General features: G+C 37.2%; 2 protein-coding genes across 3 annotated transcripts in view; both read right to left on the bottom strand.

Annotated features, from left to right (window-relative positions):
- Positions 1-13,723: 13,723 nt before the first annotated feature.
- sec11a (SEC11 homolog A, signal peptidase complex subunit) lies at positions 13,724-47,830 on the bottom strand. The gene is made up of 6 exons (XM_039773408.1): positions 47,631-47,830; positions 20,518-20,627; positions 19,990-20,139; positions 16,412-16,531; positions 14,763-14,820; positions 13,724-14,101 (listed from the first exon to the last, which is right to left on the bottom strand). The coding sequence occupies exons 1-6, from the start codon at positions 47,679-47,681 to the stop codon at positions 14,051-14,053; spliced, it is 540 nt and encodes a 179-aa protein (XP_039629342.1). The 5' UTR covers positions 47,682-47,830; the 3' UTR covers positions 13,724-14,050.
- A 21,454-nt stretch (positions 47,831-69,284) lies between these two features.
- znf592 (zinc finger protein 592) overlaps positions 69,285-72,089 on the bottom strand; it is a 98,725-nt gene continuing 95,920 nt past the window's right edge. For both annotated transcript variants that reach the window (XM_039773406.1, XM_039773407.1), the window contains one exon: positions 69,285-70,815. In XM_039773406.1, coding sequence (XP_039629340.1) covers positions 70,390-70,815 — 426 coding nt within the window. In that variant the 3' untranslated portion in view covers positions 69,285-70,389. The remainder of the gene's footprint in view (positions 70,816-72,089) is intronic.

Raw genomic sequence — 72,089 nt, 5'->3', positions numbered from 1 at the left:
TCCAATCACCTGAATATGCGAGGGTGTTCCCTGTAGGTGGCATGCTGTGGCCTTACTAGACCCTTGTGGGAAGTGAGTGAGAGATGTGGGTGAAGGGTGGTTCCAGTTAAAGAAGTTAGACCAGAAGAAGATGATGGGGAAGAATAAAGAGAAAGGTAAGTTGAAAGTGAGAGTGGAGACACTGAATGTTGGAAGAATGGCTGGGAATGGAAGAGAGTTAGCAGACATGGAAAGGAGGAAGGTGGGAGTGTTGTATGCGTGCAGGAAAGCAGATGGAAGGGAAATTAGACACGAGAATTGGGAGGAGGCTATAAGCTGTTGTACAGTGGAGCAACTGAGCAAGAGAGAAATGGTGTAGGGATAGTATGACAGTATTCAATGAACTTCAGGATAGTCTTGTTAGTGTGAATAGGAGGAGTGATAGGGTGATGAATATCAAGCTGGGTGAGGGTGGGACCATAAGAAGCTGGGCCTTGGCATAACTGGTTAACAACATTTGTGTATCTGCTCTTCAAGTGGGTTGTGAGGATGAGGAGAAGGAGGCTCTCTGGGCACAAATGGGTGAAGTGCATAAGGCAGCACGAGAGAGAGAAAGGTGATTGTTAGTGGTGAACTAAACGGGACATAGGAAAGAGTAAAGCAATAATAGAGAGAGTACATGGAGGATGGGTGGTAGGAGAGAGAAATGAGGAAGGGGAGAGGATAGGCGATTTTGCTAAGGCATTTGATTAGGTAATACTTAACCCAAAAGTATTAGTTTAAACATTTTTAACACATATTTCGAGAAGTAACATCATCTTGTTACTTACAATGATGGAAGAAGAGAAAGCCAAACCTGCTTCCTAATGTCTCAACATCTTTTTATAAAGGAATCAAAAATTGCAAGGTCATACATAGAGTACGTGTTGACAGCACAGCATGAAGTAGCGGTGATAGACTAGGAGATCAGAGTGAGCAAGACAATAAAAGATCAAGTGGTGGAGATTAAAAGAGAATGGGCATAAGGCCAGGTTTAGGGAGAAAGTTTTAGAATGAAATACAGTCATTTCAGAGTGTGAAGGATAGGCGGGAGAAGAAAAAGAAAGTTTTATAGAGTGTGCAGGTGTTGGATAAGACCACAGGAAGAAAACAACCGTGGGACACAAAGAAGTGGCGGTGTGATGGTGCAGGTGAGCTCCATGCTCCCTCTTGCATGTTGGGAGCATCTTAAGCTCGACACCATCAATAGTCATGACCTGGATGAGCTGAGCAAATAAGGACAAACACACTACGCAAGGGGGTGGTGAAACAGTGCTCAAGTGCTCCAAAATTTGTCAATAAATAAAATAATCCTATAAAAACAGGTGAGATGTGGTGGTTAAAATAAGATATGTAAATAAATAATCCATAAAAACAGGGTTAAAACAAGTGGCAGGAAGCTGTCTTTAAAAGCCATGAGCCCAGCTGCGGTCCTTAAAAAGAGACATCTCCTTGACAAAGTCCAACACTGGCTGTTTCAGTCTAACCTGCAGACCAGCCCGTATTCAGTGCTGCTCCTAGGCTCGGGCCCCTTATAGCCCTCTCTGTCTCCAGGCAGGGCACCCAATCAAGCCTCCGACTCCCACTGCCAGGGTTGCGTCCTTGTGGTCCATGGCACCACCTGCAGAATGCTTCTCTCAGCCTCTCACTACCCTGCAGCCACACTGCCTCTTTCCAGCAAGCTGCTACGCTTCAGCCACTCCAGCTCCCAGATCACTCAGCTAGAGTGGCCATCAGAACCTGAGCGCCGTCCACATGCTCCAAGGGACTTCCTCCTGGGTATCTACCTTCTCTGCTTTTCATCCATTCATTTGCACCTTATTTCTCCCTCACACCTGCCTTTTCTCTCTCTTACTCCATCTTTAGCCTCCAGCCTTCTTCCTTTTGATTCCCCCTTTTCCATTCTTTTTCTTACCTTCTCATTCTGGACCATTCTGATAAGGCTCAGTGGGCACAATGGCTCAATAACTCACTGAATGAAGCCAATTAAGAACGATTGCATCCTCACATGCAGGTGCGTCTTGCCACTACTACTCATCGGAGACTGGCATGGCCAAACTGATTATTTATTAAAAACTGGCCAAACATTCAGAGCTGCAGACCTGCTATTTCATACTCCTCCCCATTTAAGCCACCAGTTGCACAGGAAGGCTCCATGTCTCTACTATACTAGTGTAACTGGGGGCCCAGGTCCATGGCTTGGCCCTGACACTGCACTAAAAACAATAAAAGCACTAAAACAACCCACACTAAAACAAACCCAAGCCCCTTGTTAAAACAAGACATTAAAAGATTAAGAACTTTAAAAATGGTCCTTAAAACAATCAATAAATAATCAGTCCATTAAAAAGCTCAGTTCTTTAAAATGTCTTCCTCCGGCTTGCGTCCATGGCTTCTTTAAAAAGTCTGGCACCTAAACCACTTGCTGTTCTGTCTTCTTCAGTCCCCATCGCCAGCTCATCCCACCACTGCAACCATTTGTGATGATGCAGGTTCGTGTGCTGCTCCATTCTCCACCTTCCAGAGTTCCTGTGTTGGCCTGTATTTATGCAGCTTCGTTGGTGCAGCATCTCAATCACATACCACAGGAAGCCGATGAAGCAATTGAGAACGATCGCACCCTCACATGCAGGTGTGTCTCGCTCCAACTACCTCATCAACTCCTCATGGTTACGTAAGTGCGCCCACAGAGACTGACACAGCCAAATGGATTATTTATTAAAAACTCGCCACCCATTCATGCATGTGTATCTTGCTCTTATTACTCCATCAACTCCCTGCAGTTGCATGAGCCCGCACCCATGGAGAATGAGATGGCCAGTTAAATATTTACTTATTAAAATGGCCAGTTTTTCTGAGTCGCAGACCTGCTACGTGAGGTGCAGGCTGTGAACAAAGGCTACGAAAGAGGCAAAGACAACATGGGAACAATCAGTGTAAGAGAAAGACAGAGAAATGTATAGGCAGACAAACAAGGAGGAAAAAAGACAAAGGCACAGACTTTGAAAGAAGGTATAAGGAAATGAAGACACAAAAGGGAGAGAGAACGATTTTTAGAATAACAAAGTCTAATAACAAGGCAAAGAATGACTTTAATCAGAGAAAACTGATGAATAAATAGCAAGTTTACGGTCTTACATAAACATGATATGATCAAGAATAGATGGAAGGTGTACTTTGAAAATCTGTTGAATGAAAGAATCCAAGGCTATTAATTGGTGGTGGAGCCTCAAATGAAGGGTTACTACCAAAGGAGGTAAGAAGTAAAAGAAGCATAGAAGAGAATGAAGAATGGAAAAGCAAAAGGACCATATGAAATACCAGTGTAATTATAGATGAATTTCCAGGAAGAGGGAGCAGATACAGTATCTTGTGGGATCTAAGCAGGAGAAAATACCTGAGGAGTGGAGGAACAGTGTGATTGTACCCATTTACAAGGACAACTATAAAGGGATAGAGCTGATGTCACACAATATGAAAATTTGGGAAGGGGGTATAGCGAGATGACTCAGGCAAGAGACAACCACAATAGGGGAGGAGTAATTTGACTCTATTCCAGGCAAAGGAGCAACAGATGCAGTTCTTGTATTGAGACAGCTCATAGAGAAGCACCAAGAAAAACAAAAAGACTTGCATATGGGGTTAATTGATTTGGAGATGGGTTATGATAGAATGTCATGTCAACAGCTCTGGATGTGCATGAAAGATAAAGGGGCACCAGAGAAGTACAGTATGTGAGGATTGTCAAGGGTATGTATGAGGGAGTGAAGAACCGGGTTAAAAGCAGTGTTGGGGTAACAGACAAGATCCAGGTTAGAACAGATCTGCACAGGGATCTTCTTTAAATCCTTACCATTTTGATCTGGTTAGGGATGTGTTGACTTGGGGGTTAAAAGACGAATCCCACTGAAAATATAAATAGGAAGAAGACAATATCTGAGGTTTAACTATGGTCAGGATTAAGAAGTTAGCCTGCACAGAAAGATACTGAAAAAGTGGATACATTTAAATACCTAGGATGAGTGGTAGCCCAAAATGGAGAACAGATTGGAGAGATAACAGGCAGAGTTAAGTGTGGATGGAACAACTGGAGGAAGGTATCAGGAGTATTGTGAGATTGAAGAAACAAAGTTAGAGTTAAAGGTAAGGCTTTTAAAACCATTAGTAAGACAAGCTATGATATATTAAGCTGAGACATGGGCATTAAAGGGAGCACAGGAGAAGAAGATGAATGTGGCAGAAACAAGAATGTTGAGATGAATGTGTGGAGTTATGAAGAATGAAAGAGTAAGAAATGAGACAATCAGAAGTACAACAACAGTAGGAGATATTCATATACCGTATATACTCGTGGATAAGTTCTAACGTGGATAAGTCAGGACTTGATTTTACTGTTTAATTTCTGGTATTTTATAATGTCGGTCGTATAAGTCGAATACGGAAAACTCATGCTATTGGTCCATACACCTTTATCGTAAGAGCTTCCCTTATCTACGATAGTGCGTTTGATCAGAAGAAAATATGAAGCTAGGTTTAAATTAAACATCATTGAAGTAGCAAAAGAAATTGGTGGCTGTGATGCTGCAACAAAATTCGATGCGTCTGAGAAACTGATGCGAGATTGGACGAGGCAAGAAGATTTAAAAAAAAAAAATGTAAGTGTCACATTTTTGAACAAGCGTACAAGTCGGGGTCTGATTTTATGACTGATTTTTCGGGTTTCAAGACCCGACTTATACGTAAGTATATACGGTATGTGGAAGATGACCAGGGACCTTGCCCTGCAATATTTCCCCTGGGCGCAAGGACCATGAATACAGAGCTGGGAAGCTCAACCCTGTAGGGGCCTATGGCCAACCCCAGGGGCGCCTGAATGGTTCCTGAGCCCTGGAGGACAGCACTTCTGCCACACCAGGAAATGCTGCTGCTCCAGGAACTGTGTACGCCCAGAGTGCTTCCGGGTGCAAGGGCAGCACTTCCGCCACACCAGGAAGTGCTGCCGGAAGACCATCTCAGAGCACCTGGAGCACATCGGGGGTGTTATAAAAGTAGCCGCCTCACTCTATTCAAAGAGCCGGAGTCGGGCGGAGGAGGAAGACGGAGCTTGCGAGAGAGGATGGGTGGCAGCCGAAGAGAGGAAAAGGACTGAGTAGTCGTGTGTGAGTTGGTGGAACCAGTGTGTACACTTTGTCAATAAACACGTGTGTTGTGGACATTTGGTGTCATGTTTGTCTGTGGTTGGGCTATCTGTTACAGGTATTGATATTTTAAGAGAATTAAGTTGGTTAAGCAATATAAGATTGCCAACAGTCCTTAGAAAGTGGCACCATCAGCTGTTAAACACGAATATATGAGCATTTGATGATAGTATGGACCTTTGTGGCTTTTGTATTCATACAAAAATATTTATATAAAGTGTGACATTAGAAAGTAGCTTTGCTTAAAGTAATAGTAATATTAATAATAGTAATAATGTGCAAAACTAAAGAGCCATATTTACTTTCAAATTAGCAAGTTAATCTATCTTCTTACAGCTGCTTTAACTGCATCCAGAGCTAAGGAAAATACTCCATGACCTTGTGTGACTGTTTCTCTGTGAAAAGTTAGTATCATACAGGATGATGGCTATGATCTTTATACAACTAAAAAACAATATCTTCATAATAATTAAGTGACTTGAAACAGTCATTTATTGTGAATTGGAACTTATTTCAGTAGTATTGGGCACAAGGCCTGAATTAGCTCTGGGTGCAACATCAGTTCATCATATGGTATGATAACACATGCATACTAGAATAATATAGGCTTTTCTATTAAAATTGCATATTTGGACATGGAAGGAAAACAAGAGTACCTAGAAACAAAAAGCACACCACCACACAGAAAGTGCATGCGGACAATGGGTAGTCCATGATTTGAATCAACTCTTTTGGAGCTGTGAGGCAGTAGCATTAACCACTGCACCACTCTGTCAGCCTGTCAAATAATGTTCTTTTTATTTTAAAATTGTAATGTCTTCTGACACCAACCTTTTTTCCTAGTGTTCTAAACAGGGAAAGAAATATGGTAGTAAAGAAAATATATACAGCTTGCATGATTAAATTCTGGCTTACGTTTCCAAACAAGAACAACCAAAAGAAGGCCACAGCAGCAAATTTCAAATGTAGAATAAGCACAGTAGGAAACAGATAATATGGAAGAAGGCTGCTTCTTTGTCTACAAACAGGTTTTTAATTCAACAGGGAAACATATTTGAGATATTATTTTAATCATTAGTAAGTCATTTGATCCCAAAATGAACCAAGCCAATTAGAATATCCTTTAGATAACTTTCTTTATACTGTTCACAAACAAGCAAGTAACACATCTCAATGTATCCTCTTTAACAGATGGATTCATTCCCATCAACATTAGTCACATACTCACCTCAGCCAACATGGTCAACCATGGAGTGATGAACTAAATAAATAAGCAAATACATATAAAAAGAAAACACACGTTAAAGACAAATATCAAGAGCACCTTCCGATGCCAATTAATGCAAGCAAATATTTTAAATGCACCATTAATCTCTGGATTGTGGTTTAGCCAGAGTCATTGCCCCGTCTTAAGTTAACCTTTGGTGTATTTAATATTACCACATTTCATTATTTCCAATTTTTGGTTTTCTTCTATGTAAAAATATGTTTTGTTTGATTCTGCTTTAATTATGTAATATATATAAATATCGTTTCATTTCTGTTGTGTGATGCTCTATCCAGATCTTTGTACTTTGTGGGTGGTGCCAAAGAGGCTGGGCCACCTTATCATTACCACACATGAGACTCCCTTCTGGCTTTTTAAACCAGAGAAGAAGAGAGCTCAGGAGTGGTGCATTGAGATCTTGTGGAGTCACTGTATCATTTTTCTTGCTTAATTTACTGGTTTTGATCTTCCTTTTGTTCTGTTTTTTTACTATGGTACAGACTCTATTTTATGCCAATCTGAATAATCATTATAATGCTAACACCTGTAACCTTCATTCAAATGACATATACAGTAATCCCTCGCTATATCGCGCTTCGACTTGCGCGGCTTCACTCCATCACGGATTTTAAATGTAAGCATATCAAAATATATATCATGGATTTTTCGCTGGTTCGCGGATTTCTGCGGACAATGGGTCTTTTAATTTATGGTACATGCTTCCTCAGTTTGTTTGCCCAGTGGATTTCATACAAGGGACACTATTGGCAGATGGCTTAGAAGCTACCCAATCAGAGCATGTATTACTTATTAACTAAAACTCCTCAATGATATAAGATATGCTTCCCGCGCGGTGCTTGATTGTTTGCTTTTCTCTGTCTCTCTCACTCTCTCTGACATTCTCTGCGCCTGACGGAGGGGGTGTGAGCAGTGGGGCTGTTTGCACAGAGGCTGTTTGCCTAGTGGATACGGACACTCCTCTAAAAAATGCAGATTTATCGCAGTGCTTCGGCATACTTAAAAGCCTAAAAGCACGTATTGATTTTTTGATTGTTTGCTTTTCTGTCACGCGCGCTCTCTCTCTCTCTGACATTCTCTGCTCCTGACACGCATTCCTTTGAAGAGAAGATATGTTTGCATTCTTTTAATTGTGAGAAAGAACTGTCATCTCTGTCTTGTCATGGAGCACAGTTTAAACTTTTGACTAAAGGGTGTTATTTCATGTCTAGAGGGCTCTAATAATGTTAACAGTGTGGGAGAGTTTATAAGGGCTTAAAATATATAAAAATAACCATACAAACATATGGTTTCTACTTCGCGGATTTTCATCTATCGCGGGGGGTTCAGGAACGCAACTCCCACGATCGAGGAGGGATTACTGTATTCAAAAACAGATATATGGCCACTGTAGCAGAAAAAGACTAAAATATACCCTAATGAATTTTATTATTTCTGTGTGAATTAATGAATGTTCCAAGTGTATCTTTCCTGTGAAACCAAAGATATTCTGTACTCATCATGCCCTGAAAACATAACCAAGGGAAATATAAGCTAAAAAAAATTATTTTTAATTGTAATTAAGATTTTATAAGTAAGTAGTAAGTAAGACCTTTAGCATGTTAACTATTTCAGAACCCTTAAACATTATTAAAAAGATATGTATGACATTAGGCTATACCATTTTTCTCTGTGCTGATTGGTTCAAATTCAAATATTTTAAAAGATATGTAAATTAATTTATTGCATTTTAGATCCTTAATCTGTCATTTTAGGCATTTTGTTACAGTGAACTGGTAGGGTACCAAGTCATTTCTTTTAAACTTGTCATAAATAAGCCCACCTTCATTTTTAAAGGCAATTCACATTATGTATAGAGTACAATATGTACTAAAATGCTTAAGTGCTCAACTACAATGACAGTGCTATTAAGATGAAAATGACAACAATAATAATACACACCTTTATAAGTATTAAAACTCATTAATAGAATTGTAAATATGTGCTAAATAATAAATAACTAAATAAATAGTTTAATACCTTAAATAACAATGTATGAGAGTTAACAACAGAATATCATGTAGGTAATTGTAAACACTTTCTGTTTTCAACATGCATATGGACTGTGGTAAAAAGCTCCTCCTCAGTCTCCCTTAACCGGACATTAGACAGTGGTACCGTTTACCTGATCACAGTAAACAAACAACGCCGTTGGGATGCCTGGTATCAGTAGTTGCTTTCCCATCGCAGCAACTCTGTTTTCAGGAAACATTGAGTTCTTGTATGATGTAGGCCCTGGGCCACTGTTGAGGGCTGTGCTCCCACTGCACAACAGGTAACCTTTACGCAAAATATGTGATGTACAAAAGAAGAGCAATGCAATGAGAATTGTGGTATGGTCAGGAGTTCACGGGAGACCTCACCCCTTATTACTTGAAAGCGATTGTGACTTCATGGAGGAGATTATTGTTTTGACGGCTATAAAGATAGATATGGTATTAAGTGTGGCACGATTAGAAGTTTATAACAGGACCCCTTCCACCGCTCATGACCGGGCAAGATTATTTTTTTGATGCAGTGCATTGCGCACACAAGAGAGGTGGCCATGAAGACTGATGCAGTGCAAAGTGTGGCACGATTGGAGGTTCACGGGAGACACATTACTGCTTTAAAATGATAGCAACTTCATGGGGGAAAAAAATTGCTTTTGTATGGTGCATGGCATGGCGTACATGGGGTCATGTGGCATTAAGTGTGTATAGGAATTGATCCCTCACACCCCCTTCCTCCCCAATTGCTTCAAAATGATTGCAATTTCATCAAGGATATTATTGCTTCAATGTGTTACACTTGTCTTTAAAAAGAGTATAGCAGTGATATGGTATCCAGGGGCCTCATGTATAAACGGTGCGTATGCACAGAAATGTTGTGTAAGAACTTTTCCACGTTCAAATCACGATGTATAAAACTTATACTTGGCGTAAAGCCATGCACTTTTCCATGGTACCTCATACCTTGTCGTACACAAGTTCTCCGCTCGGTTTTGCAGACTGGCGGCACCCAGCATCAAAGCAGTGCTACTGTTCCTGTTTGGTTACTCCTTATTTTCCTGGCGTGGCTTTATAAATACACTGAAACTAACCGCATATTGTTTTTTAGTGTAATGCATTCGTTTGTAATTAACTTGTAACAATATAATGGTCCAGGAAATAGCCATAGAATTCCAAATACCATAACTGCTTTAGCGTTGTTACTCTCACTGCACCTTCTTCTTTTTCTTCTTTCAGCTGCTCCCTTTAAGGGTTGCCACAGCGGATCATCTTTTTCCATATTACTCTCACTGCACCACTCGGAGTATTTATATCACTGTATCTGAGTGTGAATCACAGCAGCAGCTGATCAGAAAGAGAATTATTGGTATACAGCATCAAGCACACACTGCCTCAGCCACGGCAAAACATTTCAAAGCCTTTCCTGTACGGACCTCGAGGTTCAAAAACAGTTTCATCCCAAGAACTATAAACGCACTCAATCAATTGCTCCTTGTAGAACTATTTGTACTTATAAGTACTTATAAGTACAATCACCCCACTGTAAACTTGCACTACAGTTATAATATTACACAACCTGAGCCACTTTATAAAGCGCGTATTTACATATGATGACAAAATCATTTTTAAGATGAAATGCAGCAAAATATGTTTATTATATTATACAAGTAAAACTTTAACTTCATTCAAATAATCTATATTCTTCACTGGGACTGGCGTGAAGGATAGAATAATTAAACATGTACTACGAAGATATTTCAATGTTCCTTAAATGTTTTGAAGAATCGGCGCTCTAAGCTTACAGATGGCTTAACATCTATTACAGAGCTGATTGTGTGGCGATCGGTTACTTGGAGAAAAAAAAGCAAGGACTGCAGGGGCGGCCATGCCAATATATACTGAATATGAAACAGAAAGAGAAAATAACGACACAGCTAAAAATGCGGAGGCAAATTTCGACAAAAGTTAAACGCTTGCGTCATGAGCACGAAGCGGCTATGCAGTGTCCGCAACGGATGTGACCATCCATCGTGCATAAGATACCATATTGACATTGGCGGGTGAAGGAGCTACCAATTCTTTCTCTGCCCAGGGCCGCTACAAGCTTAGAACCCCCCACAAGTACTGCTGCAATAATTTCATCGAAGGTCGCACACAATCACTGCGCCGTGAAACCCATGTTTAATAACGTGCTTTAACTCCTATCATCATGAAAACGATATCACGTATACATTTCAGTATTTTAGTTATTCAGAGAGCTGTAATATCATGGATGTAATGGATTCTGTGTCCAGTTGGAGGAAGAGAGCCGGTTTAAGAAGCAAGTAGTGATTCACACGCACAGAGCACATAGAAGATCAAATACAAAACAAAGCATTTAACGTGCTACTTTAATTACGATGTGATTTGAGAAACTGGTTAATTAAACGATATTAAGATGACGTTTACGATGCTCTACTTTAATGACAAAATAAACTACATGATTAAACTGGAAATTTTGAGATTGAAGTTGACATTTCGTGCTTTTTTCCCCACTGCGTGCCTTGTTTTTCTCTGTATGACAATCGGACGGTGGGGCTACGACTCGTCTTTTCACAGCGACCGATATCTGAGCTTTCAAGTTTCTCCAACATGCTATGTCACTCGATCAACTTCCTTTTGTTGATTATACCACGGTTTAATTAAACAAACAGTATGTTTTTCCTTTGCCTCCACTTGGTATTCGCTGAAATTCTTATATTTTCCCCCGTGCTTTTCCCATTGTCTTTTCACAGAAGGCTGAGCTTAAGGGCGATTTATATTGATTTCCATATTCAAAGAGGCGTAATTCTGGAAGGAGTTGGGGCGGGACATAAGGCACATGCACAAGTGTTACTTTTCACGCTGACGGAGATTTATGTAGCGGAAAAACGTGGAAGTTGGAGTATGCACAGATTCCTGCATCTGGATTTTTCTGTGCGTAAGCACATTTCGGCTTTAGTGCTTACGCCATGTTATAGTGTGAATTCTATGCACGCCGTTATACATGAGGCCCCTGCTCCCCTTCCCCACTGGTAGAACATATTTTGGAGACTAGCTTTGTTGAAACCACCAGCCACATTAAGGGTAGCATCCAGGTTATTGTCATACAGTTCCATCTGGGCAATGTCAGTATCCGCCTGTGGTCGAATATACACAGCCATAACAATAACTGAAATAAACTGCCAGGGAAAATAAAATGGTCTACATTTAATCATCAGAAATTTCAGATTTGGCAAGCAGTAGCTTGATAAAATACAATCCTGCTGTCATACTAGTTGTTTTTAACCATGAGATATACACCTCCACCTCTTGAGTTATTGGACTCCTCTGTTCTGTTCATACGGTAAACAGAGAGATTTGTCAAGTCAAATTGCATGACCCAGAACAGACGGCGAGACAAAAGATGATGCAGTCTCTAATATTTCACTGGAACTTTATCCTTAATCTGATGTCATCCAGCTTGTTGTCCAGTGATTGGACATTGACTTTTAAGACACTGGGCAGTGGTGGGCAGTGTGTTCAATCCCTCAGCTTGTTGTAAACTTCGGCTAATTTTCCTCTGTGTTTTCTGGTGTGTCTGCTGTTGATGCCGTGTTTTCAGAGGACCTCACTCGGCCAAGCTGAGTCAGTGAATATGGAGTCACTTATGTTAATTGAGTGTCCGGTTATCATAACTTATGATACCCAAAGTAGGGGATATTTAAAAAAGTTAATAAAATAGCACTTAATCCAAAGTAACTGGAAGAACAGCAACTGTACTCAGCAGCGCTGTGTTGGATGAATTCAAGACAAGGCTCAAGACATTTCTTCCTTTACTGAATATTTTCCCTTGACACCACATTTGCATCGGCAGTTAGAATCTTCATAAAATAGAAAAAAAAAACAAACTGCTGAACATATGAAGTGTTAAAATCCAAGTTTCAAAACAAAGATTGTATTCAAGGAGGGACGAGGTGGCTATAAATTGTCTAGAGCAGAATGGCCACACCCTGTATAGACAAGGATAGATGGAATTGTTCTGAATTCTGATACACTTTTGTTAACCGAAATTGAAATCATTTAATACTCACTAATCATAGCGTTACAGAGTGGTGAAGTGTCACATGTTGATTAGCACATTTAAGTAAACATTTAATTCTGCTCTACACATCACAATACTGACCCTATAAACCTACATATATGCAAGATCAAAAGTGGCAAGACCACCCATTATTTTATAAAATATATTAATTTTTATACCATGCTTCAATCATTAGCATAATTTGAAATTAACAGGTAATATAATCTGATTTATAAATTAAATAAAATAAAAAAAAACTATGACATTAATAAAGAAATAAGATCCAACCCTGTTTATTTTTAAGTATAACAGTTATCTGTAGTTGTCATCATAATTGCATTAACCAAAACACTGTAACACTCTCTAAACCTATTATGTGAATGAGTTAGGTCGTACTCTCTAATGAACCTTTCTGTAAATTTTGCGTATTACTGCCTGTGGCCTATAATGCTTGATTCAACTTACGTAACAAAATTACCACTGCAAAACGGCACAATATTTTGTCCACAGTGTTGCACTGGTGCCCTCCATTTTAATGACATTACTGACATGCACTTTTTGTTAATGTCATATTGTGTTACAAAATGATTCAACCGGATCATCATGTCCAAATCTACTTGTTGCAAACTGGATTAACTGCCATGCTGTCATACAAATTTTACTACAGCATTGTACACCTTTATCATTTTTTTTAAACAATATCATATTCTTTACAAAATATATAACTACTATATATCTAACTGTATTTTTACAGTTACATTACAGGCTGCTTAGCCGACTTGTTCTGGTCTATGAAGTGAGTCAGAAGCAGGAACTAAACTCAAACTTTTGAATTAAAGTTCTACGACTATCATATGTGATCTTAGAAATTCACTGATCACTATAATGACTGTGAAAATCAGCTAAAAAAGACAGAAATTTTGCAGTGGATAACTTTGTTCATTTCACCTACAGTCTAGAAAAATAAAATGGAACAGATGTGTTCCACATTCTGTAATTAAAAGATGATAGAAAATGAATATTGACTTAAATGTTTATGACGAGCAAAAAACACTATAAATGCAAAAAAAAAAAAATAAAAAAAAAAAAATAAACCAAGACAGTACACAAATGAAGAACAACAAAGTTTTATAAAGCGGTATTTGGTTGATAAATTTACCATTAATTCAGACATTTGTCAAGGGCAATAAATACTTTTAAGAGACAACAGCTTTAGGCCAAAAAAAGAAAAACATTTTTTCCCCTATTTTGCCATAAGGGTAATTGCCCAAGCGCCCACCCTCTGGGTTTAAAATTTTCCCAAAGACAACTTATTAAAAAAATATATTTTAACATTCTCCTCTCAAGAAACATTTTCAACCAATTGGTACATTATACATATTTTTTCTTAAAATGACGGAGAATTGTTTTCTTGTAGAACGTCCATTTTTCATGATCCTTACTCCCGATGGACTAAAACAAATAGGCCCAACAGAAATAAAACTGCATACTGCAAAAAGAAAAAAAAAAAAGGTGAAAATTAATAATAAGATTATAAAACATATAGACATATAACATAAGAAAAATAAACTAGAGGAGACCATTTAGTCCATCAAACTTGTTTAGCCAATATCTAAGATGTCTTGACACCTTACCCAGATACTTCTTAAAGTTGTTAGGCTTAGGGTAGGGGATAGAATCTATGAGTAGCTGTACGCTGGTACACTAATCCAGGTATTTTATTTAAAATTATATTGCTCTTAACCCAATTATATGAGATTCCTAAACATTTAACAATTATAACTTTTCGTTAAGACCATTAGGATATACTATTCCCAGGTCATTAAGCCACTCTTTTCTTAGCCTATATGTTTTGTTCCAATATCTTTGCTGTTCTATGCCAAAAAATACAGACGAGTGTCTACTTTTGCAAAATGTTTATATAATTCAGTTCCCTTAGTTTGATTTGCCATCAGTCGAAGGTGTTGAACACCTCTAGCTTTAATAGAGTTTTTAGTCTTGCCTATGTATATCCTTTTACATGTCCTGCACTGTACTCCATAGATACGATTAGTTGAATTCAACCAAATGACTTGGAAGTTTGCTCCAGATTCCTGCAACTATAAGATGTATTTGAAAATGTATTCAAAAACATATACAAAATGTCATACCTTAAACTTGGGATAATCATTCATTAGAATGGTGACGATGCCAATGTATGGAACAAACCTGAAAAATACAAAAAAAATACAATGAATGATCATTGAATGTTACCAAAATTAAAGCTGTATTACATTAAATGTGTTTTCTAGTTTTATACTACAACTTAATGATCTAGCACAAGAGTACTCAAACTCAAAGTGGCTACAGGCATTTGTACCAAACAGTTATGACTCTCTCAAAAAATCTGGTATTTTCCAATGTATACCCTTATTGGGTCAATCCAGAAATTCTTTTTTGGGTTTTATTTGTTTTTGTATGGCAACAAGTTTACCTGCTATTCCTTTGATCTAAAATGTACCTAACCGCTTTGGTTACTTTAGTGTTTACCTGGTAATGATCACACATGTGAAACTGACACCTGAGGCCAATTCATAACACGTGGCTGCTTTTCAAGTGATTTTCAGTTGTAGATTTCATTTATATAATCTCAGTGAGTTGTGTAAAGGTGCAGTGCACTCTGGTGACTGCCATGTTTGTACTGTGACATACCCAGTGACTCAGTCTAACTTGTCTGTGACTTATCCAGACAAAATTGAATGGGATTGATTTTGTATTCAGATAGTGTGTTGGAGCTGACAACCACTGAGCACTCACCAGGAAGTACAGTGCATAAAATGTAGATATGAGGAATAAGGAACGCAGGTGTTTTTGGACCTCGCAAACAAAAGAATGTCATCTGACTGATGTTGCATGAACTTGTCATACTTGTATAGCCCTTGCATTGGAACCAGCTTCTTCAGGCAGCATGTTATTAGCTGTCAGAATAAGGGGCGAGTTCACAATATTCTTGACATATGAAACAGTGCTGGTCATTGCGCAATTATCTATTTGGTATACCATGTCATCCCTGGTCGTGTAATGTCATGCTCAGGCAACTAGATCAGTAAACATCCCCTTCTGACTAGAAGTTGTGTAATTTGATATTCCCTTTAACTAGCTGCTCTAAAATTCTGCTCTGTTAAGCATCGTAATTTAGCTGGTTACTGAATCCAACTTCAAATAACTTGTTCTATATCATGTCAAATGCGCTAAGTTAAACTTAAGATATATTGACTGGGAAAAGATATTACATTAAGCTGAATTTACAGTCATATTACGAAAAACCATTCCAGTACTGTACTGCTTTTGTGACATAGAACATGCCTTGCTAAAAAACCCTTTGGCTACGTTTCTGGCAAGTAGGGATGCACTTGATTGAACAATATTTAGATACCATATGCCATTTATACATACAGTAGCTGTTCTTATATCAAAGGATTCAGTCTGGGTCACAAAATTAAACTCCACGGCACTGAATACTATCACTATCCTGTAATATTGATATGCAGCAAAATGGATCCAAGGATGTCTGACATTTTGTAACATAAGTATGAATCAGCAGGAGGATGTAGTCTGTTTAACAGTCCTTGAGACTACCATGTAGAGAGAATGAAAACTCATTTACACAAACAGCAAAATAAAGCAATGCTGCTTACCCAAATAATCCTATGACTAACATTAAGATAGATAAAAAAACGACAATTACTATAATTAAGACCAAACTTTTACAAATATACTTGAACTTACTGTCAAGCGTGATACAGAACAACTAACTTACCCTCTTGCTCGTCCCACAACATCCTTTTTCTCCAGCCAGTGCTGGCCTTGCTTGTACAGGCCTCTATCATCCACTGCATTATTGTCACCTTTGGTCAAGAATTTAATGTCTCCATTTTCTCTAAAAATAGCAAGAAACAATACATAAATGTAACAAACTAATTCTTAAGCAAGTAAAGTTTCTAAGCAAGCTTCTATAGGGTCTACACAGAAATACTGTTACAGAATAAATATAGTTCTGTGAAGGAAAACATGCACTTGACTTATATAAATAAATATTGTTGTTGTTGTGTATCAATGTCTACAAATTTAAAAGGTCAGTTTAAATAACATAGTTAAATCAATGAACTATTACATTTCATCACCAGTATCATTGTGGTTTAGCTTAATGCCATTATTATTATTATTATTTATTCTGGAATCTGACTTTCTTTTTCTTTTATACAGGATTTGCACATTTCAAATTTCAGGATTTTCTATGACTTTTCTAGTAGTGACCAGCACAATAATTCAGGACTACTTTACACTCAGATTTAAAAAACCCACAGTAAAAAATTACATAAACCTAAAAAGAACACGTAAGAACTCAAACAAGTGGCCTATTATAAAATTGCTGACCGCTTACTAAAACTGGCATCGAAGCTCACGCTATTCACCCAGAGTAATAGTATAGTTAGACACTATTTAAGCAATTCTATAGAGGGCCGTTACATTTTTAGTACAAATATAAATATAGTTTTCTTGGACAACAAATCTGCCATTATATGTGGTGTGCACAGAGCCAGCTCAGGTTAATATTTTGGAGTGTGCAAACAAAAGATACAAAGTATTCCTGGGGAAAAAAAAAAAAAAAAGTTTTATTTCATTGCTGTTTCCGAAAGCAACACTTTACCAACTAGAGATCTCACTAGCACCATTGTCAGCTAACCCAGTGGCACTTGAACAACTCGCAGTTGTGGTGGTCAGATGTGATAATAGCCCCACGAAAGGTCAAAAAAATTCTTAACAAAATTACTGACTTCCCTGCTCTTCCTCGGTTTATAATGTTTACTTCCTTTTATATGGATTTTCTAAGCTGACTCATCTCAAAGTCGAACTTCTTCAAACAGTAATGGTACCTAAACATATGCTTATTTAATTTGTCTTGCTAAAGGCAATATTGTTCAACCATCTCAAATTAAACACACTTTTCTGGCATTTTGATTGTGGGATACATACCATTGACATTTCTAATATGCACTGTGTAATTTACCAGGCTAAATATTTACTGCTTTTTACTAACTCACCACACTAATAATTTTATGTGCAGGTTAATGGCTACTACATATCTATACCAGTTTGCCCACATGCACAATGAACACAATGCAACATGATAATAATGAGTAAGGTCATTAAAAGGTGCAATTAATGTGTTTTGATAGATAGATAGATAGATAGATAGATAGAGAGATAGAGAGATAGAGAGATACTTTATTAATCCCAAGGGGAAATTCACATAATCCAGCAGCAGTATACTGATACAAAGAAACAATATTAAATTAAATAGTAATAAAAATGAAAAAAATTTAAATAAAATTAATGTTCGCATTTACTCCCCCGGGTGGAATTGAAGAGTCGCATAGTGTGGGGGAGGAACGATCTCCTCAGTCTGTCAGTGGAGCAGGACAGTGATGGCAGTCTGTCACTGAAGCTACTCCTCTGCCTGGAGATGACACTGTTAAGTGGATGCAGTGGATTATTCATGATTGACAGGAGTTTGCTTAGTGCCCGTCACTCTGCCACAGATGTTAAACTGTCCAACTTTAATCCTACAATGGAGCCTGCCTTCTTAACAAGTTTGTCCAGGCGTGAGGCGTCTTTCATCTTTATGCTGCCACCCCAGCACACCACCGCGTAGAAGAGGGCACTCGCCACAACCGTCTGGTAGAACATCTGCAGCATCTTACTGCAGATGTTGAAGGATGCCAACCTTCTCAGAAAGTATAGTCTGCTTTGACCTTTCTTACATAGAGCATCAGTATTGGCAGTCCAGTCCAATTTGTCATCCAGCTGCACTCCCAGATATTTAAAGGTCTGCACCCTCTGCACACAGTCGCCTCTGATGATCACAGGGTCCATGAGGGGCCTAGGCCTCCTAAAATCCACCACCAGCTCCTTGGTCTTGCTGGTGTTAAGGTGTAAGTGGTTTGAGTTTGTTGGCAAATTATCAGATGATTAACCTCATGATATGTGGACATTGGGATTCACTTTAATATTTTGTATGATTTAACTATCTTTTACATTTTTTATAATTTGTTTCATGGCTTTCAAGGTTTCCAGATACGAACTGTGTTAGAACATGTTTACATTATATTGCACATATGATAGAGTAGTTAACCTTTTGTTCTGTAGCTCAAAAAGGCTGGTTTCAAATCCCCACCTAGTCCTTTTTCAATATGGAATAGCAAACCGTTTTGCACATTCTTCACTTGTCTGGATGGCTCTTTTGCTTATGTTAGGTTCAATGGTGACAGTATTAGTAAGGAAAAAAAACATCCATGAGCAGACACTGGCACAACATCCTAGGCGGTTCTCTGCTTCATCTATTGCAACCATAGAACTGGATTAAGTAGGTTAAATCTATGTACAGTATATAAAATCCATTACCATAAGAAAATTAACGTAGTAGTACTGGAGATGGAAAATTATAACACTAAAATGTTCTCTGTTAAGTATTGTGCACACAGTCATCGTGCTGGAATCCTGTTCTAGGTAGGCTTTACACAACTTGAGGATGAATTGAAGCAATACCACAAAAGGAATTATGGTTATGTGATCCAAGGTCAAATGCCTCATAATATTAACTAAATTGGTCTGACAAGGCCAGTCAAAAAACTGTGAATTTATTAGTAGCTGTGCAGCATTTCAGGAGGTGATAACAGAATTCACACAGTTGAGATTACAAAAACAGTTTATAATATACTTAACAGGATAGGTGAGAAGGGCATGTAAACATGACAAAAGCATGCTCTGCGTCTAGTTACCCTCAGAAAGTTTTAATCTGGTTCAAAATACTTTGTACGTATTACAACCACAAAATCTACATATTTGCACGCAAACCATGCAATGCACCGTTGCAATATATAAAGGAATCTTAGCTATTTAACTTGGAGACTATTATACATGGTTTGCAAGTCTGCAGCGTTATCATCTGTCACATCACATCTTCTGACTTTTTTCTATTCACATACATTTTGATCTAGAGCTTTGGAAGAACCAACTGATTGAAAATGTATATATGTGCCTCTCTGTGGTGCTGGAAGCTTAGAAGGATTTTAGACCATGATCAAGTCCTTCTTTGACCTTGCCTTACTGCAGAAATTTGCACATTATAAAACCTGTCATTCCATTAGCTATTCTCTACATTTTATTTGAGATCATCAATTTGCAGACTTGTTCTCAATCAAACACATTTTTGCAGTGTGGCAGAGGCATAGTTAAGACCATATCAAGCTTATTAACCACAAGTACATTGTTAATTTTGTTAAAAAATATAATGTTGAAAAAAATTTAAACTACAGTAATATATGTTTAACTTACTTTTCATGAATTTTTAAAACTCTGTGTACAATTGGAATCTCCCTTCCTTCTATCCGGAAGACAACAATTTCGCCAACTCTAATTGGATCTTCTACTCGGTTAGTAAGGAACAAAAGATCTCCTCTGTGAAATGCGGGCTCCATACTTCCACTGAAACATTTATTATTATTATCATCATCATTATTAATAAAAATTATATATATCTTTAAATAGTTATCAAGCAAACATTTTTTCAAAATTGTACGAAAACAAAAATGCATATTACAGAATTCTTTTAAAAACTGGCAGTCCTAAAAATCTCTCTCACAAGCTTGTGAACATAAAGAAAGCATACTTATTAAAAATTGTTATAAACATTTTTGTTATTTTTAACATATTTAGTAATAAACTAACATATAAACAGCCAAAAGTATTAAACAAATAAGAACATTTTGCAGGTTTCCTTGACTAACTTATAGTTCCTAGCAAAATTTAAATATCCAAAATAAATGTTCAAATTAAGAAAGCTTGTCCATGCATGCAACTTACCTAAGCACCACTACAATTGGACTTTCACTGCCTGTAATAACCATTAAGCCCTTCCAAATCATAAGTGCTGATGAAACGATCATCCCAAAATTCAGCACCTGGTAGTAGAGCTACAGAAGGAAGATAAAAAAAAATTAAACGCATACTGTACATTTATGAATCATTTCATATGATTACTTTATTAGCTATAGCTTCCTTTCAATCTTAACTAAACAATCACGGACAAAATCATATGTCCAGAAATTGCAATTTAAGGCAGGTGGACAAAGCTAATAATTTATGCATTTTTGCATATTAAAAGGACAAATTTGAAAAACTAAAAATAATTATTTTATTTCTTTTATTTGAGAAAAAAAAACAACATTCCATACAATCATGTCAAACTTAACAAATCAGAATTCAATCCCAACCCAAAAAGAAAGAGGAGAGCTGACAGCATGAGCTAATCATCAAAAACAACAAAGAAAGGAAAATGTCATTTTCCCCTGAAATAAATGCTTATTCTAAGATTTGATTAATTAGACCTGTCCTTATTTTTGAAATGTTTTGAACAGATTGTCTATGTAAGAATTTAATTTTTTAAAATTTTAATAAATGGTATAGAACGTCAGTCACCTACTGACATATAAGATGTGGGCGGAGATTCTTCCATTCGAGCAAGGTAAGCCTACATGCTAGTACTGTGGTATAGGCATTTACAATCAATTAGTCCTTCTCCACTTTAAGCCCATCCGAGAGTATATCAAACACAGCTGTTAACGGGTTAGGAGTAACTGTGACACCAGGGCTGTCTGATAAGCGTTCAAAGATTTTTGAACAGAATGATGTTAATTTGGTGCATGCTCAAAACATGTGGCCCAGTGAGGCTGGACATAGACTGAAAAGTCACAGGTTGAATCTTGCCTTGGATACATTTTGGACAATTGTAAGCAAGATAAATGTGCTTGATAAAAGATTTTAAGTTAAGCGATTGAATGCATTGTGCATCAGTATTGCCTTTGGAATGGAAAGGGTTGGGAGGTAAGGAAAAATAGGCAGGTTCCTTTTAGCCAAGTCTCTGATTTGACAGTAGTAAAAAAAATTGGGTTGAGGGGAAGTTAAATTTGAAGTATAGTCTATACTAATAAAAGGTAAAGCCCTCACTGACTGACTGACTGACTGACTGACTCACTCACTCATCACTAATTCTCCAACTTCCCGTGAAGGTAGAAGGCTGAAATTTTGTAAGTAACCTGTAAGGAATGAGCCTGCCAAAGTTAAGAAGCAGGTTTCATTTCAAAATTCTATTAACGGTCATAACGCTTGACAATGTCCACCATGTTAAACTTTCTTATTTATTGCCCAATCTTCATGAAATTTGGTAGGCGGCTTCCCTGCGCTAACGGAAACCGATGTACGTACTTATTTCGGTGGTATGACACCACTGTTGGCCGCCATATTGAAGTTTCCAACATTCTTTGTTACCTATGGGCCCATCTTCAAGGAATTTGGTACGAGGGTTCCCAACGCTAACTGAATCCTACTTGCGTACATATATACGTCCATAGCCTGCAGCCTGGTCGCTGTGTGAAGCGGCATTGGGTTCCCCATCCCCGTGCCTCCCACGTTGTTGGCTGCCTGCCTATATAAGGCCGTCTGTCGCTCTGGTCTCTTCATTCCCTTCCTTGCTTCGCCACGGTATTCACGTCTCCCTGCTGATAACTGCAGCCTTTTTATTTAATCCACAGCTTCTCCACTATTTTATGGTTCGTTTATTACAATTATAGTTATTGTATAGGTATTTTAGACTTAGTTTACATTGTTCAGGTATCCATTTCCTTCATCGTTCCAACCATAGCCCCATTAACATGTCTATCAAGGTAATAATAATTATACTACACAGGAACACTATAAGAGTGAAATGCTTAAGCCCTTCACCTATTGTTCTGCATGTAAGTCGATGGCTGCCGCTGAATTGTTCGGTTGTCGCTTTCAAGTGTACCGAATGGCCAAATATTTTACACCTTTGGACAACCGCCAATGCCTCTTAAACATCTTAGATTCACAGGTGACGATTTGAGTAGTGGACACTTTGATATTTATGAATGTTTCAACTCTCAAAAGCTGGATGCAAAGTTATTGAAGCCGGCTGTATGCTTACAACGCTTAACAGATGCCGAATGTCACTTCAACACAACAAGTCCTGCAAATACTAACGTAATTGAAACAAACCATGAAACTCAAACCGATTATGAAAAGCAGCAATCCAAGCTGTGAGATTTAGGACAAGATTACTTTTTACATGGCCAACTGTACGTTGCATGCTCAAGAGTAAGTTAGGCGCACAGCTTGGTTATAATACAACCGGAGGGCCGAACAGACAACGTGGTATACAAAGAGATCCTTAACAAATAATTATTGGTATATTTTCCCTCAGTTTAAAAAGGTTTACTTTTCTTCCTAATAAAAATTTTAAGGTAGTACTTCACTGCTGCAAAGCGTGGGTATTTTGCTAGTTGTTCATAAGATGCAAAGACATTATATATACAGCATATAGTTCTCTAAGTGTTGATTCCTGGACATTTTCCAAATATTAAAAATAATTAAAAACATCAAATATTAAATACTATGTAGGTTTGAGAGGGTAGATGACTATCATACAGTAGTGCAAAAGATAAAAGCTTCTCTGTCTTAAAGTGCCTTCCTGATTTGTTTCTATATTCTGAGTGACTGATGGCCAATTAGATTATTAGTATATTGCTGATAATTTGTATTTACTAGGGCACAAAGCAGGGCACATAAAGAAGTGCAGGAAGATTTTATTTCAATTATAGACCAAGCTTGTGTATATTCCTCAATATGTATCAATGTCCACCTTGTATATTTTCCATCCAGTAATAAAATTGAAAGTTATAGTGCCATGATGTTAAATAGTACCCTGAGGGGGAAAAATGCCTAAAAACACTGTGAATTACTAGTTACTTATTATTATTATTATTAGTGGTTACCAAAATATACATATACTGTAATTAATAGAAGAAATTTCAATATAGTAATTGGAAAGAAAAAGAAAACAAAAAAAGATGTCAAAAAAGGAAATATAATATATAGTTACAGCAAATATTAATTTAAAAATAGCAGAATCTTCACTGCATTACCTGTACACGATATGACTCATGTTCATGTTTTAAATGATGTCGGGATCAGTCTTTTTAGTTCTTTTTCTGCTTCTTTAGAATTAAAGATGCAGAATTGGTCATTAAAAATCACTTTCACTTGTTTCATCAGGAAACAAGAGGCTGTATTTAATTTCATCTTTGCATAAGCGCTGTTTAATACTGTAGAACGCAGCTCATTTGGCAGCTGTTGAAGGACAGAAATCTGGGAAAATATCAAAGCAGTTTTCAAATACAATCTCCTCTTTCTGTCTGAGAATCAACATTAACTTTTCTTTAACCTGTAGTTTGTCGAAACCTACAATCAGCCTTCTTGGCTTTGAGGCATTAGATCCATGTATGCGGTAAGCTGCTGAGATCTCTGTGTCCGATTTTAAGTCCTCCAATTATTTTAGAGAATAGTTCAGCTATGAGTTTCACTGGTTTGGACTTTCAAGGTTTTCAAGAAGACTTTCGATTCTGATGTTGCTGCTTGTATATTTATCTTCCAGCACAGCAAGTTTATCACTGAGTACTTTGCTTTCAGAAGCTACAGCAGTTGCTTTTTTGTCAATGGCGGAAGTCAATTGTTCAACTTCAATACAAGTCAAACGTCTGCTTAACTTCTTCAAGATGAGCACCAAGTACTCTAATTTTAGTCTTAATTTTACTCATTTTCCTGTATTTTCGTCATCAATTCTTGTTAGAATAGTTTTAAAGCTTACAGCAAAGTTGTTGCTTAAACGTACCTCATGGTCTTTTACATCCTGAAGCAGCTTGTCATTTCTTCTGTGTAAATCCTTCTTTATATCCTTTATATCTTTTTTAAAACCACTCTTTATATCATTTATACCCTCATCCCCCAACCATAAATGCAGTAATCATTACCTTCAGCAAAGACAGTTCATTTAAATCCTCTCTACTCTTCAAAGGTGGAGTTGTGAGTCAATTTGAAGTTGATCCTGTTGACTCACTGGGGTTATTGGTAGTAGTTGGCAGCGGTTGAGACTGAATTCTCATTGCCTGCATCACCCGCAGTTTGGCTTCCACATTTGCTCTCGGCTGCAGCTGATGCTGCAGCGTTAAGATCCCGGCTGATCCATTCCTTCTCCTGTCTCTTCAAAGTCAATCTTTGGCAGCCGTAGACTGATTTAGACTTTGTTGAAGTTTTAGCTACCAATATCCTTCTGTTTCTGAACCCTTGGTCTCCTGCTCATGCTTTAAATATACTTGTTAATTAAATCCTCTCGGGTTGACTAAATACAGGCTACTTCGGAATGATAGTAAAAAAGCAAAATAACACTGCTGCCAGAAAAGAAAGCCTCACCCTAAATGTCAATTTATTATAATGAATGACATATTTAAGCTTTTTGAATGTAGAAAACAACTGTGTGCAAGATACTTGGTGGGGTTTTCACAAATTACAATGTCAAAAGTGTATTAAGAATGGGACCCTCTCTTTTTGCTTTCAGCAAAGCAACACATACTTTCACAGCCAAAGCACTTGGTACCCTCACTGGAGCTTTATAGCACTTTTGCTAACCATTGAGCTTCGTAAGCCATTCATAACACACTGTACATGCCAGACATGTCCATGCCTCTTTTTGCCTGTCCGTGACACTTTCAATAAAGCAAAGAGCATGCACTTTAGCATAATATTAATAAATATTGAGAAATAAAAAAAAAATGGGTTGCCTCAGTTTCTTTTTTCTAGAACATCAGCAAAATTCAAACAAATCAGTCAAGGCATTTTTGAGGGTTTAGGGTACTGAGTGTTACTATTTTGGGGAGGAGTTACCAGCAAGTCTAGATTAAAATGTCCTTTCTTAGCTGATACCTACTTCCCCTGATGTACCACCCTGCCAAATGCTTAGTTTTTTAACTAAATGAGAAAAAGTATGTTTGCTGACGAGATAGTGAGTGAGTTAACATTGTATTTTTATAATTAGATATGCTTCAAAGATAGTTCTACAGTGGATGATCTGACCAACAAGTTGTAACCAATCCCAATACTCTATTCAGTTTTGCAGAGAATCCACCCTTTTTCTATCCTGCTTATTGAAAAAAAAAATTTAAATTATATCAAAATCACTAAGCCATGTTTCTGACATTGTTACTACCAGATGTGTAATGATTTACAAAAATATAACCTACAAATGTTCTTTCTTAGCTACAGTCATTCACAGTTTTAGACCTATATTTTTTACTTAAAGTGATCTTCTGCAATGTGCATACTTGGCTACTCATTTCCCATGAGTTCTTGAATGCACTGGAATGAATCAAATGTATTTGTTGTATAAAGTCAACCAGAAATCAAGTTTTATAAATAAAATGTATTATTATTATTGTAATAATACTAATAATAATATCTTCTGCCATGTCTATTCTTCTTCTTTGGATCGTATTATTGGAGAGAGGTACTGTTTTGACCTTATCAACCTCTTTTTCACTAAGCATTATTTGCTCCTTACCTACAGTCTGTAAAAGCAGATTTTTGGCATTTGTATGTGGTTTACTGGCTTTTGCAAGGCAAAATGCAACTTGATAACTTACTAATAATGCTTTTTCATTAGTAGTGGGTGCCGAATTAAAAATTACTTGCTCCTTATGGAGGTAGTTGAGCTTATATTTAAAGAATTCCACAGGCTTGTCTCTTTTTCTGGATGTTTGGTATTTAAATGTCAAAGTAGTTTTGACAGCTTCATACTTTATTTTGACAACACTTCTTGACAAACTACACACTGGAGTTTATTTGAACTAAGTGTAAAAGAATATTTGAGATATTGATCATTGTACAATCTATTTTTCTTTTTATTCTTGTTACAGCCAGACATAGAAGGTTCCAATAATCTTTTTAAAAATGTAACCATCTTTAACAAAATGGGTATAGCTCGTACTTATCACTGAATATTTGATATTTTACTTGTCACTCAAAAGCACAGTGCACAGTTTGGAAATTATGCCTTACTGTGCTTTGCTGCTTATATAAATAAAGCCAAAATTAAATTTCCAGAAGACTCCAGTGCCATTGAGCAACAATGCAGTGATTAAAAATAATTAACCTGCTCTTTCTCGAACCTGGTGGAAAGTCCAGGAAACATGAAGAACAAACAGAAACAAATTGCGCTATTGGGTAACAGACGATGCCAGTATTTCAATCATTTGTTAACCGTTGCTCAGCTGACGTGTGTTTATGAATGGGGTTGAGTATGGTAGTGGGGGTTGCAAACAAAATTCTAGCCCAAAAGTGGGTTGTACCTTAAAAAAACTTTGCGAACCAAGGCTTAAGCACAATGACGTGAACTATCAGATAAGGCCTGTAACCGTTTAACTTGCAGATGACAAGATTTAATGCTTTTTAATACCATATCCTACACGATCCAGATAAAGTAACAGAAGTTTTGCATTTACTTTCTGACTGGGCATCTACAGATGTCTATCCAATCATTCACATCCTGTAGCCACAATTCTACATATAGGACTGTGGGATGTAGGAGGAAAATGTACACCAGTGCTAACAACAAGTTGTAGCAAGTAAAAATCAAGTTAAATTTCTAACAAAGTGGCTGTTTGACTTGCGTACACTGGAAAAGAAATAAGCTGCTCCATTTATTAATACCAAAATAAAATTTATTTAGTGTAAGCATCACCTCTCTTTAGTGGTATAACATATACATGTACTGTGTTAACAGAAAAACACTGCAGAGACACGCAGTTATAGCATTACAGGCAAAACAACATACTAAATACGATCTAAAAACTGCAAATTTGTCTCATTTGCTTGTTTACTGAAGGCAACCTAATACTGAGTATAGCCCTTACAATGTGACAAATGAAGGGAAAGTACATACCGTACCATATATCATATATTTAAATAGCACATTGGCGAAGGTAATGCAGTCTCTCAGTTACAAATAACTGACTTCAAGAGACGTCAGCCCAGTTCAGTTTCTAATTCTTGATTTGTACACAGGCTAGGCAATAATGCCTTATCCCTTACATAAGATACTCTGAAAACAGAACAACAAAGCATATTATTCAAGAGTACCTGAATAATGGAGTAATATAAAACTGACAGGTCTGATTTCACACAGGAAGCGGAATATCAAAAAAGGATAGATATGGACAATTGAAGCACCAGGAATTTGAGATATTTAAAATGTGACTCAGTTTAACTCATCTGGTAAATATTACTCTTACTACATTCGCAAATGTAAATCTTACAATGGCAAAGGTTACACACCTAACAAAGTGATTCTCCGACAAGATTTTAAAAAACATGTTGTTACTAAAGCAACTTATGTTTGTTTAAATAAAAATATCTTGGAATTTACCAATTTGAAAGACCAAATATAATAATGTTTGAATTTACGTACATTTTTAGTATTGATTTTAAGCAGCATTTTTCAGATTTTGGACAGAAAATGTCAAGAGCATAAAATTATAATGTGCATATGATAATATAAATCAGGTAGTCCATGATGATATGCTTCTTTATAAACCTTATTCTGAAATCTCAGTACGATAATAAAAACCCACTAGTTTTTACTCTGTAGTAATACCCATGTCTACGGTATCATAAATTAAATTCAACGCCAACACTAGTTTACTTAAATCATAACTGGGCAACTACTTGATTGAAATACCATTATTTTAAATTTGCTGTAACTATTACATTTATATATTTATATTCTATTACAGAAAAAGTCTATTGGAGAAATGAGAAACATTTCTGGAAAGAAAATAAATACGTGTTTTTGTAATGTTTAAAAAGACCTTTACACAAAAAACTAATTTTGCTTTTCATGCTGAAACACCTTATTATGTTAAAAGCAGCTTGTTCATTATTGCTTCATTATTTGCTTATGAATTAATTGATACTTTGTTTAGCTGAAATATGCAATTTCCTCTGCTATATTGTACTGCTTGGTTATGCATGCTTTTCTTGGTAACTGATAGTATATTACACATATGATTTCACAATCTGTGACTAAGCTGTGTAAATATTCTTTGTTGTTGGATCTCATTTATGTCAGAAGCATGACCTAAAGCAGCTCATTTTATAAAGTATAATATAATTGTCCTAGTTACAGAAGAACGCCATATTATAGCCCCTGACTCCAATGGCAGAAATGAATAAGCTCTGAAAGCATTTTTCTGAGACACAAAATTAAACAGAAAAAAGGAAGATAAAAAGCAAAGTCGTTTAGGGGGCAGGATGACCACATCAGTCCAAGGTTACATTTATAACATCAGTAAAATAGCTGATCAGACAGAAGAAAGGAGGATGGGAAAAGTCAAGACAAGAATGGTTTAAGCAACACAAGAAATGGGCTGCCTGGAAAATCTAAACATCTAGTAATACCAGGTGTTCATGCTTTATTTTAATATGGTTTATGGGACTATTTTATCTATAATACATAAATGTGTAACTTTCCCCTGCTTGTTATGGTACGCTAACTGCTGAGGTAACAATGTGGGATTTGAGGCATTACATTAAGGTCTACATGATAAAGAGTAAAAAGGGGAACAGGGTTACTCTAGGACCCTCCCATTACAAAACACATGGAATAGTCAACAGCAGGATTTTGGGGTAATTATGTTTTGCACCCAGTTTGAGAATATGGTTTTGATCTCTGTGTGCATGTGCGATGTAGTATTAAAGGCACCAAGCGTGGGTAGACTCCCACTTTCTTTCCCACATGGCTTACCAGGTTAAGGAAAGACAATTCCAATAGAGAACAACAAGGCAGAAGTAACATATGCTTGGATGGTAAGTGGTTTTAACCAAGGTGTATGGGCCTTCACTTGTCTGATTGTTCTCAAGAAGCAAGGCAGTGTTAGGTCATGTAATTATAGAGACATCCATATTTTGTTCACACCAAAGCTAGCGATTTATTTTGTGGAGTACTGTGGAGCGGCAGGCCATGCAGGAAACACTCATAATCAGTGCTTAAGTGGACAGAGTCTGCATGACTGTGACTGTTTAGGGTACAAGAGTAGGCCAACCCAAAATTAATTTAGGAAATAATATCAGGTTAGGGTAGTAAACCTAGAAATATTTAAATCCATATTGAAGTCAGCCATCTTCAAATGAAGTGCCAGAAACAAGCAGGTGTAGACTAAGACAAGAGCACAAGTGGCTTTTCTTGTTGGCCTAATGCTGGGAAATGGTAACCTGTTGTACATGTGGCAGAGAAGGCATAACCTGAGCCACCCTTGCCAGAGATTTGAAGGAAGCTGGTAGGATTAAAAACAGTAAAATGGAAATCAGGTGTAAAGACAGCTGCTTTCTGGAGAAGGTTACTTGTTTGCTTTGATTGTATTAAAGACGAATAGTGTTAAGGAAGAAAATAGTAAAGTGGTGGACAGTGACAGTTCAGTGGAGTATGGAAGCTGTCCATAGTAATGTTTTGATGAGGAAAAAAAAAATCCGAACACATTTCTCCAGTTTTGATGTCACTACACTGGTTACCTGTGTCTTTCAGAATTGACTTTAAAATTCTGCTTATGGTTTATAAAGCCTTAAATAATCTCGCTCTATCTTATATATCAGAATGTCTGACACCCTATATCCCAAATCGTAACCTTAGATCCTCAAATGAGTGTCTCCTTACAATTCCAAAAGCTAAACTTAAAAGAAGTGGTGAGGCGGCCTTCTGCTGTTATGCACCTAAAATCTGGAATAGAATTCTTACTGTCTTTTATTTTTCTATTCTTCATTATGTAAAGCACTTTGAGCTAGATTTTTTTTTGTATGAAAATGTGCTATATAAATAAATGTTGTTTTGTTGTCTGCAGATAAACAACAATGAAGGACAAAACCGAGAGAATAGTACCGTACAACAAGATTACAGCCAGACAAAAGTGAGACCTGTAAATAAGACTGGGGTCAAAACCAAAACCAAACATGGAGTATATGAAGCAAAAAGACTTTTAGAAAGTCTGAATTACCCACTCTCAAAGCTATTTATAGCTTCCTGCCGATTACGGCAGAAGGTCGCAAGTTCCAGAGGGGGTAGGTTCTTGACAACAGCATGGTAGCCATGCACAAAACTGCATCACGTAATTCCATAAATATAAAGTAAAAAATGAAAACCACAACCAAAGGCTTTCAATAAAGAGTCGAACTGAGACACTCAGAGGATTCTGAGGAAACAAGACTTTTCAATAAAGTTAATAAAGAAAAATATATGTTTTCCAAAATAAATCTAAAACAACATTGATTCATGACAAGTACAGTAAAACTTTGAGTAACAGTGATGAGATCTGACTCTCTCTCTCTTTAAATAAGGCAATCTCGGAGTCCAGATGGAAATGCAGAAAAACAGCTTTATTCAGCACAAAGGGCCACTTGTAACATCGTGTTTAAACTGTGGCTGAAAAAACAGTAAAGGCAACTTATGCAAACCCAAACATGTGAAGAGTGGCTTCAAGGGTTGGTCTGTGAACAGTTTATGCAGGGGAAAATGTGCTTTCATAAGGGTTGAGGTGGTTGGCACTGGCACGTATGGCATGTTTGTTGTCTTCCAAATTTGTGAAGTTAATAGTACAACTACACATGCTTTGATGAACAGTTTGGGGCAGTAGTCTAATTATAAGACAGACATAGGACTAGCATAGATTAGGTGAATAAATAAAAACAAAATTTGCACAATAGGCTTAAAATGAAATTGAGCTGGTTTAGTGGGAGATGTAATTAGTGATCAAGTCAGGTACATCTTCTGAAATTAAGAGGACTCTGATATAATTTGTCATTTGTATGGACCAGGAGTGCATCAATTCCTACAGAAAGTCTCTGACATACCAACACTTCACTAACTGATGATGTTCTAGGTAAAAGTACTGTAAACACAATCGTTTCAATGATTTACTGGAAAGACTGTGCCCATTGTGAAGTTTGCTTAATAAATAAATAAATAAATAAAATCTCATCTAAAGTTCCTAGATGAAAGAGTAAATATACTTGGGGAAACAGTCAGGAGGGAACACAACTTATCAGCTAGGGTGGAACATTAGAAAATTAAGCAGAACCTTTCTGGAAAGAAAATAACTTTTCTTATAATGCTTAAAAAGTGTATCTTTACAAAGATGTCTAATTTTGTTTTTCGATACTGAAATATGATGTAATTTTAAAAGCAGCTTGTCCACTAATGCTTCAATGTTTACATAAGAATTAATTGATAATTAGTTTAAGTAGAAACTGCAATTAGTTTTGATATAGTGTATTGCTGGACTACTCATGTTTTTGTTGATGATAACCGAGAGCAGGCACAGCTTGTGAAATCATATGAGCATTATAAGTTATAAAAACATTCTTTGCTGTTGGTTCCCATCTATGATGTCAAAAGCAATAGCTAAAGCATCTGATTTTAGACATTTTATGAACTTTGGATATGAACAAGAGTGCTTCTTAAGTTACATAAGCATGCCACAGTATAGCCCCCTGCCTCTCATTGCAGAAGTGTATGAGCTTTGAAAGCAATAATCAGAGATAAGAAATGTAATTACAAAAAAGGAGAGTTGCCTTGAAGACAGGATGACCACATCATACTGAGATTAGCTTTATAAGATCAACAAAAAGCTGATCTGAGAGAAGAAAGAAGAATTGGTAAAGTCAAGATAATAATGCTCTGAGCTGATGTTGACACTTCAGCAACACAAGCTATGGGCTGCCTGAAAAGTCTAAACATCTAAAAATACCAGTTTGTATGGTGTTCATACATTATTTTGATTTTGTTTTATGAAACTTTCTATTTGATCTGTAATACTCAAAGAAATGTGTAACTTTCTTCTGCCTGCTATGGTGCTCTGTCAAATTGAGGTTGCCTGCGGTTACAAAAAAGTGGAAGTGCCAAACTACTGTACTTGACAGTGTGGTAAGAGTATGGGATTTGGGGCATTTTGTTAAGGTCTACCTCCAACCAATTTAAACCGAGGCTCATGGGCCACAAAATGGCCCAGAAGCAACCTCTGAGTGGCCTACAGGCCCAGTGTGTTGTCCAACTAGAAACACAGGGGAAAAAAAAAACGAGAAAGCCACATTTTGCAGTCCTTCAGAAATTCCTACAGTAGTTCAGGCTATGAATAGAATAGCAATATTCAACCCACAATGCAGCATGTTGTTGTGTATCTAGAAGTGGTGGTAGTAGTCTAGGATACATAATTCTTTTTTTTTGATAACCTTACGTTGCACCAGCTCCTTGGCCGGAGCAGCTGGCCGTAGCATCAACTACATATTAAATATTCTAAAATCAATTACGTGCTGAGTCTTGGTTGTACTCCAGTTTCATCAAGTGAGTGTGAACATGGGTTTTTGCAAATAAATCTAATTGTTAGTCCAATCAGAGCCTAATTATTGACAAGTACTGTCTCTGCACTTCTCTTCATGCGATTGGTTGACCCTCTACTCACATGCTTTGATCCTTGGGATTCATGGCAGTTATGAGGATGCCTATCAGCCATTGACAGTAAAAGCAAAGAGTGAAAGACTGCATTTGATGGAAATATACAAAAAGTTTGGAATTTTCTTGAAAACTTAAATTAAGCACTGACTGCTTTGCAGGACTACATAACTTTTTTGTAGAATGAAGAGCTTGTTATTATCCTGCAGCTAATATTCTTTGATTTTGGAAATATTCATTTTAAACTATCAAGCACAATATTATGCAGTACAGTATATGCCTATGTAGGTGGCATAAAGGTGTAATGGTAGTGCTGCTGTCAAGCGGTAAGACGATCATCGGACTGCGTCCCGGGTCCTCCTTGCATGGAGTAGTGTAAAACACTATATAAAAAGAATTATTATTATACTTGATGATTTCTTCATTTCAAATTTTAAACATTTTAAAAAACATAGTGACAGGACTCTTGGCCCCTATATATCTTCACAGTACCTCAAACTTGATCCAAAGGCAACGTATGCGTACTGTCATCTTTTTATTCATAAAATAGGTTCATTTTAAATCACCACATGTGTGATTTGCCTATGTTCTGTCAGTGTGCAGTAGACATTGTATTCATGTGTATTAGTTGCTGTTATCACTTGTTAAGAGTTTGGACACTGATAGCATTGCTAGCTCTTTTTTATGCTGTTAAATGCACTTTGTGATGTGTCTGGGTTATATATGACCAAAATATTTATTTTATTTCAAAAGGGAAACAAATGTTATTGCTAATACTGTGCACCATTTTGTTTTTATGCACTTTGACATGTACGTAGGTCAGATATGAAATTTTATTTTTTATTTAAAAAGTGGAAAAAGTATTGCTACCTCACATTCTGTTCAGTTATTGCATGTTATTGTTTCTCATGTTGTTTTTGACATGCCAGTGTCAGATTTGAGCAAATTTAAAGGGAAACAATGAATAAACATTACTTGTCTTCAATTAATTTGTGTTGGTTTAAAAAAGGTTATTACCTGCTGCTTACGAGTCACTACCAATGTCTGGCCCAACTAAATTTCTTGGTTTGGAAATCTGGCCCAACTGATTTTGTAATTGAACAGCCCGGTCTTCATAATAAAGAGTGTAAAGGGGAATACAGTCACTCTTCGAACCAGCCCCCAAACCCCCCCAAAGGCACAATATTGTCCACTTGAATAATTGAGGTACTTTTAATATAAAATCTAGAGAACAGGTTCTGCTTTTGGCATGGTATTGAAAAGGTATCGAGTATCATGACATTTCACTGGTATTGATATCAAGCACAAAAACTCTGGTACCGCAGCTCTACCCAATATCATATATAATGGATATTCATAGTTTTAACAATTGATTAATGGGGCTACTGTTGCAATTCAAGCCTGTTGTTTCTGTTCACAGCAACATCTTGCATATCATTCCAATGGTATTGGAACAGCAAGGCCAATTAATGAATTTTTGCAGTGCACTGAAGACATATGTATGCAAGATCAAAAGAGGAATATGAGATGAGACATCAGACTTTCAGCTTGTATTCCCTGGTATTTACATCTAGATACTGTATGTTAAACAACATAGCACATTTTGTATCAAACCACCTAGTTTTTCAAGTGAGCAAAAGTATTAGAACTTGACAAGCAACAGTTGTGTCTTGTTAGTTTGGTGTGTCATATAAGATTGATTGTTTATTCTTTAAGTAGCATTGGCTATCTACTTTCAGTTTAAGCTTTGGTCTACACCTGTGAAGACTGCATTTGTAGGTAAGATGGGGAAACTAACATGAAGACCAGAGAGCTGTCTATGGAGAGAAGCATGCCATTCTGAAGCTAAGAAAAGGGGGAAAATCCATCAGAGGTATTTCAAAAACATTGGGCATAGCCAGTATAACAATTTGGAATGTCCTGAAAAAGAAGGAATCCAGAGGTGTACTTGAGCAACAAGCATCGAACCTGTCATTCAAGGAAAACAACAACATAAGACAGACAAATTGTGACAGCAGTTTAAAAAAAAAAAAACCACCACCAAAACAACAGTCTGTAACATTATGAACAACCTCCAAAGAGCAGGGGTGGAAATATCACAGTCCACTGTTCAAAGGAGACTTGGAGAACAACAATATAGAGGCCATACTGCAAGGTGCAAAGCACTCACTAGCAGTAAAAATTGGACAGCCAGATTAGAATTTTCAAAAACTTACAGAGATGAGCCACAACAGTTCTGTACTTCCAAAAATAAAACTGCATTCAAACCACAGCAGTCCAATTAGTTATAATCCTCCAACTTGTAACACACCACACACACACACAGAATATTAACACAGCATTACTCCGACTCATTTGATCCATTTTAGAGTCACAGGGGATGAAAGCCCATCCTAGCAGCAATGGGTGCAAGGCAAGAAACAGGCTTGGGACCTAATTTATAAAGCTTACATATGGATAATAAGAGCCTTGAAATATCCATACGCAACTTCCCACCCAAACATCGAGATTTATAAAAGAAAACTTGACAGGGGAACGTGCGTATATTTATGGCAACTCTGTCCCATGTGAACACAACATTTTGGAGAAACTGGGAAATGACACTCTTGATCAAGTAGGCAAATGCAACCAAATCAGATAAACGATGACTTGCATGCAAAATATTTTATATCACTGAGCTGTTATTATAATGTGTGTTGACATGGCAAACATTAAAATGTCAAATGTGATTTTTAAGATGACCAATGCAGAGTATTTGCAGTGAAGAACTTTTCTGTTTTTTCCCCTCAGTTTAGACTACCTGTTGTCACTTCTCAGGGAACTGGCCGATAGGGCAAGAATATCTCAGCCATGCTTCACTCTATTGTGCCTGCTGTGCTGGAAGCCTTCACCTGACCGACGAAGTACTACATCCAGTTTTCATTATGTTGTGGGTACATTTACTGTAAATAACATAACAGGTTACCAACATAAAAAGGCAATTTGCACCTGTGTCAGTTATCCTAATGTAACTGAACCACTCATATTGCGAAATGGGCACCTAGCGAGAATGAAGCAGCTTTTGTTAACTGTAAGCTGTTACATTCTCTTAACAAGTAAGTCATCCATACTGACAAGATAAGACTGACAATCACCAGGACTGCTCTGGCATAATGCTGCATAAAAAGGTATCTTCAGTTACAGATGTCATTCACAGATCAAAATCAGAGACTGCAGATGTGTCTTTTCTACCTCCTACTATTATACACACAGTCTGCTGGTGACTAGCAATCTACTACATTGTTAAAGATCTGTCCTTTTTTTAATTTTCATTTTATTTGGTGTGGATGGAGTTGATGGCATTTACAGCAGCAGTAGCATGTTGCCATTCAACATATTTCCACTTGCTGCCGACACCCGTGCTTAGGTCACCAAATAAAGGTTCTTTGCGTGCCTCCAATTTAGAGACGAAAACTATCATCTCGCACTACAGGATGCATCATGTGACTGCATTACCTGCCAATGAAGGTCTGCAGCATTTTAATTGCATATGTATGAGATTGATTAGCATGGTTTATATATGGTAGTTTCACGGTGCAGCTTCAATGCACATTCACAAGATGATGGCAATTCATAAAGGGTAAAGTGAGAAGAAATGTGCATATGCCAGGTTTTAGAAATCTGATTATTTTTGGTGTACACATTTTTCTTGTCTTTTGGCACACATGTATTTGCAAGTTCAAAATCATGCAAAGTTTTATAAACTAGGCTTCTGGTGTGGGTACCAGTCCATAACAGGAACCACTCACGTAAGGGAACTTAGAGTAACCAGGGGCCTCATGTATAACGCCGTGCATAGAACTCGCACTATAACATGGTGTAAGCACAAAAGCCGAAATGTGTTTACGCACAGAAAAATCCAGATGCAGGAATCTGTGCGTACTCCAACTTCCACGTCCTTCCGTTACATAAATCCCGATCAGCGTGAAAAGTAATGCTCGTGCATGCGCTTTATGTAACGCCCCAGCTCCTCCCAGAATTACGCCTCTTTGAATATGCAAATCAATATAAATCGCCCTGAAGCTCAGCCTTCTGTGAAAAGACAATGGGAAAAGCACGGGGGAAAATATAAGAATTTCAGCGAATACCAAGTGGAGGCAAAGGAAAAACATACTACTTGTTTAATTAAACCGTGGTATAATCAACAAAAGGAAGTTGATCGAGTGGGATAGCGTGTTGGAGAAACTTGAAAGCTCACGTTCACAAAATCACAGTGCCGGAAATAAAAAAGAAGTCACAAATCAAAGTCGCTGTGAAAAGGCGAGTTGTAGCCCACTGTCTGAGTGTCATATGAAAGCTTATTATGGTACAGAGAAAAAAAAAGGCACACAGTGGGGGAAAAAGCATGAAATGTCAACTTCAATCTCGAAATTTCCACTTTAATCATGTAGCTTATTTTGTCATTAAAGTAGAACATCATAAACTTCATCTTAAAATCGTTTAATTAACCAGTTTCTCAAATCACATCGTAATTAAAGTAGCACGTTAAATGCTTTGTTTTGTATGTGATCTTCTATGTGCTCTATGTGTGTGAATCACTACTTGCTTCTTAAACCGGCTCTCTTTCTCCAACTGGACACAGAATCCATTACATTCATGGTATTATAGCTCTCTGAATAACTAAAATACTGGAATGTATACGTGATATCATTTTCATGATGATAGTAGTTAAAGCACGTTATTAAACATGGGTTTCACGGCGCAGTGATTGTGTGCGACTTTCGACGAAATAATTTATTGCAGCAGTACTCAGGGGCGGCTCTAGGCTTGTGGTGGCCCTGGGCAGAGGAAGAATTGGTGGCTCCTTCACACGCCAATGTCAGTAAGGTAGCTTATGCACAGTGGATGGCCACATCCGTTGCGGACACTGCATAGCCGCCTCGTGCTCTTGACACAAGCATTTAACTTTTGCCAAAATTTGTCGCTGCGTTTTTAGAGAAAATAACAACACAGCTTTCTGTTTTATATTCAATATATATATATTGGCGTAGCTGCCCCTGCAGTCCTTGCTTTTCTTTGTCCAAATAACCGATCGCCACACAATCAGCTATTTAATAGATGTTAAGCCATCTGTAAGCTTAAAGCGCTGATTCTTCAAAACGTTTAAGGAACATTGAAATATCTTCGTAGTACATGTTTAATTATTCTATCCTTCACGGCAATCCCAGTGAAGAATATAGGTTACTTAAATGAAGTTAAAGTTTTATCTGTATAATATAATAGACATATTTTGCTGCATTTCATCTTAAAAATGATATCGTCTTCATATGTAAATACGCGCTTTATAAAGTGGCTCAGGTTGTGCGATATTATAACTGTAGTGAAAGTTTACATTGGGGTGATTGTACTTATAAGTAGGCTACAAACAGTTCTACAAGGAGCAATTGATTAAGTGCGTTTAAAGTTCTTGGGATGAAACTATTTCTGAACCACGAGGTCCATACAGGAAAGGCTTTGAAATGTTTTTCCATGGCTGAGACAGCGTGTGCTTGAAGCTGTATACCGATAATTCTCTTTCCGATCAGCTGCTGCTGTGATTCACACTCAGATACAGTGATACGAATACTCTGAGTGGTGCAGTGAGAGTAATATGGAAAAAGATGATCCGCTGTGGTATCTCCTAACGGGAGCAGCTGAAAGAAGAAGAAGGTGCAGTTAGAGTAACAACGCTAAAGCAGTTATGGTATTTGGAATACTATGGATATTCCCTGGACCATTATATTTTTACAGGTTAATTACAATCAGATGCATCACACTAATAAACAATATGCGGTTAGTTTCAGTGTATTTATAAAGCCGCGTCAGGAAAATAAGGTGTAAACACACAGGAACAGTAGCACTGCTTTGATGCTGGGTGCCGCCAGTCTGCAAAACCGAGCGGAGAACTTGCGTACGACAAGGTATGAGGTACCGTGGAAACGTGCGTGGCTTTACGCCAAGTGTAGGTTTTATACATCATGATTTGAACATGGAAAAGTTCTTACGCAACATTTCTGTGCGTACGCACCGTTTATACATGAAGCCCCAGTTGATTGGACCTGTAAATGAAAACCCAAACTGACTTCAAAGAACATGCAAACAACACAAACAATGTCTGTACTATACTAATGCCTGTTGTTGCTATTGTACAGCTGTTGGCAGTCTATGCGAGATTTGCAATTAAGACTGTCATTGTAATAACTATGAATTTAAACTTGACTTGTGATCCTATTCCACTGAGTCCCACAAGGCACACCTTTAAGCAACTTAAATTTACTTTTGTGGTTTCAGACAAAAAGACAGAAACAAAGTCATGTAAAATAACAAAACAATGTTATATTTTTAGACTTCGAGTCTGATTAAACTGAAGATTGTGACATTTGACAGTGTCTAATGTAAAATAAAGTGCAAATGCTATTACTCTAAACAAAACCTCAACTGACCTGCCTCCAAAAGCACTAGCAAAAAATAGAATAGAGAGGCGTGAGATAAGGATGTCCATAACAACCTATGAGTAATTTAGTTCTTACATACTCAGCAAAGAAGCACATTGCCAAGGAGGAAAATCACTTACACTGGTGTAAGGCTAAATTAGACTAAATATTACACCTTGGTCAGGTGACCACCAATGGCTGTTCTCTGCAACAGCAACAATAACTTTAAAGATGATAGTCAGTCAGCAATATGTTTGAATATTCCAACATTATAATTCTATCATACTGCCAGAATTAAGTGTCTGTTGCCGGATCTCAACTTTTAACACAACAGAATAATGTCAGTCGGGACCCCAGAAGTGGCTGTGATGGGGAACATAGAAGGGGTCTGGGGAACAGTAAAAAAGGTCCTTGATACCTTTAGTCCAATAGATTAGAGTTAGGAGGCAGTACTTGACAATGCTTCAGCTGACAGATTCGAGAAGGACAGCATGGAAATCGAGCTTGGAAAACAAGTAACAGAATAACAGGGAACTACTTCTGTTTACCTAGCTAGGCCCTGAGGGCAAAGGTGTTATTTGCTATTTGATGTTCTGTGGTAGTTTGTTGTTCACCTGTATTATTTACTCAGGTTTATATATATATGTCACACACGTGCGATTGGGAGACAGCTAAAGGACCTGAATGATAGTAATTCCATACCAGACCAGGTGGCGGGGAGGTGCACTGACTTTCTTTCTCAATCCTTTGCAAACCATCCACGAGAAATCCTGCATGGTCCTGGAGCCACTGAAGACGTCACTTCTGGTCTTGGCATATAAAGCCACCATCTTTAACAACCAAACTTAGTTCTGTTTTGGACTCAGACTTGTGAACAGTATATATAGTTATTTTGTAATTTTTACTCCTCTATTGGAGTTTGAGGTTCATGGATAGCTTAAACGTTTTGCCAGTCAGTCCACTATATAATACATACATACATAATGAAAGATAAGGAATAACACTTGCAGGTTTTGTTTTTTTTTTTATGTATGGCTGCAGACTGGTCAGTGTGCACCTCTGTCCATTGCTGAAAAGTGCTTACACTTTTGGAATACATCCAACGGCTGCCAATTTTCTAAATATCACTAAAGACTAATACTAAATTAAACAATAGGAATATCACGTGCACCAGTTTTAGTATGTCACCTATTCAAAGAAAACAACAATGACAAAGAATCTTTTCAAATACATACATATACATAAATACAAACACACAGACAGACAGCACACACATTGTATTTTATAAAGCTGCACTGAGTAAATTCCCCCAAGTGATGCAGCTGCTAGGCTGCTATAATCTGTGCCAGAACATTAACAATTAGAAGCTCCTTCATATCAGACAAACACGAATACAGCCTCTGTGCTTAATAATTCTGCTTTGCTGAAAGACAAAATATATAAATGTTGGACATACATGAATGAAAAGGTTATGCTTAGTTATCTTAAATGCACTCATATTTAATAATTGTTAGATGCTATGAGATCTCCTTAGGAGAATAATGTTGTTACTTTCCCTGATATTTCCCTAAGAGGTTAATAAGCATAGCTGCTTATGGAATATAAAATGACTACATTCCACCCACTCAAGACCAGAATAGCAGAGGATGAATGAAGCTAGGTAGATGAAATTTACACGTTTAGCAAAATTATAGTAGACTGAATACAGTCTACGCTCCATTCTAAAGCACTTTCTCAGCTGTGTATTTAGTAGTTCAACAGTGGCACATTCATCATTTTCCTTCACTGCAACAAAATTATCTTTTAGAAGGAAACACTTTTTCAAAGGTAATATGCCAGTGTAGGCTGATGTGCTATACTAACTATATGATTATTACACAATGCACTACTTACTGTTACTTAACAGCATACTTTTCAATCTTAATATGCCTTTATTTATTTATTTATTTATTTATTTATTTTTAAGTGAAATGCTCCACACCAAATTTAAGGTAAATAGTGCCACATTCAGTGATTTGCAGAGCTAGATTCTGTGTTCATGCCACAATGACCCTGAAATGCAATAGACAGTCAGACAATGGAGATCATTTTCATTACTACTTATGGAGAATGGGGCAGCATAGCACAGTGCTTAGGGCAGCTGTCTCTCAAATCCAGAATTCTAGGTTTTCAGTTTTTCTTCCATAGTCCCACTGGCTTGCATGTTATTTTAATTGGCGATTCTAGATTCAAACCTGTGTGACTATGACTTTGTGCAAGAGTGTGTCTGGAACAAACTGAAATCCTATCTAGAACTGCTTTTAGGCTGTGGTTGCCCTGTACCCTATTTTGAAATAAGATGGTTTGAAAATATTGTCACATTTGACAAAGGAAAAATGCCACAAAAATAACACAGCTCGTGCAAACCAATCACCCCACAAATTCATTGCACTTGTACATCTCTACATTAAACTAAATTGACCAAACAGTGGACAGAAACCTTTAAAGTATACAGGGAAAAATGTAATAAAAAGGATGAAAATCATATGTATTGTGGGCTGCTTACAGACTCACTATTTTGTACTTTATATTTATTTACTTACACTTAGTACCAAACCAACAGCAAACGATGAACTAATGATGGAATACTGAAATAATGTTGAATATGAAGCTTTAAGCAGGTTAATGCCAATGCCAGAATTACTTTAATGAAGATCAATACTGCAAAGCACAAAATGCTAATCATACTACACAATTGGCATTTGCAGATCAGAATAAATTTGTTAATGCATACCTGGTAAACCTGAACTGGATAAAGATGGTGTGTAAAAAAAAAAAAAGGAAGGATGTAAATATATGAACAGTGGAAGAAATACTGTATAAATCAGTAGCAGCTGGAAAGAAGTGTATTTCTAACCAGCACATAAATTATATTTGCTTAGAATTACGGCTCATTGTTCTGTACAAGCTTTTCCAATATGTTTTTCACCATTTTACAGTATATTAATTTCCTTCTAACTTTCATGGTTACAGTTAAACTCCATAATGTTTGGGACAAAGACACATTTTTTTCTTGATTTACCCCTCTGTTCCACAGTTTAAATTTACAATGGGGTTAAAGTGTACTTTGCAGGCTTTAATTTAAGGGATTTGCTTACATTTTGGTCACAACATGTAGAAATTACTACACCTTTCAGAGCACCATAATGTTTGGCGCAGCAATGGTAGGTACCTTAAAGCAGACATATCTGGTAGTTTGTTGCATATCCCTTGCATGTAACGACTGTTTGAACGCTGCCCCAACATCAACAGGTGCCGAGTAGCTTCTCTGGTGATGCTCTGCCAAGGCAAACACTTTACACATGGCACAGCTAGATAGCTGATACACCATGATTACTGAAAATACAGGGAGAGACCATACGTGTACTGTAATATGGTTATGATGTCCAATCTACAACTATTTTAATGAATCATTCCAGGGGCCCTTTTAAAACATTTTAGATCAAAAGGCACAGGCAAGTGATGAAAGTGCTGGCAAATTATTTTGACAGAACCCCTTCATATTACACTCACTGTTGTAAGCAGTTGAGTTAGACACAAAATGAGTGTGTAAACTTTCTATATTTTAAATACTTCATGTAAAAAATTGCCTGAGAACCCCTAACAGCCTATTATCTGTGCTCAACAAAAACTCTGTCATGCTAAATTACATTAAAAGATAACCTATATATAACATGAAGAGGAGATTTGTGCTATATGTCGCTGTCCTGCTCCACTGACAGACACAGGAGATCGTTTCTCGCCCACACTATACGACCCTTCAGTTCCACCCAGGGGGGTAATCGTTAATACTACACAAGATTATAGACTGTTATACCTGTTTCACACTCTCCACCTTGCATTTTTTAACTTGCACTGCGCTTTTATTGCTCTTTAATTAATATTGTTTTTATTAGTATGCTGCTGCTCGAGTATGTGAATTCCCACTTGGGGATTAATAAAGTATCTGTCTGTCAATCTATATGCCTTTTAAAGTGATAGCACCTCCCATTCAGCAAAAAAGTAACAAAAAAATGAACACTCAAAACTATATTTAATATTGTTCCTATCTGTTTATCCAGTATATTATATATACCATTGCCACAGCTGTCTGCTCTACTACCACATCAAAATCGACTATATGCAAAAATCTGTTATTTACTATTATTTTTTTAATTTAACAATTCACACAGTTATTATTATGGTATTTACATTTATTTGCTTACCATATGCTTCTATGCAGAGTGACTTATGAAAGAGGGCAACATAATCAAGTATACATCAGTCTGGAGGACTTTTTCGGAACCAGTATTACTAGACAAGGTTACAAAATAAAAGCTGATTACAAAATCCTAACTACTAATACTGGCTAGACAGAAGTGAATCCAACAACAGAGTCTTCAACTGCATCATGAAACACATTATGGGAGTCAGGATTTTGAATGGAGGTGGGCATTCTACCAACTAGGAGCTACACATGAAGAGAGTCTGAATTAAGATTTGATGCCAGACTGAGGGTAGCATCACCAGACACCATTTATCAGCAGACCTGTATGGTGAGGAGCACAGGATCCCAATTTATTTTGCTTAAAGTTTCTGTTTCTGTGAACAGTTAAGTAAGAAGAAGTTGCGCCATGCAAAAGTGTGGTCACCCCAAGATATTTGAGGTCTCAGATAACATTTAACAAGGTCTCAGATCTTAATTAGCTTGTTAGGGCTATGGCTTGTTCACGGTCATCATTAGAAAACCTGAGGTGATGCAAATTGCAAAGATGTATAAATTCTCTGACTCCTCAACCCTTAACCCAACAATCAGCAGCCATGGACTCATCTAAGCAGCTGCTTAGATTGAGACTCAGACTACAGATGCTATGAATGTAATTACTCTGATCTCCAGGCTGTCAAATAAACAAACCACACGCTGTGGCGCAGCATAAAGGGACTTCGTCTCTGACGCTGACATCCGAGGTTTGATCCCTGCGAGTGGAGCAGTGGAGTATGTACGCCTGATGAGCCCAAATAAGGGCGAAACATGCATTGCATACTCTTTGCATTATTTGATAGTCAACTATGTAAAATAGATTACAAATTACAAATCAAACAATTCAGTGACAATTAAACAGCACATTGCAGAATTTCACTTAAGGGTATTTGCATACATCTCAGTCACACCTTAAATGATAGACAACACTTTTTATACATGTTCCCCCCATTTCGGGGCACCATTAAAGTTTGGGAAAATTGGTGTCACAGATGTTTGTTTTTTCTCGGGTGTGTTTCATTGCTTCATTAGTGTAGCAATAGAACAAACAACATGGCTTGTTTCTATCCTTTGGAGACTGTAGTTGCCATTGTTTAACATGAGGACAAGAGCTGTGCCAATGAAAGCAAAAAAAGCCATTATGAAGTTGATAAACCTCATATACAGAGAAAAGAATAAAACCATTAGAGACATTAGTAATTCCTTATGATTACCTAAATCAACTGTATGGAATATTGTAAAGAAAGAGCACACTGGCGAGTTCAGTAATTGCAAAGGGACTGATAGGTCCACTGCTGATGTCAAAAGAATCCTCACTTATGATAAAGAAAAAGCCCCAAATGCCTATCTGACAGATCAGAAAAAGTATTCAGGAGGCAGATGTATACCTGACAGAGACTACTATCTGCAGAAGACTTGAGAAATGAGAACAGAAATGAGGCCCCATGACAAGATACCAACACTACTTAGTCACAAAAACAGGCTGCCCAGATTACAGTTTGTGAAAAAGGACTTAAAAGAGCCTGCAGAATTCTGAAAAATGGTCTTTTGGACAGATGAGACAAAGATGAACCTGATCAGTATGATGGCAATAACAAAGTGTAGAGATGAAAAGGAACTGCTCAAGATCCAAAGCAGACCACCTCATCTCTTAAATATGGTGGTGAGAATGTTATGGCTTGGGCATGTACAGTATGTCTGACACAGAAACTGGCACACTAATCTTCACTGATGAAGTAACTGCTGACAGCAGGGGCACAGTGAATTCTGAAGTGTAGAGAAACTTCTTATCGGCTCAGGTTCCAGTAAATGCCTCCAAAATTATTGGACGGCACTTCATCCTACAAAAAGATAATGATCCTAAACATACAGCTAAGGCAACATAGGAGTTTTTTCAGAGGAAAAAAAAAAAGCAGAATGGGCGATTTAAATTATATTGGGCTTGTCTTACGTATGCTGAAGAGAAAACCAACCAAGAAAAGCAAGCCTCCAAAACAAGCAGAGGACGGAGAGAGCTATATTAGAGGCTCAGCATCTGCTGATATTCATCCATCACAGATTTCAAGTTTCAATGCTTTCATGCAGGGGATATGCAACAAAGTATTAAATACGATGCTTTAATATGCATATGATTAATATGTCCAAAAAAATTATGGTGCCCTAAAATGGGAGGACCATTATTAAAACAATGTTGATATTTCAACATGGCGTGACCAAAATGTATGCACATACCCTTAAATTATAGTCTGTAATGTGCTCTTTAATCATGTGTGAATTGTTTGATTTGTAATTTTAAATCAAGGGGAAAAATCAAGGAAAAATATGTCATTGCTCCAAACATTATAGAGGGCATACCAAATGAACTTAATACATATTACTACCATTGTTACTTATATGTATTTACTGTTTTTGTTATGCAATTGTATGTTTTTTAAACATAATTTGTTATTGTCTCTCTTGCCATTAAAATTGTTGCCCAAATGGAAAATTCACCCTTTTCCTTATTTTTAATGGTGCTTTTGACATCAAATCATTTTATCAGACTGGTATCAGTATTCCCAGTAGGTGTACACATACTTAAACTACCGCAATATTACTGTATCCAACAAACAATCCAGATCAAACAGCGTTTATCGATCTAAAATAATCTAGTACAGCATATATATAACGCTGAATGTGTGTTTGTTCATATGCTAATCCACACCGATAAACCCATCTATTCCATAGTTTTCAAAGATCCCTATGTACAAATTGCAAGATCGCAGGTTGTTTCCTTCCAAAATGTTTCCTCTCGGGAAACTTTAATTAGCGACTTTACCAAAGTAGTGTCACCAGTAAGCATTTTTGGGTCGTGGCACAGTTATGCAAAGTTGCCACTCACGGGAGGTTTAGTTAGTCAAGTTTGGTTTGAGACCACATTTGCACTTTATTCTACCCGGCGGGGTGTAAACATATACATTAGGCGTTTGTGCTGCTGCGATTAAATAAAGTTTACTTTTCAGTAGAAATGTTACTGTCTGTCTAGGTTCAGACATGCATACACAGGTAAAGGAAATGGATGATGATTCTTCAATAACATCCTCTAGCAATCTGCTTAATCGGGCTCTTAATTCATCTGACCTTTCGGCTGAACCTCTCGGTAAATTTAAGGGTAATAGTTTAATACGATGAACAGTTCTTCAACCGAAATGATTTACTATGGCGTTGGAACGCCTGCCAGCTTTGCGATTTGAACCTTAATAATGGATAATGGTGTTCATAGGAAAATAACGCTATTTTTCATAACACTTAACTTTCATCTTAATTAGTATCCCTTGCAACTCCTTAAAGGCACATGCACTCAACTCTCATTAGATACTGATTATTCATGTACTGCAACAACGCTTTCTTTTAAAAATAATCGAAAAAACTGGATGCAAATAATTCAGTTTCCCTAACATATCAGTAGTTGGTGCAGGACGCATAATAACGGAATGTCTAAAGAGTTACTCAGAAGTCAAAGTACACCGTTTTCTTATGAAACTGGTCTTTTATGCTTTATTTGTTTATATCGAAGATGAGAAATACTCACACCAGATAACGTTTAACCAATTTCAAATCAGCATGGCAAAAAAGCTCGCTAAAAAAACTGAAACTGCATTAATCTTACCTAAATGAGAAATACTAAATAGACCGCAAGATATGTCCTTGCTAGTTTTATCTATTCTTTTTTCTGACATAATGCATTCCTTTCATGTTTCGAACACGTCTCCAAACCCACTAACCAGATGGAATCGGGGTATCCGCTAAGGCGACGTGTATAAAAGAGACCGCGGCCGTTACTACTTTTAAGTCTTCTACCTACCTGACGCTTATTCATCCGCCGCACATCGTCCAGGAAATCCAGTGAAAGCATGTTGCACAAATAATGCAAAAGAAACTGCGAACGTAAATAAAAAAATAAAGTAATATAAAATATTAAATAGTTACTGTACTATTTTGTCAGAGAGCGAGGTAATATGCGGAAGCAAAAGGGACTATTCCGGTTATCGGGACCGGTAGCTCCGCCTCTTCCGGTACTTTATTGTCACTCATTCTTTCTGCGCGGAGCAGAAAGTTACCGTACTTCGTTTAAAGGACTCAGCTCACTGAAGCCTGGCGCAGTCGAAATCGAGAACTCAGCATTGAAAGCTTCAAACAACACCTTAAATCTGTATTTTTTACATACTAAAATGTTTCTTGACTTTTATCTGGCTTTATTTATAGAACTTAGTGAGAAGCCAAGTAAAATGGCACCTTTTATTGGATAACTAAAAATATTACAATATGTAAGCTTTTTGAGTTGCCTCGAAAGCTTGCATATTGTAATTTTTTTAGTTAGCCAATAAAGGTGTCATTTTACTTGACTTCTCACTAGATTCATAATGGCTAACACGGTACAACACTCTACTACTACATTTTATAGAAGTTAAAAATGTTTTATAGATAGGGAAATTTGTCTCTCCGTTGCATTACCGTTTTGGTCGAGGTACAAGCCAAATGAGGTGTTGTTTCTATGTGAGAGCCAGGAGTGCAATAAAATAGACAACAGATCAAAAATTTCAAAGAGATTAAAAAAGCAAGAGTACCTGGCCAGGGCAATCATCTCATGTCACAAAAATGTACAGATAAAGCTGACTGACTACTTTAAACCAGACAAAAGTGAGTATTGTCAACATCAACATTGATGGACTGAAAGCCAGAAGTCTACGTGACCATCATCATCAGGTCCTTCCATGAAAACCCTAAATACAAAGTGGACTGTTTGACTTATGTTAGGTAGATTGCCCAGAGGGGACTGGGCGGTCTCGTGGTCTGGAACCCCTACAGATTTTATTTTTCTCCAGCCTTTGGAGTTTTTTTGTTTTTTTCTGTCCACTCTGGCCATCGGACCTTACTTATTCTATGTTAATTAATGTTGACTTATGTTTATTTTTTATTTTTCTATTCATTTTGTACAGCACTTTGAGCTACATTTTTTTGTATGAATATGTGCTATATAAATAAATGTTAATTGATTGATATTGTAGTCAGTATCTGGGTCTGCTCTTGCATTGCAACTAATGCTAGTGGATCAAGCCTGTAGTTGAGTTGGTATTCTGCTGTTATTTCCCCATCAATGCCTTGAAATGCTTTTCTAAAGCAATTGCATTTATTGCAATCAAAGATTTTTATGTAATTTCCAGCCTTTTTAAGTGGAAAAAAAGGTTAAAAAAAGAAATGAGATGACAGTCCCGTCTTTTGATAGAAAACACATACATCATGGAGATGTATTAAGAGGCAAGCAAAACAAATCAAAGTTGTTTTAATATGAAGTTCAAATCTTGTACAAAATCTGAAATGACTCCAGGTATCAAGATGTGTTATTGTCAGCTAATTGCTGGATGTCAAACCTGGAAATATATTGCAAGTGTTCCTTGAATAACACAAAAGATACAAGTGAGGTACTTTATACACGTTCTCTCTCTGTTACTGTTTTTGGGCCTTACCTGATGTGTGTTAGGCTACAGTATGTCAGGGGTGGCAAACTCCAGGCTTAGAGTGCCGCAGTGGCTGCAAGTTTTCATTCTTACGATCTTCTTAATTAGTGACCAGTTTTTGCTGCTGATTACTTCTTTTAATTAACTTGACTCAAGTCCCATAGTTGTTTCTTTTTCTTTAATTAGCACCCAAACAATAATGAGACACAAAACAAGCCACCACATGACCATCTCCTTTGTGCCCATCATACAATATCTGAAATTAAAGAGAGGTGATGGTCTTGGTACGGTTGATCTCTCAGGTCACCCAAACATTTTGACAGTGCTCTTAGAAAGAACAGAAAAACAACAGTTCTCAAACTGTGTGCTGTGGCAGAATGAGAGCAGCAACAAGCCATGGAATTAAATAACGGGTTTAATGAACAGCAAGAATTGGCTTCTCATTAAGAAAGTGATTGGAGTGAAATTGGTTGGAGTTTGAAGCCCCAGTTTACCTGGTCATCTGTTAGCTCGTTTCACATCTCATTTCTGCTCGGCTGTCATTTAATGAAGAAAGGAATCAATTCAGAGGGCTGAAGTCTTCGGACAGGGCTATTAAAGTGATGGGAAAAAAAGTTAATTAGCAGTGAAAACTAGTCACTGATTAGGAAAAGGGTTAGAATGAAAACCTGCAGCCACTGTGGCACTCCAGGCATGGAGTTCGCCACCCCTGGGCAATGTATACTGCTTACATGTTTTAATCAGTGGTCAAGAGGCTTCAAGGTAGATGATAAATTTACAAACTAATTAAAAGAAAATGGGACACCTTCCCTTTTATCATTGCAGATCAGTTTAAATACCTAGGGGTAAACGTAAAGCTCTTTATCAACAAAATTTCGCTGTCTGTATGGAAAAAATTAAGTAAGACTTGCATAGATGGTCAACCCTTCATCTCACTTTAGCTGGAAGAATTAACATTGTTCAGATGAATATTCTTCCTAAGCGTCTCTTTTTATTTCAAAACATTCTAATATTCATCAATATATAATTTTTTAAGAAATTAGATTCAACCATAATCTCATTTATTTGGAATTCAAAACATCCACGTATCCAAAGAGCGACCCTACAAAGACCTAAAGCAGAAGATGGCATGGCTCTACCTAACTTTCAATTTTATTACTGGGCAGCAAACATACAAATTATAAAAAACCTGGACACAAATAGATGAACATACACAGTCTTGGTCTGCAATAGAAATAAAATCCTGCAGTACTTCTTTATATTCTCTGCTTTGTACCCCAATAAAGGCAAGTTATCGTCAATATACTAATAACCAATTGTGCTTTACTCACTCAGAATATGGAACCAATGTAAGAAGCATTTTAAGATAGAGAAGTTTTTATCTGTGGCACCTTTGCAGGAGAACCACCTTTTTCCACCCTCTGAAACATGTGCAGTTTTTAATATCTGGAAAACATTTGGGGTTAAATCACTTAGAGATCTGAACATAGACAATGTCTTTGCATCCTACGAACAATTACATTCAAAATGTAACTTTCTAGCAACACGTTTCATTCACTACCTTCAAATTAGAAACTTTGTTAAACAGAACCTGCCCGATTTTCCTCACCTCCCACCTCCCTCTATGCTGGCAAAAATATTGATCAGTCTTGAGGACTCAGACAGCATTTTTGTAATATATAAAACCATTTTACAGTCCCTCCCTTTCAAAGATCCAAGAGGACAGTGGGAAAAGGATCTCTCACTCAACATCTCAGAAAAAGAGTGGAAGGTAGCAATGCAGAGAATTCACTCGAGCTCCATATGCGCAAAGCATACAATTGTTCAACTCAAAATGGTATATCTTGCCCTTCTGTCTCATTTAAAATTGTCCAAAATGTTTCCAGGGCAAGATCCAACCTGCGAACACTGCAATCAAGTTCCAGCTTCACTAGGCCTCCTAACCCATTAACAGCTGTGTTTGGTGTACTTCCAGATGGGCTTAAAGTGGAGAAGGACAAACAAACTGTGATCACCTTCTCTACACTACTGGCACACAGACTTATCGTGTTCAACTGGAAGAATCCTAACACTCATCTTTTAAGTCAGTGGGTAACTGATGTTTTATATTATTTGAAACTGGAAAAAATCTAATTCTCACTTAGAGGATCTGTGCAGAACTTTTTCAAAACCTGGCAGGATCTAATCAATAACATTTTAGAATAAGCATTTAAAGCACTGAGGAAGCAGATTCTCTCCCCATTTCTTTTTCTTCTCTATTTATCTTTATTTTCTTATTAATTAATCTATTTACTTATTTTTACTAGCTTTAAGTTTTATTCTGTTGCCCATGCTCTCTTTCTCAGGGGCGGGGTTGATTTGTTTTCAATCCTATTTTTGTAAAAATTGATCTACAGGGTGGGCCATTTATATGGATACACCTTAATAAAATCCTAAAAAATTGAAAAGTTTCCCCCCCTCACATATACTAATGTGCCACAAACAGGAAGTTAATATCACCAACCATTCCCATTTTATTAAGGTGTATCCATATAAATGGCCCACCCTGTATTTGTATGGAATGTTGTGTGATTACAATAAAATCAATAAAATTATAAAAAAAAGAAAAAAAGAAAATGTAACACAGACTATTGAGGATGTTAAGGATTACCCCTTTGGTAGTTTCACAAGGTAGATTTACTGGAATGTGGCAGTATTTATAAGCATCCTTAGGCAATATCTAATCCACAGACATACTTTTTTATGGAGAAACTGAATTTAGTAAATTTGGTCTAGATAAACATTTGAATTGGAAATCTGTCCAGGCTTGGTTTTTTAACTTAGACCCAGTGTTCCCTGCATAGATCCTATCTTTCCTTGAAACCTGTATTAGGTAACACAGTCACATGAATTGATGGAGACATGATAAACCAATGGTTCTTACGTTAAGCTCAAGGTGTCCACTGCAGCTATACGTATTCATCCTAATAAACATCTGCTTGGTAGTAGACACCTACCGTAATTAAGAAAGCTGACATTTTCAAATTTACGTGTCTTGATGTCAATACAGAAATTACAAAACTATGTTTGCTATTTCTCTATGACAAATATTGTATTTTCTGAGATTATTTTCAGATAGGAAAGACAGAAGTTTTGAGTTAAAAATAACGACAGATCAAGTAAGGTAGATATACTCACTAATTATGCTGCTGGAGAGTGGCAACATTTCAATTTTCATAATCACCTAAGAATTTCACTGTACTCTGTAAAAATTACAATAAATATCCTAAAAAACAACACATTTTAATTGGAATGTAGCAAGGATTTATATATAATAATATTAGTTTTCTTTTCATTCTGCTTTTTGAGGTGTTTTGGTCATTTGACCTACCATATACTAAGGAGCATGCTAGTGGGTCTTGCATTTAAGTAGCTGCAACCTTTCAGCAGTCTGTGACATTTACCTTTGTGTCTGCTCTACTCACCTTCAATTGTCATTATTAGGATATATGTAAAGGAAGCCAGCCCCACACAAAATCAAAAAATAATAAACAAATGCCAAAAGAGAGTTAAGCATTTAAGACAATTACAAAAATACAAATATGAGATCAGTTAAAGGGAAAATGATTGACAGATTTTAAATTGTTTAGAACAAAAACCTGCCTGCTACATTGGGTTTCCAGGACTGAAATGAAGAACCTCTGTAATACTGTAAAAATGGTTCACAAAAGGGAGGGTGGGGGGTTAAGGGGGGAAGAGAAAGAGAGCAGGCTTGATCTATATCTAATCTATAATCTCAATCTTTATAATTATAACTATCAACGTAATAATAAGCTGCATGGCAACAACTCTTGGGGGAATAGGAAATTAAGACCTAAACTATTTCACTTCCAGTTAAGACTATAATATGACACCAAAAACTCAGAATCAGTGTCTCCATGATGGGACAGTTAACTTCGTAAGCTGGAATGTTAAAGGCCTGAATCACGAATTAAAGAGAAAGAAAGTACTTTCTCACCTAACAGGTCTAAATGCTAAAATAGTATTTTTACAGGAAACCCACTTACTAAGTAAGGATCAGTTCCGGCTGCAAAAAGACTGGACTGGCCAAATGTTCCATTCTAGTTTTACAAAGAAAACTAGAGGGGTGGGAATTCTCATACATAGAACAGTACCATTTGTAGCATCAGATGTAGTATTGGATCCTGAAGGGAGATATGTGATGGTCATGGGAGACTTATCTAACTGTAAAATGATTTTGATAAATGTTTATGCACCTAATGTTGATGATAAGGAATTTATACAAAATTTATTTGCATCCATTCCCAATCTGAACACTCATAAACTTATAATGGCTGGGGACTTTAATTGTGTTCTAAATCCACTTTTAGATAAGACTTCCTCCACAGGGGGAACGGCAACTAACACCGCAAAGATAATTACAAAGTTTATAACTGATCACAACTTATCAGATCCCTGGAGGTTTTTAAACCCAAATTCAAGAACATATTCTTTCTACTCACCAGTACATCATTGCTACTCAAGGATTGATTACTTCTTTATAGATAATAACTTCTTGCCTAAGATTAAATCTTGTAAATACGATGCTATTGTTATTTCAGACCATGCTCCGATGATCTTGGAGCTGAAATTACTAAGCCCCATACACTCACCCGCAGATGGCGTCTCAATCCGCTTCTATTAGCTGACGAGAATTGTACTGAATTTATATCCAAACAAATTGAATTCTTTCTAGAGACAAATACATCCCCTGAGATCTCTGCAGGAATACTCTGGGAAACTCTTAAGGCCTTCTTAAGAGGACAGATTATCTCATATCTTTCCCACAGAAATAAATCCGAAGCGAAGAAAGTAGCAGAGATAAAAGCGAAATTACTAAAATAGATGAAGAACATGCCAGACTACCAAGCGAGACTCTACATAAGAGGAGGCAGGCTCTACATTCAGAATTAAACCTCTTGACAACTAAAGAAACCGAACAACTAATTTACAAATCCAGACATCATTATTATGAACATGGAGAAAGCTAATAAGCTTTTAGCGCAACAAATTCACAAGCAAGATGTATGCATACGCAATCTCGGTAATTACTAACACGAACGGAGATAAAATCATCGAACACAAAAATATAATGTACACTTTTAGAGACTACTATAAATCCCTATATACTACTGAGTTTAAAGAAGACAATATACAATCTAATGCATTTCTGGATAAATTACAGATACCACAAATTGGCGCTTTTAGTGTGGAGGAGCTCGATAAACCTCTGTCATTATCAGAATTACTGGATGCTATAAAGTCACTCCAAGGTGGAAAAGCAGCAGGCCCTGACGGCTACCCTGCAGAGTTTTACAAGAAATTCTCCGCTCAGCTAGCTCCCTCCTATTAGCAACATTTACAGAAGCCAGAGATAACCAATCTCTTCCACAAACCTTTCGCCAAGCACTAATCACTGTCTTTCCAAAACAAAATAAGGACTTATTACAATGTGCATCATACAGACCAATTTCACTTCTGAATAACGACGTTAAAATACTCTCTAAAATCATAGCTAGAAGGATGGAGAAAGTGCTCCCCTCAGTAATATCACAAGACCAAACTGGATTTATTAGGGGCCGACACTTATCTTCAAATCTTCGACGCCTGTTTAATGTAATATACTCACCAACTAAATCAAACACCCCAGAAATATTATTATCATTGGATGCAGAAAAAGCATTCGACATGATTGAATGGAAATACCTTTTTACTATTTTGGAGAAGTTTGGGTTTGGCCCGAACATTTGTGCATGGATTAAATTACTGTATACTAACCCAGAAGCTTCAGTTTGCATCAATAACATTTGCTCAGACTACTTTAAACTAGAGCGTGGCACAAGACAAGGATGCCCTTTGTCACCACTGCTGTTTGCAATTGCCATTGAACCACTGGCAATACATTGTCGAAATACTGATCAGATAAAGGGGATTAGCAGAGAAGGACTGGAACAGAAAATCTCATTATATGCAGATGACATGGTACTGTATATATCGGACCCAGAAAATTCTGTGCCTGCAGTCTTAGCAGCACTCACAGAATTTCAAAAGCTCTCTGGTCTCAGAATTAATCTGAATAAAAGTGTACTCTTTCCGTGAATTCGAAAGCATATAATATTAGATTAGACACCCTTCCTTTTATCATTGCAGAACAGTTTAAATACCTCGGGGTAAACATCACAAGTAAACATAAAGCTCTTTATCAACAAAATTTCGTCGTCTGCATGGAAAAAATTAAACAAGACTTGCATAGATGGTCAACCCTTCATCTCACACTAGCTGGAAGAATTAACACTGTTAAGATGAATATTCTTCCTAAGCTCCTTTTTATTTCAAAACATACCAATATACATTAATAAATCGTTCTTTAAGCAATTAGATTCAACAATAACCTCATTTATTTGGAATTCTAAACATCCACGCATCAAAAGAGCGACCCTACAAAGACAAAAGGCAGAAGGCGGCATGGCTCTACCTAACTTCCAGTTTTATTACTGGGCGCAAATATACAGTCGATAAGAACCTGGACACAAATAGAAGAACATACACAGGCATGGACCGCAATAGAAGTAAAATCCTGCAGTACTTCTTTGTATTCCTTGCTTTGTGCTCCAATAAACACACGTTATCGGCAATACACTAATAACCCAATTGTGCTCCACTCACTTAGAATCTGGAACCAATGTAGAAAGCATTTTAAGACGGAGAAGCTTCTTTCTGTGGCACCTGCAAAAGAACCACCTCTTTCAACCCTCACAAACATATGCAGTTTTAATATCTGGAAAAATTTGGAATTAACTTGCTTAGAGATCTTTATATAGACAACGTCTTTGCATCCTATGAACAATTACATTCCAAATTTAACATTCCAGCTACAAATTTCTTTCACTATCTTCAAATCAGGAACTTTGTTAAACAGAACCTTCCAGATTTTCCTCATCTTGCACCCTCATCCACGCTGGAAAAATTATTGCTCAATTTCAAGGAGTTAGACTCCATCTCTACAATATATAAAATCCTTTTACAATCCCTTCCTTTCAAAGATCCAAGAGGACACTGGGAAAATGACCTCTCAATTAATATATCAGAAAAGGAGTGGAAAGTAGCAATGCAGAGAATTCACTCAAGCTCCATATGCGCAAAGCATACAATTATACAACTCAAAATTATATATCGAGCACATCTGTCTCGACTAAAACTCTCCAAAATGTTTCCAGGGCATGATCCAACCTGCGAACGTTGCAACCAAGCCCCAGCCTCACTAGGTCACATGTTCTGGGCCTGCTCCAAATTAACATTATTCTGGACAAAAATTTTTAATTACCTCTCAGACAGTCTTGGACTCACAATCCCTCCTAACCCATTAACAGCTGTGTTTGGGGTTCTTCCAGAGGGTCTTAAAGTGGAGAAAGACAAACAAATTGTGATTGCATTCACTACACTGTTGGCACGCAGACTTATTCTGATAAACTGGAAGAACCCAAACTCTCCTCTTTTAAGTCAGTGGGAAACTGATGTGTTATATTATTTAAAATTGGAAAAAATCAAATACTCAGTTAGAGGATCTGTGCAGACTTTTTTCAAAACATGGCAGGATCTAATCAGTAATATTTTGAAATGATTTTATAAAGCACAGAGAATTTGTTGATTTAGGTATTTCTACAAGCCTTTAAGTTTTACACCGTTTGGCTTGCTCTCTCTCTCAGGGGTGGGGATCGATCTGTTCTTAGCATAATTCTTTTTTTTTGTAAAAACTTGATTGCTATGTATTGATTGTAATAAAATTAATAAATAAAAAAAAAAAAAAAATGGTTCACAAAAATGCTCTGCATCCCGACAATATTTACTTTATTAAGTGAATAGCTAAATGTGCTGCTTTTGTTTAAATATTTACTAATTGAATTGAGTTTTGGGACAATTATTCTCTCAGTTTTACTTGTGTTATTTAGCTACAATGTATTCTGGAGTCTTTGATGTATCAGAATATCATATCATAATGAATAAAGATCATATTCTACAACAACAATGAATCTTTGTGATCAAAACAGTAGCAGACAGTAAATCTAGCTGACCCAGAAATTCAGTGTTAGTTGCCTTAAATGTTAGTTATCATTTCATATTATACAGTAAGTAGTAAAAACCAGGGGCATCTTTAAAGAGGGGTGAACAGCCTGAACAATGTTATAGCCTTAGTTTTAAGTTAGCTGGCCATATTTTGTAATATTTGATTAAAGTGCTAAGCATACTGTTGATATTCTAATAAGCAGAAAATGCTGAAAATTGTTCTCATTTTAAATTATATTTGCATTTTTGTACATTTTTTGTTTTTAATGTCTTAGACTTTAGATGCCAAAATTGCAATGAAAACAGTAAAAGATTGTAAGCATGCAAGACAAAAACAATGATCTCTATTTACATTTATATTCATACCTCATGTCTGTGTAGAGTTTACATATTTCTACCACTACTTCATAATGTTCCTTCCAGAGTCCACAGATGTGTTCCTGTGGAAATGAATGTGTCATGGGCAAGACATAATGGACTGGCATCCCATCAAATAGTAGTTTCAGTGTAGTTTCTTCTTAAGGTAAGCAGGTAAAGGAAATGGATTCATGGGCACTTAAGGATTCCTGCTTGCTTCCCCAGCCTATTATATGTGATTTTGTTTTTTGTTATGTACTTTGGAAAGACATCTGAAAGGTTTTGTTTCATTTTTCAGTGCAACACATCTTTAAAAGCAAGATTAAGCCATGCAATATAGAATTGCTTCCTAAAATATTTCATATATTCAGGATTCTCCCCTATGATGCCCGGATTGGTAAAGATACCATGATTAATTATGTATTTTGTTTTTATCATCTAATTAATTTGAAATAAGCAAGAAAAGCTCACCTATTCCACATTAGTAAATATTCAATTTATTTGAATATAGCCAATATTCTTTTGCTCTTCTACTTTAAAGTTTTGGGACAACAGTGTGGTTCAGCAGTTAGTGCTGCTGTCTCATAAATCTGCAGTACACCCATGATTTGAATCCTGTAATCCCGCAGTTTTTCTTAGGGTTATTTCCACAATGTTTCAAGAACTATGAGCACAACTGCACAAGTAGAAAATAGGGGGGTGGGCAGATACTTCAGGTTAGATGATTTGTATTTTCAATTAATTATAATGAACTGATATATTTTTAAAAAATATTGTTTATCATGGTGCAAGAGATTGGTAACATGTTACATATTAATTGTATAAGTACAATATAATATTGTACTTGTACATGGGGCAGTACTACTGCTGCTGCTACTACTATTTCTTCATCACTGTCTGTCTGAACTTTTCTCAGGGGATTCATGTTTTTCTTGCAAATCCAAAAGCATGTGTTGTAGGTTAATTAGTATTTCTAAAGTGGCCTTTTAAGCGTATGCATAAGTAGACCTTGGGAACGACTTGATTGGTTTCCTGCTTTGTGACTGGTGGTCCTGGGATAGGCTCCAGTTTACCTCAAAAAGGAACCAGACTAAGTGGGTTAGAGACTTTAAAGTTCATTTTTCATTGTCATTGTTTTTTTCAGAAAATAGTAATTTAGATTAGATTATTTTCAGATTAATGCTAGATTTATTTTGTAGTCTATCCTGCTGAGAAAATTATGGGGTAATGTACTCAGTATATGTTCTTAGGCAACTTAAATGTAATTTCCCAGTTGTAACATCTCTCTTTTAGTATGAAAATGGCAATGAGGATACACATCTTATTGGTTGAATAATGCACTTGAGAGGCCACATCTGAAGTAACGTTTGAAGTTTTAACTTCCATATTGCAAAACTGGCACAATTGTGCTACAGAAAGTCCAGAGGAGACGTACATGACTAATTTCGGAAGTATAGGCTATGAGTAAAAATAATAGCTGAAACTTTTGGGTGCATCAAGTGTAAGGCTGGAACCAGCCCTGAATGGAGCACCAGTCCACACACTCACACATACTGTCGCTCTAGTTGCCAGTTGGCTTCATGTCACATCTTTCAGGGGAAGAATAAAAGACCTAGGGAAACAGTTATACATGCTGTGAAGGGCGGCTGGGACGCCCCTTCAACACTGGATCCTGGGGAGCAGCCATGGGATGCACTCTACATCCTCCGGAATGCGTGGTGGCAGCCCTCATGGGTTACATCATGGCCACAGGTGTGGGACTTTAGAACTCAGACCTGTTGGGCTCCGTGGCCACGACCCGGAGGAGCTGCACAGCTTAACGAGCCTCTGTGGGCTGGAATGCAGCCACACCTGGAAGTGCAGCCTAATTAGTCCAATTACCACCTGGAGCACTTCCAGGAGGGCTACAAAAAGAGCCTGCAGCCGCTACTCAGGGGCTGGAGTTGGGTGGAAGAGGACAAAGCTGGAGAGGAGAGGAGAGGAGAGGAGAGGAGAGGAGAGGAGAGGAGAGGAGAGGAGAGGAGAGGAGAGGAGAGGAGAGGAGAGGTGTGATGGTGCTGAATACGATGTCTGCCTGCCTGTGTCCGGGCCATGTTCCATAATGCAATGATGTTTGATTCAGGTAAACACTTTAAATTATGTATGACCTTTTACATGTAGCATTTCTATTGCAATATGTTTAGGTGGATGTTTAAGTAGTTTTTAAAGTATACTTACTAAATTGGGAACAATTAAATTACCTTTTATTTGAAATGATGAATTTTGGCCTTCACAAGTGACTATATTGTGGTAATTTGACTATTTTTGTCTTTCAGGTACTCGCTTAAGTATATTTCCTATAGATGTACAGATTGAATTGAAATGGGTCTTACAGTATTGTATTAGAAAAATAAAATGTATGCTTTTTTCACTTCAGAGCACTTAGCCATTTTTAATTATTTGTGCACTTTCTGAATGGTTTCTAACTAGACATGACATTCCCTTGAAGATGAACTGCTATAGTTGTACACTGGAGTTTATTTTCTTTTTTACTTCATGAATACAGGGAGTACAGTAGAGGCAAAACGCCAGAGAAATCAATCAAGCTAAGCATTCCTATGACATGCTGTGGTCATATTGGTGGGTTTATTTCATAAGCCAATTTGACTGTACTTTGAGTAAAAGTGGAGTTAATGTGTTGAAATTCCTAATAAAATACTTCACACTCTATTTTCTTTTTCACAAAAAAGTCTTCATTGATCAAAAACATCCTCACTGCTTGTGACTAACTTGTTGGGACAGAACTCGGGGCAAGAATTCCAGATATGGATGAGAATGAAGGAACACACACAATTGGAAAATTAGACCAAAGGAGAGACTGAAGATATTGAAGTCCTGTCCTCCTTGTTGTTTACTTTTGACTGCATGAAGGATATGCTCTCATATCTTGATGAGATACGGGGTAACAACAAAGTTCCCATTACTTGCTGCTGTTCTACTAATTAAGTTATGTTTTGTTTTAAATTTGTTAACCTTCACAATTTCCACTGTAAAGAAAGGTGAGGATGGATTGGCTTTCTGACCTGGTTCAATAGTACCTTGTCTACTCAAAAGATCCATACAGTGGATGGAGGACACGGGTGGATGTCTTGACTGGGATTGTATTCTTTATAAATTTAAAATATATTCATATTTGAACCTGGAACTTATAAGTGTGTGGTTGTTTCCAGGGTTTGGGTGCTAAAATGCCCCCCACAGGTTACACTCCCCTATGTGGTAGTTATAACAATGAGTTTTGTGTTTTGATACATCAGTTTAACTTTCAAGACCTAGACAGAGTGGTGGCTCTGAAGCTGGGAATCTGCACTGGCAATCAGAAAGTTGATGGTTCAATTCCCGTAAATGTCAATAGGGACTCTGCTCTGTTGGGCCCTTGAGCAAGGCCCTTAACCTGCAATTGCTGAGTGCTTTGAATAGTGAGAAAAGCTCTATATAAATGCAAAGAATTAGACCGTTGGCCTTCAAGTTCAAGATGGGAGTCTAATTAAAAGCAAAATTAGCTGGGACTGAATATGAGAACCACTGTAGGGAACAATACCATGTTACAAATCAGGATTATTAATATATACTATGTGTGTGTGTGTGTATATGTGTGTGTGTATATGTGTATATATATATATATATATATATATGTATATATATATATATATATATATATATATATATTCTCAGTATGAGACAGAGGGAATATAGGTGTGTTTCATGATTTACATCTTTTGTAATGTTTTAAAATGTGCTTCTCTGTTTATTCATCCTTTTCATGTCCATAAGTCTGTGTGTTGTACAGTATGTGATAGTTCATTTTAGAACTAACTTCACTCAGTCAGACTTCTTACTAACTTTGAACTCAGTCCATAACTTTGCTCTACTTCACCATCTCCATGATGTATACTGGTACAGCAGTTAAGTCTTATACTCCATATCATCTTGACACATCTGGATAATGTAAAAACTGCTCTTACAGAGATATGTTTATAGACAATAGTTTAGCATTCATGTCCTCTATGCTCACCCTCAACCTAGGCACACTATTGGGTAGTGTGCTAATCCCCCAGTGTGAATATGTCCAGACACCACACCAGCTCTATCATTAAAAATGATACTAACATCACTGTTATAGGCCTGATCATCACCAATGATTAAAAATGGCTTGTAGACAATAGGTCTATCTGCTTGACTCAGCAATCCCAGGACAACCTGACCTTTAATTTCAAAAAATTAAGGAGCAGGTCATAGACTTCAGAGGATGGATTACGCTGTGGTTTGTTTTTGTGTAATGCTGTGGAAAAGGTGGACTTGTTTAACAATCATTGATTAATTGAGGAGGGAACAGCACATTTTGTTTATTGGCAAGTTCACCAATGCCTTCCTGAGATGTCTCACAGGTGCTGTCTGGAGTTCATCTTTGCTGGCTGCATCACATCCTGGTAGGACACACATGCTTGGGTCACTGCAGAGGGTGGTGAAAGTCACAAAATATTACTGGCACCCAGCTGCCTTCTGTCCAGGGTATCTAAAAGACATTCTGCTACGATTATTACACGCTTAGCCATTCTGCACAGCTGTCTTTTTTTGCTCCTGCCTTCTGGCAAATAGTAAAGAACCAGTGTCCCTCAGTATGGCTTTAGAGAAAGTGTTTTAGTTGTGGAGTTACTGAAGAGCCAATCCTAATAACACACATTGTAAGAAAAAGACTATGTATAAATATTTGAAATATAACTGAATATATATCTATACTGTACATTGTATTTTATGTATATTTTTTGTGTTTTTTTTATATTATCACTGTTACGGAGAAACATGTAAGTAACAATATAGTTATACTGTATGCACAAGACAATAAATACTGTATGTTTAATGATGAGATCACCTTGGGATGATTCCCTGCTGAATGCCCACTGTAACTGACTATTTATTAGTAGTAGTAGTAGTAGTAATAGTATTTGATATCTCTCTATTATAAACAAAAATCCTGTGGAATGAATGACTAGGAGACGATAAATGATCTTCACATTAAGATCACGAAAGACATATAAAAGAACCGCAAGACGAAAGAGAATGGGCAAAAAAAAATCAGTAGTGTAAAGGGAAGCAGCACACATAGCTACAGGTGTCTCAGTGCATATAAAGTGTATAAAGGACAATACGTTACAAATGAAACGTCGTCGAATAAATGATCGCATTAGCGCAAAAAAGGAAATTAATCATCAGGACCAGGTGTAATTGAAAAAATAGCAAGACAAATCGAGGTCAGTAATAAAAGGAAATGAGCAGAAAACAAAGTCTTTTCTCATTCGCATCATTCAATGCACAAAATGTAGATTTACACAATAATGGAACATACGCTATGGGAATCTGTGGACCCGCAACAGTCAAAGCAACTACAAGTTTTCAAAAGAAAACACAATTCGGTCAGGTGTATATTTATGATTATGAAGAAGCAATCACAACGCGAGCAGCAGAGACACAAGGTGGCAAAAAGAATAGCAGCTGGACAGGCTTTAAAGAGATCAAAGGACGGCGCAACAGCAACCACCGAGAACGCGTGCAGTGTGATATGTCCTGCAAGAAAGAATTTAACCACGCCCAGGGCCGGAAATAAAGGACAAGTATTGTTTTTACAATGTCATGCGAGACCAGGAAATTAGCAATCATTTAAAACAAGTCTACAGACATCTAACCTAGCAGTTGCTGGATTGCTTTTGCCAGACAAGCATCATGTGCTCCCAGCTCTTAAAACAACGACATGAAGTGCTTTGAGAAACTGGTGCGGAGTCATATAATCGCCTGCCTGCCAGCAGACCTGGGGCCTCATGTATAAACGGTGCATACGCACAGAAATGTTGCGTAAGAACTTTTCCACGTTCAAATCGCCATGTATAAAACCTATACTTGGCGTAAAGCCACGCACTTTTCCACGGTACCTCATGCCTTGTCGTACGCAAGTTCTCCGCTCGGTTTTGCAAATGGCGGCACCCAGCGTCAAAGCAATGGTACTGTTCTTGTGTATTACTCATTATTTTCATGACGCGGCTTTATAAATACACAGAAACTAACCGCATATTGTTTATTAGTGTAATGCATCTGATTGTAATTAACTCGTAACAATATAATGGTCCAGGGAACAGCCATAGTATTCCAAATACCATAACTGCTTTAGCGTTGTTACTCTCACTTCTCCTTCTTCTTCTTTCAGCTCCTCCCATTAGGAGTTGCCACAGCGGATCATCTTTTTCCATATTACTCTCACTGCACGACTCGGAGTATTTATATCACTGTATCTGAGTGTGAATTACAGCAGCAGCTGATCGGAAAGAGAATTATCGGTATACAGCTTTAAGGACACGCTGTCTCAGCCACTGCAAAACGTTTTAAAGCCTTTCCTGTACAGACCTCGCGGTTCAGAAACGGTTTAATCCCAAGAACTTTAAATGCACTCAATCAATTGCTCCTTGTAGAACGGTTTGTACTTATAATTACAATCACCCCACTGTAAACTTGCATTACAGTTATAATATCTCACAACCTGGGCCACTTTATAAAGCGCGTATTTACATATGATGACGATATCATTTTTAAGGTGAAATGCAGCAAAATATGTTTGTTAAATTATACACATAAAACTTTAACTTCATTTAAATAATCTATATTCTTCACTGGGAGTGTCGTGAAAGATAGAATAATTAAACATGTACTACGAAGATATTTCAATGTTCTTTAAACGTTTTGAAGAATCGGCGCTGAGCTTACAGATGGCTTAACGTCTATTACAGAGCTGATTGTATCGCGAACGGTTACTTGGGGAAAGAAAAGCAAGGACTCTTGGGCGGCCACGCCAATATATATTGAATATAAAACAGAAAGAGAAAATAACAACACAGCTAAAAACGCAGCGACAAATTTCGACAAAAGATAAATGCTTATCATGAGCATGAGGCTGCTGTGCAGTGTCCGCCACGGACGTGGCCATCTACCGTGCATAAGCTACCTTACTGACATTGGCCGACGAAGGAGCCACCGATTCTTCCTCTGCCCAGTGCTACCACAAGCCTAGAGCCGTCCCTGAGTACTGCTGCAATAAATTATTTCATCGAAGTGAAACACATGCTTAACGTGCTTTAACTCCTATCATCATGAAAATGACATCACGTATACGTCTCAGTATTTTAGTTATTCAGAGAGCTGTAATATCACAAATGTAATGGACTCCAGTTGGAGGAAGAGAGCCAGTTTAAGAAGCAAGTAGTGATTCACACACATAGAGCACATAGAAGATCAAATACAAAACAAAGCATTTAACGTGCTACTTTAATTACGATGTGATTTGAGAAACTGGTTAATTAAACGATTTTAAGATGAAGTTTATAATGTTCTACTAAATGACAAAATAAACTACGTGATTACAGTGGAAATGTCGAGATTAAAGTTGACATTTCGTGCTTTTTCCCCACCGTGTGCTTTTTTCTCTGTACCCTAATAAACTTTCATATGACACTCAGACAGTGGGCTTACAACTCTTCTTTTCACGGCAACTTTGATATGTGACTTCTTTTTTATTTCCGGCACTGTGCGATTTTGTGAACGTGAGCTTTCAAGTTTCTCCAAAACGCTATGTCACTCGATCAACTTCATTTTGTTGATTATACCACGGTTTATTTGAACAAATAGTATGTTTTTCCTTTGCCTCCACTTGGTATTCGCTGAAATTCTTATATTTTCCCCATGCTTTTCCCATTGTCTTTTCACAGAAGGCTGTGCTTAAGGGCGATTTATATTGATTTGCATATTCAAATAGGCGTAATTCTGGGAGGATTTGGGGCGTTACATAATGCGTGTGCACGAGCGTTAGTTTTCACGCTCATCGGGATTTATGTAACGGAAGCACGTGGAAGTTGGAGTACGCACAGATTCCTGCATCTGGATTTTTCTGTGCGTAAACACATTTCGGCTTTTGTGCTTACGCCATGTTATAGTGCGAGTTCTACGCACGGCGTTATACATGAGGCCCCTGGACCCATCTCAATTTGCTTACAGAGATTTACAGAGGATGCTGTGGCCACAGCCCTTCATGCTGCCCTGACCCACCTGGAGCAGCAGTGGAGTTATGCCAGACTGCTCTTTGTGAACTTCAGCTCAGCGTTTAACACCATCCCCCCACAATGACTGGTGTCCAAACTGGCAGATGTGGGACTTCCATCACTCACCTGCATTTGGATACTGGACTTCCTGTCTGGTCGCTCCCAGAGGGTCAGGCTGGGTCCCCACACCTCCATTGCTCTCAGCCTTAACACTGGGACGCCACAGGGTTGTGTGCTCAACCCGCTCCTCTACTCACTACAAATATGGCTGTGTCCCCAATCACCATAGCAACAAGATCATAAAGTTGGTGGATGACACGATGGTGGTTGGACTCATTTTGGGCAAGGAGGGTGAGCTGGCATACAGGGACAAGGTGGAGCGGCTGTCAGAGTGGTGCAAAGTCAATAACCTGCTCCTCAACACCACAAAAACGAAGGAGCTTGTTATTGACTTTAGAAAAAACAAAACTGACATCCAGCCACTCATCATTGGTGGGGCCTGTGTGGAGAGGGTCCCGGTGATCAGGTTTCTGGGCACTAAGCTGGAGGATGACCGGACCTGGAGCGCCAACACCAAGGAGCTGCTGAAGAAGGCAGAGCAGTGACTGTATTTTCTGAGAATCCTCACAAAGAACAATCTCCCCAAAAATCTGCTCCTAGCCCTTGATCACTGTTCCATTGACGGTGTGCTCACGTACAGACTGTGTGTGTGGTACGGCAGCTGCACTTCCTCAGAAAGGAAAGTGCTACACAGGGTTGTCAAGACAGCAGAGACAACAATTGGTTGTACCCTCCCCACTCTGGGACAAATCTACACCTTCTGATGCTGCAAAAAAGCAATAGACATTTCATAGGATTCATCACATCCTGGTTATTGCCTTTTCCAGCTTTTGCCATCAGGCAAGAGATACAGAGCAATGAAAACCAGGACAAAACGCCTTAAAAACAGCTTTTATCCAAAAGCAATCATGGCCCTGAACTCAGAATAAAACTGCTCCATATCATTCTCCCAATGTGCAATATTGACCTTAAGTCAACCAGTACAGTTTGTACATTTAACCAGTGCAACTTGTATATATAATAAGTGCAATTTGTATATTTTGTAAAGTACTTTTATTACTATTCAGTTTGTAATTATTTTCTCTCTTCTTGTCTTTTTAACTCTTATGCCTCACACTGCCTGAGTGAACTGCACCTTCAATTTTGTTGTTTCTTTGTAAAAGTGAGAATGACAATAAAGATCTATCTATAATTGTGATCCAAATTAGTTGAAACAAAAACATTGCACCTTGATAATTAACATGTTGTTCTTAGTTGATTTAGAGGCATTCTGTATTTTCTTAAAGTTACAAGTATGTACTTTTTTTTTTTTAAATTTTTTAATGTGATGTCACAGTCAACCCATCCTTGCTATAATACATTGCCATGGGTGAGTAATGGCAAAACCATTAGGCCATGGCTTGATGCTCTTTTGCTTCTAATTTAAACAAAAGCATTTAAAAATTGTAAGTTAACATGACATAGTTAATTATGAGCCTGTTAAATATGAGAAACCAGGTTTTTGGCTGGATCTTTACTAGCTATGTAGACTTCTCATTTATCCTTACACAGATAAACCCAATAACAAGCCTTTAAGGGCATACCCAATACTATATAAACTTCAGTGTCCCTACATGGGTTCAAATTAAGAACTTTGCTGTCCATGTCTGTGTGGTGGCATTGACTTCCTCAGCTAGGGTCTTTTCTTTGTCTTGTGCAATTTTGCAGGGGAAACACCACCTCTTCCTGGTAAGATACTTTAAGCACAGAATTCCCATTGTTAAAATAAGGCACAGAGCTAAATCTTGAAGATGAATATAGTTACTGTGATATCCAGAAGGTGTGCAGGAGGGATTTCAGAGGAGTGTCCAGCTCCAAGAACCTTTAGGAATGAACATGTCCCGGTCTAATAAAAGCTTTGTGAGCTTCCTGGTTGTCAAGAGTGCATTCAATCTCCAAGGGGAATGCAGAGGATGCATGTACCCTTTAAAAAAAAAAAAAAAACTTGTGCTGATTGGATAAGTCAGTTTCTGGGTACAGGTTAACGTCTGCTCATACGCCCCAAAGTGTCCAGCTTCTGGTTACAAGCTTAATATTGATGTCCTTCTTTGTGCCTTTTGGTTTGGCAGCTCACCACTGATAAATGCCTCTGGCTATCTAGTAACTTTTAGAAAGCAAACGGACAAAATGATGTATAATGGAATATCTGCAGAACAACTGACCCACTGAAATACGTGCCTATTTGAAATACAGGTGTGGAGAGACAATTTACTTTGTGTATCTCTATCAGGTCTGCTATTTTAGAACATAGAGCCTTGTTTATCCTGTTGTTTACTGGGTCACTAAAAGCTTGTTTGCTCCTACAGTGATCTGTGTAGAAAAGAAACTGACAGCAAAAATGAAGACAAATAGCTGGTGTGAAATTGAAATACAGAATTAGGAGAAACAAGCCAAGGTGGTTTCAGAAAATGGAGGGAAATGCAGAGAATGACTAAGTAAAGCAGCAAGATCAAAAATGTGGTGGTAGATGACATGAGAAATAGGCAAATCAATATTAAAGTTGCCTAAAACCTTACAATCCAGAAGACCTGGAGAAAGACAGTAAATAACACCTTTTAAATTATGTTTTGTTGTTGTTGTAAGAACTAGATATTAATAGGACACCACACAAAACTTAACATACACATTTTATTTGCAATAAATGTAAGTAAATGCAACAGCATGGCTCAGTAGCTACTGCAGACTGAACAGAAATTCAAAGGTTTGGGGAAGATCCCTGATAAGCATGTGTATTCACCTATAAAAGCTAATTGTTTTATTGTACTGTATACTACATTACACATTATCAAAAAGTACAAATTTTGTGTATACTTTGTATCAAAAACTGTGAAAGTTGGTATTAATATGCATGGGAGATAAATATGTTAAATTAACATCTTCAGCAAATATAACAAAGCTAGATTCCTGCATAAAATAGGAGTACATACATAAAGCAATGCAGTGATGATGTATACTTAAATAAAAATACATAAGAAGAGTCAATATGACTATAATTAATAATAAATCTCCAAAGTAATTTATAAAATTGAGTAATATGGGAGATATATCTTTAAATAGAAGCAGCAGTCTCTTACCTGCAGTCACAAAAAAAATAAAAAGCACATCTGTATGGAAATAAGAATTACATACGCTTACATACATATTGATTAAAAAGCACTTGATTATGCTTCTGGCACTGGTCAATGAGCATTATTTCAGATACAGGCTTCCCATAAGGTGAAGACATTAACGAAAGCTGCTGTACTTAACAAAATATTTCAGAAAATAAAACAAGTCAAATAGACCATCTTAAATGCTGGAAGCTAAACTATTTTTGTCTAGAACTCTTGTAAAGAAGCACATTTACAAGAACATACTGTACAGACATTTCAGAAATAAATCATTTATATCTACCATATGTACCATTAAAAGAAGTGAGCTCCAAATAAAAGGATGTAACAAGGATTTCTGTATTTTTACATTTACGTGTAGAATAGATTTGTGCAGGTATAATTCATAAATATGTCACCCCAGTCAAAAAGAGAAACAATTTAGCAATCTAGAGGTGAGCCAATTGCTAGGCTGGGGAGGAATTGCTGCTTAGGTCAGATATATCAGCACGGTTGATGAAAAATCCTGGTGAATCACAGAGAAGATGAGACACAGATGAGGTAAATTATTTGCAATGTGAAAAGTATTTTCTGCAGATAACAAGAGTGTCTTTCAGAAATCATTCTCAGACACAGATATTAAAAACAGAAGGTAAAATTTATTTTCTCCATGAAGGGGATGATATGAAGCATGCAGCAGAGCACCACATTGCAATCCAGCTCATCTCAGCTCATGACTCAGTGGAAATGATCTCTGCTCAAACCACACTTCATTTCTAAAAGTTTCTAGTGTACTAAATCAACTAAACATAAATATATTTAATGAAGAAGGGATAATAAATGTTAGTGAACCTAATCATAAATGTACCTTTCGGGAAAGGCAAAACAACAGCAACTGATGAATATGTGTTTGATAATGGCAGGATGTCTGAGAAAAATACAATTAAGAAACACTTTGGAACACTTGGAAAATAAACAAAAAAACAACAACAACAACAACAAAAAAAACATTTGTGCGTTTAAAAATAGAACATAATTCCTAAATAGTTAGGCATCTCTTGTCCCTTTTTCAGTCAGAAATCATTTCAGAAGTACAGGCATCTGGTGTTCTAGTGATTTAGATAAAAGTAACAAGAGTAGTGGGGAAAGAAGAAAAACAATCTTTATTTTGAAGAAATGTGACTTAATCTGATCCCACCTCAATTTTATATTCAGTAAGTTCACAAACAATAACAAAACATTCAATTCTCCCAACAGAGCTGCATACTAGAAATATGAGCCTTTTACTTATTGATTAATATCAACTTTCTCTTCATTTAAGTTATCCATTCTATAAGACTTTAAATAAAAACTGTACTCTGACTGCTTTTTAAAGATTTCACTGCAGAAGTTGCACTGCATCTTTGTTCTTCATTTTCTGTATTAATAATGCTCTTTTGTTGCAGCTGGGAAATGTCAGTGTTTTTCTTGCAAACATCAAATTGCAAGTCTTCATTTTCAGGGTCTTTAATTTTATGAACTATGAAGAGATGTCTATTGAGAGAGATGTGAGATGTATAGCACAGGCAACAGTGTAGGCACTGAAAGGTGGGAGAATCTGACTTATGTTGAGGTATATGTGCTTGAAATTCAGTTGTATTCTCTGTGGAGAAGCCACATTTTGCACACTTATATTCTGTTTTCAGTTTCTTTGGGGAAGACACAGCAGAAGTGTTATTCTTACTGCCTTCAGTGTCGGCGTCATCTGCAGTCCTTTTTACAGGCAACTGAAAATAAAACACAAAGGTGAAAGTGTAAACACTTTTATAAAGGTTTGCAATGCCATACTTGTCAATTTAAAATACATTTTCTAAACACAAAATATAACTGTTTAACTATATACAGTGGATTCAGAAAGTACTTGGACTTCTTCACTTTTTTCACATTTTGCTATGTTGCAGCCTTGTGCTTACTCATTTAAATTAATTTCCCCCACATCAAGCAAGATTCAATACCCTAGAATGACAAAGTAAAAACATGATTTTAGAAATTTCCACAAAGCTTTTAAAAATAAAAAACTGATATGTCACACTGACGTAAGTACTCAGACCCTTTGCTATGACATTTTAAATATGGCACAAATGCATCCCAACTTTATTGATTCTTGAACTGAAAACATCTGGTACAAACCTTCCTAGAGCTGGTTTCCTGGCCAAACTGAACAATCATGAGATACAAAGTGATTGAGAACCCGATGGACATTCTGGCTGAGCTCCAGGGGACCTGTGTGGAGCTGGGAGACATTTCCAGAAGAACCATCATTATTGTATCACTCCATCAATCTGGGCTTTATGACAGAGTGGCCAGACAGAAGCCTCTATTCAGTAAAAGACACATGGAAGCCCAATTGGAGTTTGCAAAAAGACACCAAAAGGACTCTTAGATTGTGTGAAAGATGAGCAGAGCAAATTACAGAGATATTCTTAATGAAAACCTGCTCCAGAGCTCTCTGGACTTCATACTGTGCTAAAGTTTAATTGTCCAACAGGATAATGACTTTAAGCATAAAGTAAAGACAACACTTAGGGAAACCTCTTGGAATGTCCTCAAGTTATCCAGCCAGAGACAGAACGTCAACCCAATCAAACAATTCAGACATGACAGAGATTGAGAGGATCTGCAGAGAAGAATGTCAGAACATCCCCAAAGCTTGGTGTGCATTATATTCAAGAAGACACCTGGGTGTGATCTATGCCAAAGGTGTTTCAACAAAGAACCAAGTAAAAGGTCTGAATACTTGTGTCAATGTAATATTTAGTTTTTTTAAATTTTTAATAAATATATATAAAAAAAATTGTAAATCTTGTTTTTATTTTTTTTACTTTGGAGTAATGAGTATTGCTTGATGTAAGGAAAAAATTAGAAATTTTAGCAAAAGGCTGCAGTATAGCAAAATATGAAAAAGTGAAGGGGTTGGAATACTTTCTAAATCCGCTGTATAAATCAAAACATTGTGCACAATATAACTGGCCACAAATCGTTCAGAACCTCATCCTTCCCT

Source organism: Polypterus senegalus, chromosome 12, assembly GCF_016835505.1.
Source record: "Polypterus senegalus isolate Bchr_013 chromosome 12, ASM1683550v1, whole genome shotgun sequence".
Lineage (NCBI taxonomy): Eukaryota > Metazoa > Chordata > Cladistia > Polypteriformes > Polypteridae > Polypterus > Polypterus senegalus.
This window is presented reverse-complemented; position numbering and strand designations above follow the sequence as displayed.

Excerpts from the sequence above, each read along its gene's own strand:
- sec11a (XM_039773408.1), bottom strand. The coding sequence starts at position 47,681 with ATGCTTTCACTGGATTTCCTGGACGATGTGCGGCGGATGAATAAGCGT. Across the intron at positions 20,140-20,517 it reads CCAATTGTAGTGGTGCTTAG|TGGAAGTATGGAGCCCGCAT; the intron begins GTAAGTTGCATG and ends TAAATGTTTCAG. Across the intron at positions 14,102-14,762 it reads ATGATTATCCCAAGTTTAAG|TATGCAGTTTTATTTCTGTT; the intron begins GTATGACATTTT and ends TTCTTTTTGCAG.